At 50.7% G+C, this 67,620-nt stretch overlaps 5 protein-coding genes across 10 annotated transcripts; 4 read left to right on the top strand and 1 right to left on the bottom strand.

Moving 5' to 3' along the window:
* Positions 1-1,641: 1,641 nt before the first annotated feature.
* Positions 1,642-7,515, top strand: Sp6 (Sp6 transcription factor). The gene is made up of 2 exons (XM_047545815.1): positions 1,642-1,938; positions 4,072-7,515. Exon 2 carries the CDS (start codon positions 4,130-4,132, stop codon positions 5,258-5,260), a length of 1,131 nt encoding a protein of 376 aa, XP_047401771.1. The 5' UTR covers positions 1,642-1,938; positions 4,072-4,129; the 3' UTR covers positions 5,261-7,515.
* A 3,332-nt stretch (positions 7,516-10,847) lies between these two features.
* Scrn2 (secernin 2) lies at positions 10,848-14,369 on the top strand. Of its 3 annotated transcripts, none has more exons than XM_047545638.1 (8): positions 10,848-10,953; positions 11,364-11,537; positions 11,832-12,013; positions 12,470-12,669; positions 13,104-13,319; positions 13,400-13,565; positions 13,658-13,838; positions 14,042-14,369. In XM_047545638.1, exons 2-8 carry the CDS (start codon positions 11,364-11,366, stop codon positions 14,201-14,203), a joined length of 1,281 nt encoding a protein of 426 aa, XP_047401594.1. In that variant the 5' UTR covers positions 10,848-10,953; the 3' UTR covers positions 14,204-14,369. The 3 variants fall into 3 exon arrangements, with proteins under 3 accessions (XP_047401594.1, XP_047401595.1, XP_047401597.1); XM_047545639.1 differs by having other exon boundaries at positions 10,923-11,016; XM_047545641.1 differs by lacking the exon at positions 10,848-10,953 and adding an exon at positions 11,026-11,196.
* A 1,514-nt stretch (positions 14,370-15,883) lies between these two features.
* Positions 15,884-21,335, bottom strand: Lrrc46 (leucine rich repeat containing 46). Of its 2 annotated transcripts, XM_047547474.1 has the most exons (8): positions 21,016-21,331; positions 20,811-20,916; positions 18,630-18,738; positions 17,776-17,822; positions 17,398-17,507; positions 17,146-17,215; positions 16,678-16,823; positions 15,884-16,386 (listed from the first exon to the last, which is right to left on the bottom strand). In XM_047547474.1, exons 1-8 carry the CDS (start codon positions 21,026-21,028, stop codon positions 16,019-16,021), a joined length of 969 nt encoding a protein of 322 aa, XP_047403430.1. In that variant the 5' UTR covers positions 21,029-21,331; the 3' UTR covers positions 15,884-16,018. The 2 variants fall into 2 exon arrangements, with proteins under 2 accessions (XP_047403430.1, XP_047403431.1); XM_047547475.1 differs by lacking the exons at positions 17,146-17,215; positions 17,398-17,507 and having other exon boundaries at positions 21,016-21,335.
* Positions 21,336-21,419: 84 nt separating this feature from the next.
* Mrpl10 (mitochondrial ribosomal protein L10) lies at positions 21,420-29,517 on the top strand. 2 transcript variants are annotated; one of them, XM_047547478.1, is made up of 5 exons: positions 21,420-21,551; positions 23,579-23,748; positions 26,102-26,266; positions 26,504-26,648; positions 26,827-26,954. In XM_047547478.1, the coding sequence occupies exons 1-5, from the start codon at positions 21,500-21,502 to the stop codon at positions 26,937-26,939; spliced, it is 645 nt and encodes a 214-aa protein (XP_047403434.1). In that variant the 5' UTR covers positions 21,420-21,499; the 3' UTR covers positions 26,940-26,954. The 2 variants fall into 2 exon arrangements, with proteins under 2 accessions (XP_047403434.1, XP_047403433.1); XM_047547477.1 differs by lacking the exon at positions 26,827-26,954 and adding an exon at positions 28,067-29,517 and having other exon boundaries at positions 21,421-21,551.
* Positions 29,518-30,838: 1,321 nt separating this feature from the next.
* Osbpl7 (oxysterol binding protein like 7) lies at positions 30,839-45,534 on the top strand. Of its 2 annotated transcripts, XM_047547484.1 has the most exons (23): positions 30,839-30,967; positions 32,286-32,438; positions 32,538-32,663; positions 32,804-32,857; positions 34,068-34,181; positions 34,534-34,629; positions 34,749-34,866; positions 35,497-35,600; positions 35,862-35,954; positions 36,037-36,169; positions 36,247-36,341; positions 36,529-36,624; positions 37,289-37,426; positions 38,021-38,117; positions 39,044-39,291; positions 39,476-39,613; positions 42,121-42,184; positions 42,291-42,369; positions 43,399-43,543; positions 43,648-43,792; positions 43,879-44,005; positions 44,212-44,334; positions 44,471-45,534. In XM_047547484.1, exons 2-23 carry the CDS (start codon positions 32,364-32,366, stop codon positions 44,577-44,579), a joined length of 2,517 nt encoding a protein of 838 aa, XP_047403440.1. In that variant the 5' UTR covers positions 30,839-30,967; positions 32,286-32,363; the 3' UTR covers positions 44,580-45,534. The 2 variants fall into 2 exon arrangements, 1 of the variants encoding a protein (XP_047403440.1); XR_007107949.1 differs by lacking the exon at positions 44,471-45,534 and having other exon boundaries at positions 43,923-44,005; positions 44,212-44,331.
* The last annotated feature ends 22,086 nt before the right edge of the window (positions 45,535-67,620 follow it).

Raw genomic sequence — 67,620 nt, 5'->3', positions numbered from 1 at the left:
CCTGTGCTAACCAAGGGCATCTGGTTTTAGTATTTTTAGGTACAATTAATTCCCTTAAACCCCGGGGAAACCCTTCTGATTTGTTCCCAGGTTGTCCAGATACAGGAATTGAGCCTTAGAAAAGAAGGAGATGTACAAAAAAATCAGACATGGTCTCTAGATAAGAACCTATGCGTACTTCAGGAAGAACTCCGGACATATACAGATTGATTTTCAAATGGCTTGTGGATTTAAACTGTTTTATAGTCACACTTCTGTGTGTCCCAAACAAGAATGAAGGACGGGTAAACCACGGGAGGTGGAATGGAGGCTAGAGGTGAGATTAAATCAGCCAAAAGGAGGATTTGGCTGAAAAAAAAAAAAAAAAAAAAAACGAAAATGTAAAAATGTGGACGTCAAAGCGCATAGGGGAAAGTCAACCCGGCAACGAAAGAAAAAGGGAAATTGATCAGATATGATCAGATATCCACTGGGGGAAAAATAAAAGGGTCACCTCGGAGACCAATGCCACTAGACTTGGGAGGCGACCATCAGACAAGGAGAACCTCGCTACCTCCGAGCCCCGGCCAGCAGGGCGGGGAGTGGGGGGATACCTTCGGGGGTATCAGGATCCATCTGGATCTCGAAAGTTCTTAGGTGAACGCAGAGAACGTCCTGAAATGTTACCCAAATGTTGTAGTGTGTGTGTGTGTGTGTGTGTGTGTGTGTGTGTGCATTTGTTTTTCTCAAAAGAATCCAAGACCCTTCCCCAAAGTTAAACATTCAGGTTTGAATCGGAAGAATTGGTCAAGGGCTCGCTCCATTCTCTCCAAAAAATATCCCTACCTAGGTTCATTTGGACGCCTCTATCCAGACTTCAGAACTCCGTGCTGCAGCGCGAGGGTGCCAAGCGCAGGCAGAGTACCTCCCGGACCGAGAGGAGGGGGAGGCGTGTTAGGGAGTGGACTTAGGAGGCGCTGGGGTTGCCGCCTAAGGGGACGTGGAGGGTGAGCGCAGAGGGGGCCTGGGAGACAAGTGGGGGCAGGCAGAGACCTTGGAGACAGGAAGAAGTTGGCGCGGGTGGGAATGGGGGGAGGCGATCAACCAGAAAGGTGAGTGACCAAAAAGGGAGAACTAGAAAGCGAGAGGGAAAAGGACCGGGGAGGATGCGGGTAAATGGTGGTGGAGCGCAGCCAAGATAAATTTCCCACGGTCTAGGCCTGCGTGTGGACCGGACCCATACTTGGCGCTCAATCCTGTTTCCTTCTGGTCTCAGTTACCGGACAGCGCTGTCGGGCTCCAGCGGGTGGGTCAAGGGCGGCCGAAGCAACCGGCGCCCTAAGGGTAGTTCTGTAAGACTCCCAGTGCCTGCCCCCCTCCATTCCCCTAGGGTCTGAGCCGCGTCCTCCCTCAGACCGAGCCCGCTCGAGGGCAATTTTCCACCCGATCGGGCGGGTCTCACAACCTGGGAAACACCCCGGGCGGGCCCCTCGCACTGGGAGTGGAGGGGACAAGGGAGGAGCAAGGGAACAGGCGGGCTACGGCCTAGTTAGCTGTCCCTCCCCTTCGCCCGCCCGCCCCCTCCTCGCAGCCTGGCTGAGCTTCTGCTCCCGCCGAGCCCGCAAGGGTTAAAGGCGGCCGCAGGTGAGGTGGGCGGGGCCGTGAGTTCGGGGGAAAAAGGAGCGCAGGGGAGAGGATGAAGGCAGAGAGCGCGGTGAGTCACGGGCGGAGCTGGCCTCTCTCGCTCGCTTGCTCGCTCGCTGGCTCCCGCCCGCCCTCCGCCCTCCCGCTGGCTCTCACCACCCGGATCGCCGCCAGTCGCTGGGTCTGGTCGCGGCCCCTCTAGCCTTTTACTCCTGACTCTCGCCCCTGAGAGCCATCCTGCGCACAGGCCCATGAGTGCCGATCTGTAGCACGCCAGCCAGCCGTGCTTGCCCGGAGCCCGAGCTCAGCCTCCAGGTAGGAGCCCGGGTCGGGGCAGCCAGGGGTGCGCTCTGTGGAAAGCCTCAGAAAAACTCGCTCCGAAAGCGCTGTAACCTCCTCTGGACTCGGGAGTTGGGGGTGATCATAAAGGATCTGGGGGACTTAGAGCCCGGGTCGAAAGAAATTCGGGCGGACGGGAGAGGCTGGAGAGACAGAGGAGGCTGGAAACTGGGGAAACTGGAGCGACTGGGACAACCAGAGGACTGGAACATTGAGAACAGAGAGTATGAAAAGTCCCGGCCGCTTGAGTGCGGGACATCGGGAAAAGCAGCCGGGTGAATGAGACGTAATGGTGTCTCTACTCGCCTTACCGAATTGGGGAGCGGGAAGCGATGGTGGGCGCCCTGCTCCCTCCTTTCCTGAAACCTAGGTAGCAGGCCATTGCGCACCAGACCTGTGCTTTTAAGCTTTCTGTAAGGAGAGGCTACTCTGGAGTCTGGGTCGTCCTAGTCACCCCATCCCCCAGCTTCAGGGGCAGTTCCCAGGCGCCAAAAGCTATTAGGGTCCCCGGCCTCACTGCTCCCGCCCAGCCCCTTCTGGGCTGCCCCGCCCGGGCCTGAGGCTTCGTTCCTGCTGCTTCACCCTGTTCCTTTCTTGTGGTGAGGCAGCCAGAGCCTGAGTAGGCGCCCCAGCCCTCCTCTCCCTGCCTCTCCCAGACTATCGATGCCACCTCCCTGGTCACAGTGGCAAGGTCAGTGTGGGAAGGAGAAGACCTTACCCTAAATCACTGGCTTCCTCCTCTGACATCAGAAAAGGCCTATACAGGAAGTATAAAGTTCCGCTGCCTTAAGGAGAGATGACAAGAGGTGGACCTTCAAGTCGCAGATGTGTGATTGAGACAGGGGAAAGGGGTCTTTAGGTTCTTAATGGTTTAGGAAAAGAGTAACAACCAGAAGCCAGGAGACCTGGTTCACAGAGGTTCTGCACAGTACATTGTTGACTGAACCAGTACATGGACATTCTTGTTCAAGTCACTGCTCCAAATTTGGCCTTGGTTTCCTTTTCAAAATAAGAGGGTTACCCAGGAGCAAAGGTTCTCAATACTTGGCTCTACATTAGAATCATCTGGGGAGTTTCTCAAAAGTATCCGTGCCTGGGATGCACCCCCATATCATTTCTGGGTAATTCTTGTTCTTCAGTGATTATGGCTTCTCTTGCTGCCCTCTTCTCCTTGACTTCTGACCTTGCCTCCCTTAAGGGGGTTGCAGTTGTATCTTCCTGACCTTGCTGACAAGCTCTTTTCTGGGTCATCCCCTTCTCTGGGGAATCTGACCCTCCCTTTCTGGGTCATCCCCTTCTCTGGGGAATCTGACCCTCCCGGCTACATATCTGGGTCTCCCCTAGCTTGGAGAAAGGGGTGGCAGCCAGAGAGGTGGTTGGCACTGGTGTGGGTCAAGACAAGGAAGGGAGATTTGGCTTTCTCTAGTGGGGCAACTCCCCTGGAAATTGACATTACGGCTGCACTCAAGGAAGAAGACCCTGCTGGAGGGAGGAGAGTGGGAGCTGGATGTGGGAGTGGGTTTGGTAGGGCCAAGTCAACCAAGCCAGGCAGGAAGCTGAGGGGAGTAGTGTAGATCAGTGCTCCTCACTGATCTTGCCTGTGATGGCATGAGGGCTCTTTCTTCCAAAACTCAGCACTTTTCTGAAGGACAAGTCACCTGAAGCTTTAGGTTTCAAAAACAGGCCACCCTCCTCTCCCTGTATGTGTCCTGCGTTAAAATGGATAAGCTGAGATGGGTCTAGATCTTCCATTTGGCAGCATGTCTGCAGGGGGAAATGCCACTGCTCACTTCTGACCTGAGCAGCTGGGGTGGAGACTGTTCTAGAATTTTAACCTACTACCCTGGGGACCAGCCCAACTTCAGGGATGAGCTGGGTCCTTACAAGTGGGGTCACCTAGAGGAAGGGCCCTCCTGGAGTCTCACATTCTCAATCCATCCTGTACTTCCAAACTCTGAACTGATCTCTAGTCTTCTCCCAGATACCACCTCACGTCTCTTTATTTTTTTTAACCTGGGTACCAAAGAGGAACACTTTGTACGGAGGGGATCAGGGTTACAACAGAAGGAGAGCCCGTTATTTTCCTCACCTCTTCTTTATCTCCTTTAGGTTCCATCTGAGGTGCCCCTGACCGTCCCTGCCCCTACCCCCACCCCGGATCCCGGCAATGCTAACCGCTGTCTGTGGCTCTCTGGGCAGCCAGCACACGGACGCGCCTCACGCCTCTCCGCAGCGCCTCGACCTGCAGCCTCTTCAAACATACCAGGGTCACACGAGCCCGGAGGCTGGGGACTACCCTTCCCCGCTGCAGCCTGGAGAGCTGCAGAGCCTCCCACTGGGCCCGGAGGTCGACTTCTCACAGGGATATGAGTTGCCAGGGGCCTCCTCGCGGGTAACCTGCGAGGACCTGGAAAGCGACAGTCCCTTGGCCCCGGGACCCTTTTCCAAGCTTCTGCAGCCGGACATGTCACACCATTACGAATCGTGGTTCCGGCCAACGCACCCAGGCACAGAGGATGGTTCCTGGTGGGACCTTCATCCGGGCACCAGCTGGATGGACCTCCCGCACACTCAGGGCGCATTGGCTTCACCTGGCCACCCGGGGGCGCTTCAGGCCGGCTTGGGGGGCTATGTCGGAGACCACCAGCTTTGTGCTCCGCCGCCTCACCCGCATCCTCACCATCTCCTCCCAGCTGCAGGTACGCAGCACCTTCTGGGGCCACCCGACGGGGCAAAGGCCTTGGAAGCGGCTGCGCCAGAGTCCCAAGGGCTGGATTCCAGTCTGGATGGGGCAGCCCGGCCCAAAGGCTCCCGTCGGTCAGTGCCCCGCAGCTCAGGCCAGACAGTGTGTCGCTGTCCCAACTGTCTGGAGGCGGAGCGACTGGGGGCTCCATGCGGTCCGGATGGGAGCAAGAAGAAGCATTTGCACAATTGCCATATTCCAGGCTGCGGTAAGGCCTATGCTAAGACCTCGCACCTGAAGGCACATCTGCGCTGGCATAGCGGCGACCGTCCATTCGTGTGCAACTGGCTCTTCTGTGGCAAGCGCTTCACGCGCTCGGATGAGCTTCAGCGCCACCTCCAGACCCACACTGGAACCAAGAAGTTCCCCTGTGCGGTCTGCAGCAGAGTCTTCATGCGCAGCGACCACCTGGCCAAGCACATGAAAACCCACGAGGGTGCCAAAGAGGAGGCTGCGGGAGCGGCCCCGGGCGAGGCCAAGGCCGGAGGTGCAGTGGAGCCCCCGGGGGGCAAAGGCAAACGGGAGTCTGAGGGCAGCTCGGCCCCCTCCAACTGAAGCCCTCAGGTGCCGCCTCCCTGCTGGTGTCCCGAGGACATCGAAAGAGAGCCCCTAGGTCTGAATCCTAGTGGGGTAGCTTGATCAAGAGGGGAAGGTGGTTATTTATTGAGGGGGAGGAAAAGTGGTGCAGGGACAGGGAGAAGGGCGCTGGGGGTTTTAGTCTCTGGGGCTGGACCGGTCGCCTTGGACTGTTTAGGCTGCGAGGAGCTGCACACGCCCCTCGGTTCTTCCCTTCCGCACTACTTCACTGGCCCCTGGCCCAGGGTTGGGTAGGAGTGGGGCACCCCTGCTGCATCTAGGGGTAGAGGGGATCGGCTGGAGGAGATGGTGTGTCCTGGAACTGAGAGGAGTGGGGCCGGGGTGCTGCAGGTAGCTGTCTAGACACGTCCTTAGCGCCTGGGAACCCCGACATAAAAGTGCCTCCGGACCCGCCCTGCGGCCCGGGTCCCTTTCATCCCCCTTCTCATGCTTCTGCCCCTAGGGCTTCCGGAGAGAGCTGAGATGAGGTGGGGGAGGCCGGGGGTCCTTAGAGGGAGTGTCTATCTAGCTTGGAGAGTTGCTGAAATAACTCCTTTGATGTGCCTCCTCATTAACCCTTCCAGACCTGGTCTGATGGAGCCACAAAGGAAGAGGGGACAGCTTCTAAGTCAGAGTTGTGGGTAGGGCACGCAGAGATGTCCCTTTTTAAAATGAGAGACGGGAATAGGGAAGGGCTGCAGATGGAAGAAACTAACCTTACCCTCTTCAACTCTGGTTCAGTCCTTAACTCTTGGTCATTTAAAAAATCTAGTAGTCCATCTGTCCCATTCATTACCCTAGCTAGGATTTTAAAGCAGCCAGTAGCACCAGCTCTAGAGTTGATGTAGTGCTTCCCCTAGATCCCCATCATCTGCCTTCCTCTTGGGAATGGAAGGGAGGGGGTTACTTAGGCTGATTGGGGATAGGTAGGGGTGTCCTTGCTGAGGGACCCACAGTTTCCACCCAGTGTGGAGGACCCTGCCCCTGTCTTGCCTCTCCTGTCCGTCAAGAAACCAAGGCTCTGCTCTGTTAGCTTGACCCTTGCCCCTGCTATAGAATTCTCTCCTGTATCTTGAGGGGATACTCCCTTCATTTGAAAGAGTTGTTCTCCCACTGGAAGAGATTCCAGGAAGTTGTCCAGATCCTTCCCTTCTCCTTTAGATATTAGAAATACATTTGGATTGTGATCATGGGGGTGGGGAGGTGAGGAGCCCAGCAGAAGTTGAGCCAGGCGGAGGGAAAAGAAACAGATATGGGGAAGGGTCTGGCAGGCCACAGGACCCTGAAGCTGGGGGAGTTCCCAGGAGAGAGTTAGGGGCCTTGAGTCCCTATGACATCCCCTCCCCTTGCTCCCCTCTCTCCACCCAGAGCCCTCTGCAGGGATTAGCTGTGTATTGATTTTTAAGTTATAAGCAAAGGGTATTTTATTTAATATTAGGGCATGTGTGTGTGTGCATGTGTGTGTGTTGTGTGTACACTGTGTGTCTATGTGTGTGTTTCTCTACTGAGCCTGGGGTCTCCTGAGACCCCATCTTGTTCACCCGTCCAAGGTCTAGGGCATAGTCCCACAGCATCTCTCCCTCCGTTGGGGATGTTGGAGCCCAGTCCAAGGACTGGGAGCTAAATGGGAAGTGGGGGCTGGGATCTGGGTGGGAATATGTGTTTGTGTAGAAAGGGCTCCCCTTGAAAGGGACAGGGTGACTTTCCCTGTGGGACTCATGAGCCTGGAGTAGTTTAAGAAGTAAAGTTCTTTCTATATTCTCCCTCTTTCCCCACTTCCTGCTGTCACAACCAGAGGCCCCTTCCTTGAGAGAGCTTTGAGTGCAGGAGGGGAGTTGACTGAGCTTGCAGGTTGCCTGACCAGGTGGAGAGGGGGAGAAAGGAGGGCACCGTGGGTGTAGGATACCTCTCTCCGCCCATCGAAACCAGCCACCCCCTCCCTGTGCTACCAAGTGACCATTCAGAGGGGAACTCCCACATGGGTGTTGGTAGGGGGTTCTCCCTTAAAGAGACCCCAAATCCTAAGGTATGCAGGTGGGGGCCTTGAATAGGTTTTCTTCTGCTCCCCTCTTTTATAGTTCTAGGTTTCTTGGCTGCCTGCCCTTCTAGACAGCCCCCCTAGAGGAAAATGTAGGAATATTTTTTTCTTTAACTGCTGTGAACCCATTTGTGGGGGGGAGGAGGAGGAAGAAACAGCCTGTGTTTTTTATGCAACAATAAAGTCATCAACCCCATCATCGCCTCATTTGTCTTCTAGCTTGGTTTCCTTTTTGACAAGGTGACCAGGGAGGACCTGGTCAGGGCTGCAGGGCAGGGTGGGCACTTCCCTTTGATCCTGCAGCCCCTGGGCAGTCTCACCTCCATTCATTTGGTTGGGTCAGAGCCGGGGTCTGATCCTGTCCTGCGGGGTAGTGGGAGGGAGGGACTCCCTTTGGGTTGACAACTGAGCTGTCCCTCTCTGGTGTTCACCTATGTAAGTTTCTAGATATTTCCTTCCTCCTCCATATATAAGCCTCCTCTTTCCCCTCCCCTAAGGACCCTGTTTCCTTCCCTTCTCAGCCAGTCAGCTTCTGGCTCCCTCATCCCGCCCTCATGGGTGCGTGCTTGTCAGCCGGTCCCTCTGGCTGTGAGTGAGGTGGGGGTGACTGACAGCGATTTCTTCACCCAGATGATCCCTATCAGGGACAAGGCGATGAAAGGCAGCCAAGATATCTGATGGGCTCCTGCCCAGCTGGAAAGTCTGAGGGAAAGGTTGCTACTGCAACTCACAGCTAGAAACCTGCCATGGTTACTCAACTGCAATGTGCACAGACATAGCTCACTGGACCCACCGTGTGCCACCCTCAGAGGGATGCAGAAATACTTATTCACACACGTTTTTCCAGGCAGCTAGTGCCTAATTCACATCAAGGGAGTAAAAATCTCAGTTATCTAGAGCCCCAAATATAGGAAAGTGAATGAAGGGTCCAGTTTGGGCCCCAAAGAGATAGGGTTAGGGTTTTGTTTTGGGTTTTTTTTTTCACTTTCTCATCTGCCAAATGTATTATTTGCCCCTAGCAGGATTCCTGTGTCCCACTCTAACCCTAACCCAATTTCTCCAACCAAATCTGGTTTTCCAGTTGGCCGATTCTATCACTTGAGATTCTGGGGCCACAAAGTTTAAGACCACCTTGGGATAGGAGTATCAGAATGATTTAAGAGTTATAGAGGAAACCAGAATGGTTGGTGGAGGGTGGGCAATTGTTTATTTCTATCTGTTCTGGGATTTAGCAATTTGGGAAGAGGAGGAACAGGTGTGTTTCCCTGTGACCTCATGCCTGCAGCTCTCCTGCTGGGCACCTCTTTTTGTCTTTCTGGTTCTGGGGGAGTAAGACCCCCAGGAGCCTGGTGAATCTCCTTTTTCCCCAGGTTGCCCCCAGGGATAGGAGGGCAGCTGTGGGGCCGGCTGGGCCTGTCTGGGCAGGGTTGAGACTGCTCCTCCTCCCCTTGCAGCTCCTCCCGCTGACCTGCATTCTTAGCGGGGGCCTTTGGTGGGGCTGATGCTTGCTCGTTTGCAATGCTGCCTAGCTGGCCTGGCCCCCCTGACTGGAGCCCAAGTCCACCTATGGCGGCTCAGATGTGGTGCGCAGTCAGGATGATCCTGGAGAAGAGGAGAGGGAGTTAGGGAAACTGTGTCGGGGCTGACCCAGTGGGCGACCTCTTTGGGCCGTCTCCTGTCCTGGGAAGTGAAGTAAAAGCCCTCTGGGGTGGGGAAATGAAGTCAGGAATAGAAACCTGACAGCGGAGAAGGCAGCCTACCAACAGCAGCCTGGGGCTGCGTAGCGTTCTCTCCAAGTCTATTCTCTCCTTGTCCTCCTACCTGCTCCCGCCCCCCAGCGGGCAATCCCGGGAAGTGCAGAAGGTGAACCCGCATTGTGAGTACATAGCCTTGGCGTTTGCTGCGGAACGACAACCAATAGCAACCTCACAACCTCTCCCCAACCTTGCTGTAGAAGCCGCCTTCACCGTCCCATTAATCCCAGCGTGCCTGACCGCTCAGCGTGTTAGCAGTGTAGGCTTGAAAAGAACCTTGGGAAACAAACTCCACCACAGAACTGTTAGAGTTAATCAACGGATAAAGTCACAGGACACAGTCAGCACACATAAATCAGGAGCATCTCTATACACGAACAACAAACTATCCGGAAAAGAAATCAATAATCCCATTTATTAATAGTTTACAACAAATGGGGATAAATTTAACAAAGTAGGGGAAATAGCTGTACACTGAACCGTTAAGACATTAATGAAAGAAATCAAAGAACACACACACACACACACACACACACACAAACGGAACAATATTCCGTGTTCATGGTTCAGAAGAATTAATATTGTTAAAAGGTTCTTACCACCCAAAAGTGACTACAGATTCAGTGAAATCCCTGGAAGTAGATAATCTGCACTGTGCCCCATTTCCCATTTCTGGAGGGCTCCATGAGGCAAGTGTGTGAGATGCGTTTTGCTTAAATCCTGGCTATGGAGATAAGTTTATTTTTGTTCTTGTTACAGGAGGTTGAACCCAGGGCTTCACAAATGCTATTCTAGGGATATAGCCCTCTACCACTGCAAGTGCTTGATCTTCAGACCTTTTTTTTGTTTTTTTTGTTTTTTTTTTCAGGAGCAGGTGTGCCAGGGATTAAACTCAGGGGCACTCAACCACTGAACCACATCCCTAGCCCTATTTTGTATTTTATTTAGAGACAGGGTCTCCCTGAGTTGCTTAACCCCTCACTTTTGCTGAGGCTGGCTTTGAACTCAAGATCCTCCTGCCTCAGTCTCCTGAGCCCCGTGTGCCACCGTGCCCAGCCCTCGCTGTCTCGCTGTCTTGCTGTCATGTTCAGGTTGGTTGGCCTGGAACTTGAGAGATCTTCCTACTTCAACTACTTTCAATCTCCTGGGTAGCTGGGTTTACAGGCGTGCACCACCCCACCAGGTTTATGGAGATGTTTTACAGTGCAAATGAACTGGAAGTCAGAATATTTGGGATCATGATCCACCTCTGTACTGCAGTGTGTCTGTTCCCCTTGGTCAAGACTTTTCTTTTGCTGTTCCGGTTTCACTACAAGACACCAAAGTTTTGGACTAGAAATTTTTAATTTCCTTTCAAAGCTCTTTTCCCATGAGCATTATGGGGCAGGAGAGAACTTTTGGGGTGGGACTACACGCATATATGTCCTTGTGCCTTTTTAAAAAACGCATTGTTATCCCTACACCTACTGGCTTGTAACTCCCTCATAGAGCTTACTGGGATTGTGTTTTTGGAATTCAAAGCAGGACTCAAGTAACTGAGATTCATCCTTAATTTCCAGATGCCCCAGCAGTCCGCGCTCTCTTAGGAATCTTTCCGTTTTACGAAGATTCCTTTCAATTTCCAGCTCTAGCTCCCCACAGCGACCCCATCAGATGAGCAGATTCGTCCCAATCAGTCTTTTATCAGGCCCAAAAGTAGCGCCCGTGCACTGAGCCTCAGGGAAACAGGCAGGCTTGGAGAAGTGGTGCTCGTGCGCACCCAGGTGGAAAACAGCGGGACTGCAGGTGTGAAGTTCAGGCCCCGCCCCCGGGGTCAAAGGCCTCCCAGGTCACCTGGAAGCTTCCGTCCATTGGAATCCACCTGATCTGAAGCAGAGGAGGTGACTCCGGGGACCAACCTGGGGGCGTTGGAGGCTGAGGGAGTGAGGGATATACCGTACTGGGTACGCGAAACGGGGTGGACGGAAGAGGGGCGGATCTTTGGGCATGCGCAGGACCGTGAGACTTTGGCGAGGAGTGGGAGAGCCAGGGAGACCATACCACTATTTCCTAGACCGTCAGTAGAGCAGAACCCTCGGACTTGCAGGATCTGCGCCGCCTGCTGACTCCAAGCTAAGTGCCAGGTTTGTGCACCCCAGGCAACGAGTGTCTGAGGTGCTGAGCGTCCGGGAATACATTGTTTTCCTTGTGTATACACGTGTTGAGAGAGGGAGCTCCTTAGGCCTGAGACGTGGCCAGGATTATGGAAAGGTAGCGGGAGAGGGACACAGTCATCCCCACCTCTCTGCAGATGGCGTCCTCAATGACTGACACCCCTTGTTCCTGCGACTGCTTAGTCTCCATGCCTCCGGCCTCTGCCATCCCAGCCGTGATCTTTGCAAAGAACTCAGACAGACCCCGGGATGAGGTGCAGGAGGTGGTGTTTGTACCAGCAGGCACTCACACCCCTGGGAGCCGGCTCCAGGTGGGTAAAGCCTTATGGGATCCTGAAAAGATTGGCAGATCTAGGCATTCTTCTAAGACCTTCTTCCTCTGCTTTCTCCACCTGGGAGGTTGCCAGAGGTAGTGAAAAAGAATATGAGCTTCAAGTCTACCAACCTGGACCTGAAGCCTATTATTTAGCCAATCGACCTCAGTTTCCTCAGCTGTAAAATGGGAATGAGACCCAAAGACGATGCTCAAGGTGATTGGCAAAGTGCCTGCACAGTGTAGGTTCTAACCCTTTCTGAGTGGAGTCTTCCTTTCTCTCTGCCTTCAGTGCACCTACATTGAGGTGGAACAGGTGTCGAAGACACATGCTGTGATTCTGAGTCGTCCTTCTTGGCTGTGGGGGGCTGAGATGGGTGCCAATGAGCATGGTGTCTGCATTGGCAATGAAGCAGTGTGGACCAAGGAGCCCGTTGGGGAGGGGGAAGCCCTGCTGGGCATGGACCTGCTCAGGTGTGGACCCTCCCTCCTTCATCTCCCTTTTCCTCTCTCCCCCAACCTGGTTCATAGGGGCGGCCTCCTCTCTGCTGACCTTGCCTTTTGCCCTCCAAAGGAGGCTGCTCTCCCTCTCCTCTCTCCTGGCCCCATCTCCACAGTCTGATAAAGGAGACTGTCCTGGCCCAGAAATAGGATGGCACCAGTTTACCTGTTTTTAATAGATGTAATATATTTTTTTTTCAATTGAAAAGCTCGTGTAGAGTCCAGGTTTATGAAACCAATAGAGCAGCTCTGATGGAGGACAAGTGGAGGCTTGGGGCACTTCAATTTCTGAAACTCTTTCAGGTCTTCCTGTGGAACCCTCAGAGCACAGCTTAGAAACCACCAATACTAGTGGATTTGTTGTGTGATTTGGGCTTGTTACCAGATGCCTCTGGTTCACTTCTGCCCCCTGACCTCTCACTTTGCCAGGCTGGCTTTAGAACGGGGCAGCACTGCCCAGGAGGCCCTGCGTGTGATCACAGGCTTGCTGGAGCGCTATGGGCAGGGGGGCAGCTGCCGGGAGGACCCCATGCCATTCTGCTACCACAACACTTTCCTGCTGGCTGACCGGACTGAGGCATGGGTGCTGGAGACAGCTGGGAGACTGTGGGCTGCACAGAGGATCCAGGGTGAGGGGCCCAGTGCCGGGGCCCACCTCTCAGAGTCGTTCTCCCTTTGTCAGCCTTGGGAGTTGGAAGAGCTAGTGGGGCAGAGGGATACCATCCAGGTGCCGAACTTTGGGGACATCAAGGGAGATGGGAAATGAGCCCCTGTAGGGACTCTCCTCACCTTTCACCTGGTTAAGTCCTCCTGCGCATCAGCCTGTCACTTCCTCTGGGAAGCCTTCTGGGACTTCCCTGGGTTGTTAGGCTCCTCCTTACATGCAAGTAGGTACCTCTTCGCCATTGCATTTATCTCGGTGATTATTTTCTTTGTCTCCCCCACCTCTGTAGCCCCACGAGCCTAAGGTGTTCTTGTCACCATCATATTATCAGCACCTAGCCCAGAGTTTGGCATAGAATGGGTGCTCCATGATAAACGAACACTCCCCTCTCCTCCACAGGGGGTGCCCGAAACATCTCCAACCAGCTGAGCATTGGCACGGACATCTCAGCCGAACATCCAGAGCTTCGGAGCCATGCCCAGGCCCAGGGCTGGTGGAGTGGGCAGGGCGCCTTTGACTTTGCTCAGGTCTTCTCTCTGACCCAGCAGCCTGTGCGCATGGAGGCTGCCAAGGCACGCTTCCGGGCTGGGCAGGAGCTGCTACAGAAATGGCAAGGTCCGTGAGTGTGGGCAGGGTGGGGCCAGGAGGGCCACGTTCTCCCTCTGCTGGGAACCTCACTCTTTCCTCCGTGGCAGGGAGTATCACAGCAGAGGTGATGATGGACATTCTCAGAAACAAAGAGAGTGGCATTTGTATGGACTCTGGAGGCTTCCGAACAACAGCCAGCATGGTGTCCATCCTGCCTCAGGATCCCACACAGCCCTGTGTCCACTTCCTCACTGCCACACCAGACCCGTCCAGGTGAGAAGAATGAGGGTTTGGGGTGCTGGGTACCAGGCAGGGGAGGTGACAGGAGATGATCTACCTCAGTCTTGCTGTCCATATTCCATTAGGTCAGTGTTCAAACCTTTCATCTTTGGCATGGGGGCAAGTCAGGCCCCCCAGGTGCTGTCCCCCACTTTTGGAGCACAGGATCCTGTTCGGACCCTGCCTCGATTCCAGACTCAAGTGGATCGCCGACACATGCTCTACCGTGGACACCAGGTGGCCCTGGGGCTGATGGAGAGTGAGCAGGTAACCCCAGGGAGTAGGGGGTACCCTGGGTGGCACCCCCACCTCCACCAACTGTCACTGTGGAAACAAGGAGCTGGGAGGAGACTGCCTGGAGAGCAGGAGAGAGGCCCCACTCTTTGGAGCTAGCTGCCCTGGACAGTGCTGGCGATCTTGGCTTTCTCCAGCTGTGAGAGGGCACACATTCTCCCCTCTGGCCTTTCCAGCAGGAGCAGGGGCAGCAGCTGCGGCAGAAGCAGCAGGACCTGGAGCAGGAAGGCCTAGAAGCTGCACGGAGGCTTCTGGCTGGCGAGCGGACCCCAGCCCACCAGGAGCTGGGTGGCCTCTTCCAGGCCTTCGTGGAGAAGGAGACCCAGGCCTACACATAGCTGAACACATGGCTCCTGTGGGACCAGGGCAGGTACAGGATCCTATCACCAGCTGCCTTGAGCTAGGGTGGTTGTTTGGGGCAATCCCTTCCTGCCCCTTGGACTGTTCTGAGTGGCTGGTTCAGCCTTTGCCTTAATAAACGTATTTTATTTTCTTGTTCAGTGAGCTCGATTCCAGGTTCAGTGGGGTACAAGAGGCCAGTGAAGGCAAAGGGCAGACCCAAACTGGCTGTGTGGCATGTGGTGCCAGTCAGCACGCCAGCACATTCTTTTAATTTCCTTCCTTCTTTTCCTTCCTTCCTCCCTCCCTTCCTCCCTCCCTTCCTTCCTTCCTTCCTTCTTTCCTTTCTTTCCTCTCTCAGGATTTAGCCCTGGGGTGCTAAGCCACATCCCCAGCCCTTTTTCTTTCTTTATTTTGAGACAGGGTCTTCCTGAGTTGCTTAGGGCCTCACTGAGTTGCTGAGGGTCTTGCTAAGTTGCCGAGGCTAGCCCTAACTTGTGATCCTTCTGCCTCAGCCTCCTGAGTCCCTGGGATTATAGGTGGGCACACCACACCTGGGTCCACCAGCACGTTCTTTTTTTTTAGTTGTTGATGAACCTTTTATTTATTTATTTACTTATACGTAGTGCTGAGAATCGAACCCAGTGCCTCATGCATGCTAGGCAAGCGCTCTACCATTGAGCCATAACCCCAGCCCTCCATCCAGCACATTCTAATGATGGAGGTGATAGGGATTAGACCCAAAATTTGTGGAGGGAATTTGAGAACAGAGATGAAACATCCCTAATGGTGTGTGTGTGTGCATGCATGTGTTTGCACGCACATGAAGATCAAAGATCATGCTTTGCATGCTTTGCATGGTAGCTGGCTCCTATTTGTGAGGACAATTTTTTTTTTGTAGTATTGGGATTGAACCCAAGGCCTTGCACATGGCACATGTTAGGCAAGTACTCTGCTACTGAGCTTCATCCCCAGCCCTGTCTGGGGTCAATTAGGACCACAGGGTTTTGGTCCTTGGCTTGGATCTGGGAAGGACACACCCTTGGAAGGGTAGTGAGATGTGCCCTGGGAGGGTGCCTCCCCAATGAGACAGTACCTACTTCCTGCCCACTCAGGAGCTATGAAGTCTGCTGGGACCCTGAGGGATTATCAGCCTTTTGTAAGATTAAAAATTTGTTCTTTAGCTGGGCATGGTGGCACATGCCTGTAATCCCAGTGGCTCAGGAGGCTGAGACAGGAGGATCATGAGTTCAAAGCCTGCCTCAGTAACTTAGCAAGTCCTTAAGCAACTCAGCAGGACCCTGTTTCTAAATAAAATATAAAAAATAGGGCTGGGGGGCTGGAGTTGTGGCTCAGTGGTAGAGTTCTTACCTAACATGTGTGAGGCACTAGTTGTGATCCTCAGCACCACATATAAATAAAAATAAAAAATAGGGGGCTGGGGAGATAGCTCAGTTGGTAGAGTGCTTGCTTTGTAAGCACAAGGCCCTGGGTTCGATCCCCAGCACCCAAAAATAAAATAAAATAAAATAAAATAAAAAATAAAAATAAAAAATAAAGCTCCATCACCACAAACAACAAAAAAATTTTAAAGGGGGTTGGGGGCTGGGGATGTGGCTCAGTGGTTAAGTGCCCCTGCGTTCAATCCCTGCTACCAAAAAAAAGAAAGGAATTTGTTCTTTAGAATTAGGCTGCTATTTTATTTACTGGTTCCTTACCCTGAGATGCCGCCATGTGACATGAAAAGCCTAGAGACAGTTTACTGGGGAGGTGAGGGGTCTGAGGAGAGAAAACTTACATAGGGAGGCCACACTTCACTTCTTGATTTTTTTGGTTGTAGTTTTGGTTGTGCTAAGGGCCCTACCCAGAGAGGTTTTGGGGACTGATGCTGCTGAGGCCCCCTTCCTTGTCTGGACAGAGCTTTGCTGGGCCCTGGGAACCAGAGTGCATGGTTTCTTGGTGGGAGACGAGGCCTGGAGTGAAGAGGCAGCCTCAGGGGGTGACTCCTTTCCTTGCTCTGGAGTGACAGAAGGGTTGCTCTCCCCAGCCACGGGCACCCCATGTAGCAGGGGCAATTCAGTGAGGGTGGGCTGGATCTCCATCCTCAGAAAGTGGTCCGTCAGGGCTTCTTGCTGCCTGCGCTCCTGGTGTCTGTTCATCTGCTCAAGCTCCTTGAGGAAGCCTGGGAGGGACCAGGGTGGTGGCTGGAGCGTAGGGCTCAGCAGGAGGGGCCCTCTGGGTTCAGGAAGGTCTCTGGGTAGAGAGGAGCCTGAGACTGGGACTCAGGCGAGGTGAGCCCCCTGCATGCCCAGGACCAGAACCTGGCCCTGGCTGCACCGTCTACCACCTGTGGCCCAGTTGCTGACTGGGATTGAGGCCATTCCCCAGACACCACTGCCATCTTAGCTTCCTCTAGACCCCATAGGGCAGGGTGGGCTCAGGGGAGGGTGAAAACCATAGAAAACAGTGTCACCTCGCTCTGAACAGAATGGGCCACTCAGCTCCGGGAACTCATCGTCATCATCAGAGGCTTTGTCCTCCTCATCTGAGATCCAGCGCTCTGACACAGGCTGCCCATCCAGGTCCAGGAGCAGTGGCAGGGCCGCTATCACCGTCTCCCTGCAGGACAGTAAGAGCAGAGGCTGCTGAGGAAGGCATCCCTGGTGTGGAACCTGCGAGGACACAGGACACGCTACAACATCCACACCTGGGCAGGTGGCAGCTAAGGGTCTAGCAGATTGACCTGGGGACAGCCCCAAAGAGCTAAGGGCTGGTTCCTGTGCAGTGTTGGGAATGAAATGGGAAAAGGGCAAACTTAAATTATGGGGGTGGAGGGGAAGGGGCCAGGGGCAATGCCAGGTTTGTAGGCTGAGGAGGAGCTTGTGGAGTTAGTAGGTGGAACCTAACCAGCTCTTCGTCCCTCCCACCATCATTCCCTCACCTGTAGCGCTTCTGCTTGGTGCAGCCATTGCCAGTCAGGTTGAGGATGAGGAGGCTCAGTGGGAGCTCATCTGCACATGGCAGAGAGAGGGAGTGAGGCTCTTATACCAACGCTGCACCCCACACCCTCAGGATGAAGTGTACATGCAGGATGGTGTTGAATACGAGTGCCAGGAAACGGCGGAGGCGGGGCAGAAAGAAGGGAGGACCCCACACAGGACATGTTCCGTGAGCCCGACTAGGGTGTTCCTACCCAGCTTCAGTGTTTCTATCAGGTTCTCAGAGAGGTCCAGAAACTGGAGGTATGGGAGGTCAAGGAGGTTTTCCACGTGCTTGATTCTGTTTCCTGCTAGAGACAGGAAACTAGGGAAAGAAGAGCGGGGAAGACACAGTGGAATCACAGGCCCCTTGGAGGAAGAGAAGACACCAGAAACTTGGGTCCCCGTCAGGAAGCTGGATGACAAGTTGGGGATACATGGCCTTTTGGGGCAGGGAAAGCAGAGCGAGGCTTACTAGGTTCTCAGCTGATCAAAAGCCAGGCTTGGAGACCTCTGAACCAGTTCTTGGGGTATTGCCAGGGTCCCCCACTCACTCCTTATTCCTTCCCCACCTGAGCCTTGGTGCCACATACCGCAAGGAGGGGATGCAAGCCAGGTTCTCAATTCGCTGGATCTTATTCTGCAGGAAGAAACAAAAGTGGGGGAAACTAAGCTGTCAGTTGGATGGGGAACCCTTTAAAGGGACAAAGCCCCAGTACCATAGCTGCACTTGAAGCTGGAGATGTTGTACTTTAGGAACTCCACTCCTGACTGGAATGACTGGCTGTCACTATCTTTGGGAGATGATTTGCTTTCTTTGGGTGAATGGTTAAAAGTATAAACTTGGGGTTGGCTAAACTGGTTTGAAGTACTCTTCTCTGACCCCACAACAAAAGAGGGAGCTGGGAATCAGAAGGGTAAATCAAGGGGTCACTAGAAAAATGGAAAAGGCCTTGGTGGTGACTTGCATGCTAAGAGGGAAAAATGAGCAGATATTCATTTGATCTGAAGTGTCTCTGTGGGGAAATTGAAAGGGAGCTGGGTATACTCAAGCTGGAGAAGACTGAAGACCACCAAACAACCACCAACTAGCAACCTTTAAGGATCTGAAAGGTGTAGAGGAATCTTCAGTTTTCTCTTCCTTTTCTTCAAAACAGGAATGGACTTGGGCTGTGTAATATGAAAGGTTTAGGGCAGACACCAAGAAGAACTAGATCAAGAGAAGTGTCTGTTAAGGAGCAATAATTCAAGGGCACATTCAAGATCTTTTTCAGAGGGATTAGTCTTTAACTCAGGAGAATTTTTGATTCACCTGGGAATGATTTAAACAAAGACCTATTTGCCTGAACATCAAAGAAGGCACAAGATGACCTGTCTGGCTGCTCTAAGATTAGACAGATGTAGTTCACAAGGGGCCGGGGGAAGGAAGAGAAGGAGCAATAGTTACCACTTGCAGATAGAGACTGTGAAGATTCTGGAGACCCTCTAAGTTCCTGATAGTGGTAATCCCCTCCCGGTCCAGGCGCACAGTCTGCAGTTCAGCAAGAGTGTGAAACCTGGGAGAAGAATTGGTGGAGTGGTGTGACAGAGCTCAGCTCTGTGGTCTCCGCAGGGGAGATGGGAGGGAAAGGAGGAAGGAGGAGGAGGAGGAGGCGCTTTGAGGAGGGGTAGAGACCGAGTGACACTCATCCTTGTAGAGTGGGTAGGACCGAGTGACACTCATCCTTCTTGACCCAGGAAGTGATGTCCAGGTCATGAAGCTGACTTGCCTAGGAGACCTATATCTCTTGTTGGTGGCACTGAAAAGAATCAGAGTGAAAGGAGTAGAGGCCCTCTGGGAAACTGGATGGAGTCCATTCATGGTTCCTGGAGAGATCTGGAGGCCAGAGAAGCCTTTCTTGGGCCATCTTAGGTGGTGGGTGGGGCAGTAATGAGAGCATCTCTGCAGGCAGACCCTGCCTTGTTCTACCTTTTGAGTGGTCCATGGAGGGAGAGTCACCTGTTCATCCACATGTTCATTAATTCCACAACATTTACTGAGTGTCGACAAGAGATAAATGACAAAGTCCCTGCCCATCACTATTAGGGAAGCAAGGCAAACATCTATGACAAGGGGATGACACAGCCAGGTACAAGAGTCTATAGCAGTATATGGGCTGTACACCATATCCAGGATAGGGGGATCCAGAACTGCTTCCTGGAGGAGGTGACAGATGAGTAGGAGTTAGCTATAAAGCTAGGAGGGGGACAGGGAGAAGGCTTTTCAAGTAGAATGAACAGTACATGTGTATTCTAATCCATTCCTATTAGGTAATTAAAATGCAGGTTCTTATTCAGTAGTTCTGGGGTTGGCCTCAGATTTTTTTTATTTCTAACAAGCTCCTAGATAAATGCCAATGTCGCTGCCCTCCAATACCTTTGAGTAACAAGGTGTTACTCATGAAGAGTGGCTGGAAATAGGCTGAAGAAAACAGGTCAACTCATTTTAAGGCATTTGGAGTTTACTGTGGAGGTAATAGGGAGCTGAGAAAGTTTCTATTATAAAGTACCTGATCAGATTTGTCATTTAAGGGGCTGGGGATATAGCTCAGTTGGTAGAGTGCCTGCCTCACAAGCACAAGGCCCTGGGTTCAATCCCCTGCACCACAAAAAAAAAAAAAAAAAAAAAAAAAAAAAAGATTTGTCATTTAAAAGGATAACTTTAAACCACACAGTGCCACACACCTGTAATCCCAGCAATTTGGGAGGTTGAGGCAGGAGGACAAGTTCTAGGCCAGACTCAGCAATTTAGCAAAACTTCAGTAAAGTGTCCCTGGTTTCAATTCCCAGTAATAAATAATGAACAAACAAACAAATAAGTAAATAAATAAAAAGAATGCTTTAGAAAGATAAAGAGCATAAGGAGGCTAGACTGGGTACAGGGAAATTAGTAAGGAGTTTATTGAGAAGGGATGACAGCTTTATCAAAGGCAGTTGAGTGAGGATGGTGAAAAACAGAACAATTTGGGGGGTGGTGCTGGGGATTAAATCTGAGCTACATACCCAGTCCTTTTTATTTATTTATTATTTTATCTTGAGCCAGGGTCTCCCTAATTTGCTGAGGCAGGTCTTGAATTTGCAGTTCTCCTGCTCCAGCCTCCCGAGTTGCTGGGATTACAGGTGTGCACCATCATGCCCCACTAAGACGAACATTTTTTTTTTTTTTTTACTGTAAACAAATGGGATACAGGTTGTTTCTCTGTTTGTACATGGCGTAAAGGCATACCATTTGTGTAATCATAAATTTACATAGGGTAATGTTGTTTGATTCATTCTGTTATTTTTTCCCTTCCCCCACCCCTCTTTTCCCTCTATACGGTCCTTCCTTCCTCCATTCTTGCCCCCCTCCCTAACTCTAACCCTAACACTAACCCCTCCCACCCCCCATTATATGTCATCATCCACTTATTAGCGATATCATTCGTCCTTTGGTTTTAAAACGAACAATTTTTAAGGAGGGAAAATCAACACTGATTGGAGTGGGAGTAAGTAAAGAAACAAGGATAAGTGAACAAATCTGTAGGGTTCAGCAAACTGGTCGTTACGTGTTTCAATCTTCTAGCACCCTTTTCTTCCCCCGTGCACTCACATCTTCTCTGACAGATCTTCATCCTCAGGGAAGGTCAAGTTCCGCTCAGTGATAAGGGCTTCAGTAATGTAGACATCCTTTTCCTCTGGACTCTGGGCAAGTTTAGCTGTGAAAAGATGAATCCAGTTGTCGCTTTTCTTCATTCTTGGAGGCTGATCCTACCGTTGTCCAACTGTTCTACCTACCAACCCACTTCCCTACTTACCTCCAGGCATCATCTAAAGTAGACAGCTGCCGGCCTGAGGCGGGAAAGGAACAAAGAGGAGCGGAGAAACTTGGACTACTTCTAAGGATAGCCAAACCGAGGATGGCGGAGGAGAGAGAATCTTAGGGGAAGTGGGTTGATTCTGAGCAACTTGTTAGGGATGTAGTCGAAGACAAGGAAGTCGGGGTGAAGAATCTGGAGTTTGATGGGTGTGGAGAGGATTTGCGGGCAGCAAATTGGACCGTTGGTGGTAGGAGGGATAAGAAAGGGGCGGTTTCCAAGAGTCCGTGTCGTTGCTAGGAGACCGGACGCCAGGTTGGGAGGAAGTGGAGAAAAGGGAGGGCTCCTATTGCCCGACTCTGCGCATGCGGACCACGGCTCCATCCGGAAGGCCCGCCCACCGCTTCCGGCTCCGAAGTTCGTTGGCCCACAATCCTTAGCTTCTTCCGTCTCCGTTAAGCTCCTGTCTGTTCTTCCGGTGGCGATGGCTGCGGCCCCGTCTGGAATGCTGCGAGGGGCTCTCCTGCCCCAGGCGGGTAAGGAGCGGCCCGTAAGACCTCACTGCGTATCTGGCCATCGCTCTCTAATCCTGGTCTCCCGTCCTTTACTTCTGACACTTCCGGTTTCTCTGACTCCAGAGATTTCCCGGTGATCCATGACACCAACTTTATCGTGGGTCTTATCCCATCCAATTCCCTGTGACTCCAGACACTGATTACCACAGCAACGATGTCACCAACAAAAAATATTTATTCCCTATGTACCAGTTCCCCTGCCTTGGGTTTCTTTACCCCACCACTTAGCTCTCACCCCCGACTGGTTGCACCAGTCTGCCGGGACTTTTGCCTTATGCCTCCTTCTGAAGGTCTGAGCCTAAATGTTGCCTCCTCAGGTCTTCCCACATGACCCTCGGTAAAGCAGGTTTCTCTGTATTTTGTACCCTGTTTATTGCCCCCCCCTCAGTCCCATCATAGTTTGTAACATCATAGTCTGTCATTTTGCTTTTATTTATTCGTTTGTCTCCTGTTAAGCTCTGTAAGGCAGAATCATTCATACAGCATAGCCAGCAGGTGGCATGGTTTCTGACGTTAGTAGGCATGCAAGGGATACGTATTTAATGAATGAATTTGAGCACTTACTATAGACCAGGAACTGTAATAAATGTTTTGCACGTCTTATCCCATTTTGATCTTGAAGCATCCTGTGAGGAAAGGATTACCATCTGCCCTTTATAGATGAGGAAACAAGTTTTGGACCAGTTTAGTGACTGGGCAAGGTCACAGTAAGTGACTGAAGAAATATTAAAATTCAGTTTCATCTGATTCCAAAGCCACTTATCGCATTAGGTTTTGTGGCCATTGGCAGTAAACCTCTTACCCCAGCAGATCTCCATGCTGTCTATTAGAGGTACCTTCTAGCAGATCTTTTCCCTGAGGTCCCTTCTCAGCCTTGGGAGGGGCTGAAATTGGGAAACACTAGTCTTGGCCCTTGTGTTGAGAATGAAGGGGTCACTTTAGCTCAGGACTTTAAGTGTCTCTGTTTCCTGAGGGATCCTCTCAAACATTGCCTGTCAACAAGAAGAGAGAAGAGAAAAGAGAGGTGGGAGAGTAGCATAATAGTCGGTACCCCCAACCCCCACCCCCACCCACCCGCCACCACCCCCCCACCCCCACCACCCCCGCTTCAAATCATGGAACTACCCTCAGAGGCAGTGTCTGAGCATGGTTTTCAAACTTGAGCATGCATTGGAATCACCAGGAGAAATTATTATTGTTATTGTTATTGTTTTGGTTGTACTGGGAATTGAACTCCGTCTTTCCTGTGCTAGATAAATTTTCTATTACTAAGCTATATCCCCAGCCCCAACCAGGGGGATTTTATTAAAACACTTTGCTAAGCCGTACCCCAGAGTTTCTGATTCAGTAGGTCCAGGGTAGGTATTTCTAACAAATTCCCAGTTGATGCTGATGTTGATGACTGAGTGGGGGTAGGCCTATCATGGCAGGGCCGGTCACTGGGTGTGTTTTTTATTTTTGTTTTGTTTTGTGGTGCTGGAGATTAACCTCAGGCTTTGAGTATTCTGCCACTGAGCTATACCTCCAACCGCTGGTCACCGTATTTTATAAATAAAGTTATATTGAAACGAACCTTATCTGTTTACATAAATGTCTGTGGTTATATTTTGGCATAGTTGAGTGTAAGTGACAGATAGAATGGCCCCCAAACCTAAAATATTCACTGTTTGTCCATTTAGGAAAAGGTTTGCTGAGCCCTCTCCCCCTTTGGTTAATGTGTTTGAAATACTTTCTCCTTTGTTCTAATTTTTTAATCCCATCTCTGCACATAATTAAGCTGGAGAAATGGGAGCCTCACGAGATCCAGCAACTGACGTAAGATGACCCACCAAAAAAGAGAAGGTTTGGGATTTCAGGATTTCTGGCAGGCAGTTCCTTGTCTAGTTCTGTGAGCCGTGTTGTCTCTCCAGAGGTGTGGTTTTGCTCCATTTTGGGCAAACTAGGGCCTCCAAGAGGTTGTATTTCACTGTTACCATCTCCTCCCTCAGGCCGGCTGCCCACCCTCCAGACTGTCCGCTATGGTTCAAAGGCTGTAACCCGCCACCGTCGTGTCATGCACTTTGAACGTCAGAAGCTGATGGCTGTGACTGAGTATATTCCCCCTAAACCTGCCATCAACCCAAGGTGCCTGCCACCTCCTCCCAGGCCTCCCAAGGAGGTAAGGAGGAGACTGCATGCACATCACTTGGTGGTGGGATAGCAGATTAAAATGATCTTTTCTCTCATAGTGAGATGGGACTCCAAGCCATAGTCACTCATGTCATTGTTTCACTTCCTACTTGATCCTATGGTCCAGATACTTTAAAATGAAATCCGCACCTGATTCTGCTTTTGCCTTGGGTTCTGTGGATTGGATGGGTCTCCTGGATTTCCTTCATGCTGTACTTGTCTCTAAAAATGTGTGTGAAAGCTACCCGGGCAGGTTGCGGGAGGGTAGAGGTCTCTCCTGTCTTTGTGGTTTTTGGTTTTTGTTTTTTTGCAGTGTTAGGGATCAGGCTCAGGGACTTGCCCATGTCAGGCTAGTACCCTACCACTAAGTGACACCCCACCCTCTCCTGTCATAAAAGGAGTTAAAGCTTCCATGTTTTCTTAGAGGAATGAGAAAAACATTCTGTCCTTAAAAGAATGGAGACTTTGTATCTTTATAGTGACTCTTGTTTTGTTATACCAAATAAATTCTACTATTCTAGTTGTCTGCTGCTGCTTAAGGATTAGGTAGCTGTCTTCTCTTGCTGGAGAGAAAGCTGTCAGCAACTGCAGCCTGAGGGAGTTAGGTTAATTGGAAGAGATTCTCTGAGTCATTGAGCAAATTCCTCAAAGATGAATGAGAGGACAACCTAGCATCTGGGTTTTTACCTGTGAAAACACAGAGCACTCTGAAATGGCCCTGAAGGGTCAGCCCATGGAGCATTGCTTGGCAAACCACACTTCAGAAGCTGGGCCTCTTTCACCAGCTCTTAGGTCTTTGCCCAGCTAAATTTTTGTTTTGTTTTGCATCTTTAAAAAAACACAAAACTTAAATATTATCTGACGTTTGTTTTTTTGTTTTGCTTGTTTGAAATGAGTTCTCACCATGTTGTCCAGACTGATCTTGAACTTGTGGACTCCAGTGACCCTATGCCTCAACCTCCCAAGTAGCTGGGGCTACAGGCATGTGCTACCGAACCTGGCTCAACCCAGCTAAAATCTATTGGTAGCATTTCCATATCAGTTCAGACAAATCAAATGGAATTTTTCTCCCATAATTTTTTCTTAGGCCATTTGTACATGCTACTCCATAACTGTAGAAGAATGTAGAACAACACATGCAGTATAGCTTTCTGGAATGAAGGAGATGTTCAATATCTGCATTGTCCAGTATGGTACCCACTAACCACATATGACCTCTGAGTGCTTGAAGCTAGTGTGACTGAGTAACTAATTAATTGTGTTTGATTTTAATTGCTTTAAATATAAATAGCCACATTTGCCTTGGTGGCTACTATATCAAACAGGGCAAATCTAGAACCTACATTTAGTACACTATTATATCTTCATTTGTTAACACACACACATTTTTTCATGGAATTCTGCAAAATGCACATGACTTCTAGGTTGTCCACTTTTTAAATACATTTTATTATTTTTAATTATGTTTTTCATGGTACTGAATCAAACCCAGGGCCTTGAGAATACTAGGCAAATACTTTACCACCAAGCTACATCCCCAGCTAAATAAATTTTAGAATCCTTGTTTTAGGGGAAAAAAATCTCTTAAACAGTGTTGTAGAGATCTGTAAGAATATTCTTAGATCCTCAAGTTCTCGGTTTTGAGAAACTTTGTCTTAAGACAATTAAGTCTTGGGACTGAGGTTGTGGCTCAGCGGTAGAGCACTTGCCTAGCATGTGTGAGGCACTGGGTTCAATTCTCAGGACCCCATATAAAAAAATGAATAAAATAAAGCTTTGTCAACATCTAAAAAATATATTTTTAAAAAAATTAAGTCTCGTTCTGTGAAAGTGTCTCACATTTAAACTAGCAATGCAAAAGTTATGCTGTATCTTCCTTCCTTGCTTCCTTCCTTCCTTTCCTTCTTTTTTTATTGTTGTTGGGGATTGAACCTGGGTCCTCATGCAAGCACAAGTTCTATCACCCAACTATACCCTCATCTTGTCTTGTATTTAAAACTGGCAAAATAATTCATCAGTACAGTATCAGATTGATAGCCAAAGTAATTTTCACAATGTTATTCAAACAGTGTTTACTAGGGCAGCCTGCTGACCTATTTGGGGAGAAGCAAGCATTCTTAAGTTTGAAAACACTGCTCTGAAGATTGTGATTAGTGAAAACAGAAGAGTTACAGTGGGAGATGTTATACCCTGCTGAGAGTCAGGGGCCCAGCTACCTCACCTGTTCCCCAGTGTGCTGCACATTTGGGCATCACTGAAAGCTCCAGGCCTATCTGGGAGAGAGTGAGAGCTACCAGGGGCAGAGACAGCTGACACCTCTCAGCATCCCTTTCTGCCTTCAGGAAACAGGCCTCATCCGGCTCCTCCGTCGGGAGATAGCAGCAGTTTTCCGAGACAACCGGATGATAGCCATCTGCCAAAATGTGGCCCTGAGTGCAGAGGACAAACTTGCCATGCGGCACCAACTACGGAAGCATAAGATCTTGATGAAGGTCTTCCCCAATCAGGTAGGGTGACCACCACTTCCTCTGCATGGCTGCCAAACAGAGGTTGGCTCTGTTCCCTACATACCCTACTTCCAACTCCTCCCCTAGCTGGCCTAGACAAACCACCTCCTAGTCTGCTGCCTAAATTACGGTTAAGGGCTGAGGGGTTGCACCTTCCCCCTGATGTGGCCCGTGACCAAGGTAAGTGTCACTTGCCCCCACTTTTCCTCCATCAACCATTCTTTCTTGCCATCCCAGGTCCTGAAGCCTTTTCTGGAAGATTCCAAGTATCAAAACCTGTTGCCCCTTTTTGTGGGACACAACATGCTGCTGGTCAGTGAAGAGCCCAAGGTCAAGGAGATGGTGCGCATCTTAAAGGGTGTGCCTTTCCTGCCACTGCTAGGTGAGCAAGCGCTCCTGCCAGTTAGGGCTGGGGAGTGAGGTGGGGCAGGTGCCGCTGAGCCTGGTGCTGTCTACAGGGAACATGTTCTCACAGATGGGACCAGAATCAATAGCAGTTTTATTGAGAGCTGACTATCATTTGACACCTGTGTTGTCTCACCACCCCACTTCTGTGCTAGAGGGAAGACTAAGGAAGACAGAAAGGGGGCTCTGGATGAGACAGGGGAAATTCAGACATCTTGAGTCTGTCAGGTGGCAGGGTGCTGAAATCCACACCGATGGAGGTATTTAAAACAAGCACCCCAAGTAAAGGGTGCTAGGCCAATGACCAGTTTTCCTAGACACTTCTTTGCTGACTCACTAGGGGACTTATTCTATAGAGAATACTGCCCATGTCCCCAGGAAAATTATTTCATAGGAAATCTATATTTATAGTACCCCCTGTGATTCTTTTTTTCCCTTAAATTTTTCTCTTGTGAAATACACATAAAATTTGCCATCTTAGGAGCTAGGCTTTTTTGCACACACCTATAATCCCAGCAACTGGGGAGGCTGAGGCAGGAGGATTGCAAGTTCAAGGGCAACCTCAGCAATTTAGTGAGAACCTGTCTCAAAATAAAAAATGAAAAGGACTGGGGATATAGCTCAGTGGTAACACACCCCTGGGTTCAATCCCCAGGATCAAAACACAAAAACAAAAGTAAAATTTACCATCTTAACTATTTTTAAATGTACAGTGGTATTAAATGCATTTATAATGTTGTGCAATCACTATCTCCTTAACTTTTATTTTTTATTTTTGAGGCAGGGTCTCACTAAGTTGTTTAGAGCCACATTAAGTTGCTGAGGCTGGCTTTGAACTTACAATCCTCCTGCCTCAGCCTTCTTCGTCACCCCGATTACAGGTGTGCACTATCATGCCTGGCTTCCATAAATTTTTATCTTTTTTTTTTTTTTTAATATATTTTTTTAACTGTAGATGGACACAATACCTTTATTTTTATTTATCTTTATGTATGTATACCAAGGATTGAACTCAGTGCCTCACGTGCTAGGCAAGAGCTCTACCACTGAGCTACAACCCCAGCCCCTAACTTTTCATCTTGTAAAATTAAAAGCCTTTTCCCATCAAATAACTCCCTATTTTTTCCCTCTACTTCATGATTCTTTTTTCAGGAATGTTTAGGAAATGCTGCCTTAAGGGGTATTTGGGGATGGTGGATGGATGATGCAAGTTTTCAGAGGGAAAGAGAGGAGACTATTGATCTCTACAAGTGGGAGTGGGTGGGGTGGTGGACCGAGACTCGGGCAGGCTGGGAGGGGAGAGAAGGGCAATGGAGAGCAGATTCCTGGGGTTGAGACATTATTTCCAGAGAAGACAGGTATTTATGGGGACCAGCTGACCCTCTGTTCTTCCAGGTGGCTGCATTGATGACACCATTCTCAGCAGGCAGGGCTTCATCAACTATTCCAAGCTGCCCAGTGTGTCTCTGCTGCAAGGAGAGCTGGTAGGAGGGCTCACCCTCCTCATGGCCCAGACCCACTCCCTGCTTCAGCACCAGTCCATCCAGCTGACTGCCCTGTTGGATCAGTACATCAGACAACAGCACGAGGGGGACTCTGTCATGTTGGCCAGTGGGAAGCCAGATCCTCCTGACCCTGTCCCAGACTCCTGACCAGCCTGTTTGGCCGGCCATGCCCATAAATATACTCTGCCCCTATTAACTGTGCTGTCTTCTGTCAGAGTTGTGGAAGAATTTGGAGTAGGAAAGTGTCATGTGTAACTTGACTTCTATTAACAAAGACCTCCTTGGGGGCAGGGCCACTTGGAAATACAGAGGAGTTCCATTTCAGAATGGAGGCTGCTAATCACTGTCTTTGTCCTTAGTTTTCCCAAATTGGGATCTGACAGTGCAAAGCTTATCAGTTCTCCAGGTATAAGGCAAAGAACCAGGAGGGATGGGGATCTTGCCTCTGCTTCCTTACTCACTGTCCTTTGCTACACACATCTCTACAGCCTGCCACAATAGCTCAACTAAGTACACACTGTACATGTATCAGTTTATTTGTTCCTCACCAGGTTGTTCCCATTTCACAGAGAAGATGAAGAGTCAGAGAAGTTAAATGGTCTGCGCCAGGTCATATAGTTAGTAAGTGGCAGAACAGGGGTTTGAACCAGACTCTGCTCTGATGACCTCACCCAGAATTTTGACACAAGAACTTTCTTGCTAGGTTCCCAGAGGTGGGGTGGGGTGAGCTCTGATGTTAATACTCCACCTTGTGCCATGTTGTAGAGGCTGGAGCACTGCTTGTGATAAAACGAAGCGTATTTTATGTACTCTCTGGTTTTTTTTGAGGAGGTGGGTACTGGGAATTGAACTCAGGGACACACTACCACTGAGCCACATCCCCAGCCCTATTTCATATTTTATATAGAATCAAGGTCTCACTGAGTTGCTTAGTGCCTTGCTTTTGTTGAGGCTGTCTTTGAACTCTTAATCCTTCTGTCTCAGCCTCCTGAGCCACTGGGATTACAGGCATGTGCCACCACGCCCAGCTTTTTCACTGTTTGCAGTTATTTTCAGGGTCGTCTGTATCATCTCTGACTCTCTTCACTTTCCTTGCTAGAAGATCTTTCCTCTTCCCTTCTATCTGTCCCCACAAATGGCATCTCTTCCATGCTTGTCCTTTTGAAGGCAGCTGACAGATGTGTCCAGTAGTTAACATTCTCAAGTGGTTCTGCACAAAAGGACTGGGGCAGCTGGATTCTGTGTTAACAAGGGGTTCTGGGGACTCTAGCAGGCCTCTGCCAGTCTTGGGGAACCAGCAGTTCCTAATAAAAAATCTAAAATGCTTAACTAGTGGCCCATCATTGTCCTTACAGCGGCACATCCCGGGTGGATCCAAGGATGTATCAGAAAGTTGGCTCTTAAGCATTCCTTCCCAGTCTTGGAACAATGCTACAATGTCCTTAGTCCTGGATAGGCATATCTGGCAGTGATGATCTGCAGCAGATTTTCCATGGCTTGGGCCAGGACCAATTACCCACAGTGCCCAAATTTGTGCTGGGTGCCCAGGGATGTTCAATCACTGCAAAGTGGATTAAAAGGCACTTGAGTCTCCTAGATGTGAAAGCTGGTCTGGCTAGTGCCGCTCAAGGTTGCTCAGTGACTCTCCTTGCCTCTAGAACCCTTCCAGGTGCTAACAACACCTCTTGTCCTGGGGGGCTGGAGCAGTGCTGAGATTCTTTGTGGAGTCAGGACAGCAGGCATCCCTAAGAGATGCGTGGTTCTGAAGTGTGACCAAGCCCACAGGGGACAAGGTGAAGCAGATAAGGACCCACATTATTTCTGGGACTGTGGAAGAACTTCACATCATATCTTCACCTGCTGACAGTGCCTGAGTTGCCACCATTAAAATCCTACTTCTTTCCAAAAAGCTGCTACATTGCACTTAAAGCTGTCAATCTGTGTCAATCCATTAGAATGAATTTTATATCTTTCTTAAGAGCCAATTTTTAATTAGATTTGAGCAACTGTATTTGGTTCTCCAGCAGAAGGGTAGAGGTGCCTAAGTTGCCTTCCCTGTTTAGTAGCTAGTGGGTTATTGCCCCAGACCTGCTCCTGACCCAGAGACACAGTGCTCTGGGGTTTTGTCTCATCACAGGGGCACTTTCGGACCCTCTTGGAGCATGTGGTGGGGATTTGCTCCCCATGAGCAGCTTTGATGTGGGGCTGTGAACTGTCCCTCTTGCCTTGACTGTCTGTTGATTATGCTCCTGGCACTATTGTGTTGGGTGGGAGGGGGGCATCTGTCCCTTCCCTGTCAACCCGATACCTTTGCTAGCTCCAAATTTTGCAATCTATTTTCAGATGTAAAATGAGAGGCCAGGGTTAATAAGGAAGTGGCCTTGGGTGCTCCCTTGGGTCAGGGCCACACTAGTCTGAACAAATCCTTTAACACTTCTGGCTTGAAGTCAGCAGTTCCCCAGTCTTCTAATCTGTCTGGAACTGTGCCTAGTGGGGACTGTGCCCCCATTCCCAAACCACGTTGGTCCACTCAGCCCTGAGTCCTCCGGGGAGCAGGGGGGCAGAGCTGAGCGGCCGCCCGGAGCTTGGCGGGAGGAGGCGACGGGGGAGGGGAAGGTGGGGAGATCCGGCTAGAGGGGAGGCTCCGACGTCTCCTTCCTTCCTGGTTCCTGCAGCAGCTGCTGCCACTGCTCAGCTCTGTGAGGAGGGAGCTGGTGACTCGGTCGGAGACAGTGACTCAGAGGCAGAGCGGTACGCGGGCCAAGGAGCACTGGTGTCTATGGACCCTGGGGTAAGGGGGCTGCGCTGGCACAAGCTGACACTCCCAAGGAGGGTGTCCTCCCACCTGGAGCTGGCGGGTCTGGTCCTCTGGATCCAGGGCTGGGAATGGAGGAAGGCAAGGGGGTACCTGCCTGACTCACCTCGACCCCCTCCTTCCTAATGATAGAGCCAACCCCTCTGCCGGCAAGCAGTGAGGGGCAAGGATCCCGGAGGCCAGGACAAGGGCACAGAGATACCCAAACACTGGAAGAGTTTGGGAACTTTCAATGGCAGAATGCAGGAGTTTCCCCTCTGGTAGCATCTTGCAGCCTGGGCCCTCAGCCCCAACCTTCCGGCCACCCTTACCCTGCCACGTCCCTGTCCCCTCCTAGCCTCAGCTCCTCAGGTGCTTGCTCACTCCACAAGAAGGTCTGAGCTGCTTCCCCAGCCTCAGGACAACCTCGCCCCTCCAGTCCCCTCCCCCATACACACACACACAGCCTCATGCATTATTGATCTCCCGGTGGAGCCAGGATGGCCAGGGCCGGTGCCAAGGGCGCCTGTGGGCACTGCTGCGGGACCTGGGCGGACCTTGGCATGTTCTTGGCCACCTCCTCTGCCGCCCACAGTGTCTTCATCAGCCCAGTGTCCTGCTCTCCCTGGGTGGGCGGTACTTTCAGGAGCCATAGAAAGAGGATGGTGAAGCTTTGGAGGGGACTGAGGTGGGAATCCTATGGGCATGTTTTTGGGGAGGAGGCACAAGGGAAAATAGGGGCTATCTCAGGCCTCAGTTTCCCCCAGCAGAAAACAGGAGTCCAAGAACTAGTGGATATGGAGACCGATTGGGGCTTGATGGGTACACTGCAGCGTGATGGTGTCAGAGGAGTCCCCACACTATTGCACTGGGGGCGGAGGGGTTTTAGAGCTCTTGCCTGTCTAGTCTCTGAGTCCCTCTGTCTCTTCTTAGAGCCTCTTCCTTCACTTCCCTACTTTACCTCTGATCCCCATCCTGCAGGGAATCCTGCCAAGAAAACAGGATTTCCGGGAGCCCCAGAAAATCCCAGCTATGTGCCCAAGCTGGGATTGGGCACACTTCTCAAGGTTTTCTCCTGGCACCAACCTGTCTGTGGTGCACAGTTCACCTCTCTGGGCAGCAGCCATAGCAGGAGGGTCTAGGCAGGGGGACCCGCTCAGGGTGGCATAAGGACAGATATACGGTGTGGGGAGAAGCATGGCAGGTGAACGAGGATGTGTTTGGTGAGCTGTTATCCCCAGAGGGCACAGGAGGGATTAGAGGTGGGAAGGTGATAGCAGGGACCACGCTAATGGGGTCTCTCTCTTGTTTCAAGGGCCCCTCAGTTTCAGGTGACATTCTTCCCCTTTGACCTGCTCTACATCCTCAGCAAGGAGTGACTTCTCCCTCCTCCATGGACTTCCAAGAGAGGGATACCCCCTCCCTGGCTGAGAGCACTCAGTCCTCGAAGCCTAGCAGCACACAGCAGGTCTGAGGGGCAGCAGCAATGGGCGGGCCCAGCTTGGGCCTGAGGGGCAGAGACCATGCAGTGGGCTCAGTAGCTCCCTCCCTCTGCCCTGGACTGCAGGCCTCTGAGCTGTGGGAGGTGGTGGAGGAGCCTCGGGGCAGGCTGGGAGCAGAAGGTGTCAAGCCTGAGAGGCAAGAAGGTCACCTGCTCAAGAAGAGAAAGTGGCCTCTGAAAGGCTGGCACAAGGTAGGGTGGGCAGGGCAGGGGGAGGCTGCCGGGCTGCCCAGCCTTTTGCATGTGGAGGAGAAAAGCCTATGTGTGTTTGCTCTTCTCTGTCCCCTGTCCTCTGGGCCATGTGGTCTTATTCCTCCTGGGCGACTTCACAGAGGTACTTTGTGCTTGAGGATGGGATTCTCCACTACGCGACCACCCAGCAAGACGTGAGTCAGGGACCTGGCTTGGGTGGTGGGAGGAGTCTGCCCCAGGATGCCCTGAGCAGGCAGTGGGTATCTGGAATCACCCAGAGCAGGGTCCAAGTCCCAGGTACACAATATGATAAGTGTGCAGCCTCTGGAAAGTTCCAGTTGGCCCTCTGTATCCTTGGTTCTGCATTCTCCAATTCAACCAATTGTGAATCAAAATACATGTACTTTTTTTCTCTATCCACATTTTTTTATTGGTGCATTATATGTGTACATAATGATGGGGTTTGTAATTACATATTCATACACACACATGATATTACAATATAATTTGTCCAATATCGCCCCCCAGCACTTCCTCCCTCCTCCCCACAAAATGTATGAATTTAAAAATTTTTAATTTGCACTGAAAATGTACAGGTCTGTTTTCTTGTCACTACTACCTAAATACCAGTACAACTATTTACATAGCATTGACACTATATTAGTTATTATCAATATTCTAAAACTGATTTAAAGTATATGGGAGCAGGGCTGGGTGTGTGGCTCAGTGGAAGAGCCCTTACTCAGCTCCATCTCCAGCACCACACACACACACACACACACACACACACACACACACACACGATAAAACATGCAGGAGGATCTACATAGGTTATATGCAAATACTAGTCTATTTTATATAAGGGACTTGAGCATCCACAGATTTGGGTATCCATGGCGTTCTAGAACCATTTCTCTCAAAGGTACCTAGGGATGCCTGTACTTCCCTGAGCCTCAGCCTCCTCCTCACTAAGCTGGGCATGTGTGTGCCCACAGGGAGGGCTGTCCTCATGTTAAGGACATAATACACATGAGACTCTTTGGATGATGCCTGCTGCAAACTACCCAAGAAACAGGAGCTTTCCCCGCTTAACCCTTCTCATGCTGGGAACAGGGAACTGAAGGCTACACTCCCGGGTCCTCCCCGGCGTGTGGGGGTATCCTCCTTCCTCCAGATAGATTCCCAGGGTTGGGAGTGTTTGTCCTTGCTCTGTGGCTTCCTAAATCAGAATGAGGCTGGACATACACAGGACCTGATTGGCAAGTCCCTCTGATAGTGTGCCTTGGACTTGAGGGTGAACTGCTACTTGATTCTTGCACCTAGAGTGGTATCAGGGAGATGGTGGCTCTGTGGCCCAGAGACACTAAAACCAGTCCTCTGTCCCTGACCAACCTTCTACACCAGATCACCAAGGGGAAGCTCCATGGCTCCATTGATGTCCGGCTGTCAGTCATGTCCATCAACAAAAAGGCCCAGCGCATTGACCTTGACACTGAGGACAACATCTACCATCTCAAGGTGACATCCCCAGGAACCAGGGAGTATTATGGCCTTCTGCCTAGCAGAGGCACTGGGCACAGAGGCATAGGAACTCAGAGTCTGTGGAGCTCAAGAACTTTTCCTGAGTTTGACAAGAGGAAAGGTGCCATTGTATCGAACAACAGAACACCCCTGTTGGTTGTTATGTGAACAGGTGTGGGGCTAAGAGCTCAGACTGGGGATTGTGCTCTACCTGCCTGCAAGGGGGCTTTGCACTAACAGGGCACTATAGGGACAGCCCGTACTTGCCTGGGACCAGAGTCCTGACTTGTAGCTCCTGGCAAGTAACCCACCCTTCAGACATCCTCCCCCATCTCCATCACTTCTGCAGATCAAATCCCAGGATCTGTTCCAAAGCTGGGTGGCCCAGCTGCGTGCCCACCGCCTGGCCCAGCACCTGGACATGGCCAGCACTGCTCATCGGAAGGTATGATAGGCCACAGGGTGGATGCAGGTGCTGTGATGGTTCAGGGATGGTGGCTCTCTGGAACTGTGAGGCCCACAAATGTGGGCACCATCCTTCCTGACCCTTGGTTCACCCCACAGGCTCCTGGCACCCAGCTTCTGACTGCAGGTAGCACCTCAGCTCTACCTGGAGTTGGACCTCAGGAGAAAGTGTCTTCCTGGCTGAGGGACAGTGATGGGCTAGACCGCTGCTCTCATGGTGAGGGATCCCTTTCACAGTGCCTCCATGGTGGGATCCAAGCTGTTGGGTCTGGGTGGTATCTGCAGAAGGGGAAAATGTTACCTCCATCTCTGCCCCAGGGAGCCCCAGTCTGATGGGGAGACAGCCTCCGCCTCCAAGGTGATCAAGTCTCCTTGGACTTGCCTGGAGCAGCCCCAGTCTTACAGAGGATGGCGGTGCTTGTGCCCTAGGCCCATAGATAGACATGGATGTGTGACCAGGACTCCTGACAAGGAGGACAGTGAATACCAGTGCAAGGAAGGTTCCTGAGGAGTAGTGCCAGGGCAGAGGTGTCCTCTAGAATTGGGTTCCTGCAGTAGGAAGGTATGGTGTTGGCCTGGAGAGGGAAGTGGGCACCAAGTGGGGAGAGCAGGCAAGGGCGTGGGGCTCATGTGTGGCTAGGGGAGCTGAGGGGTGGTCTGCAGACAGGTAGAAACTAGAGAGGCCACACCAAGGAGTTGGGAGTGCTTTGAGCTCATGAGCAGGGGAGGATAGTAGTGTCAGGGCCGCCATGGGTGCTGGTGACATCTTTGGAGGAGAAAGGAAGCTGAGGGACAGACAGGGGCTCTGGCTGGCATTGGAGCAATGTCCTCCTTTATTCTCCGTCAGCGCTCTCTGAGTGTCAGGGGAAGCTCCAGGAGTTACACAGGCTCCTCCAGAGCCTGGAGTCCCTGCACCGAATCCCTTCTGCCCCTGTGATTCCCACACACCAGGTAAGGGTCAGGGGAGGAGACAGGGACTTCACCCCATCGCACCCCTGGGTCGGGCCTCCCTTCTCTCATCTCTGCAGTTTCCTGGAGGGCCACTCTTCCCCTGCCCTCTTCCCCTGCCCTTGCCTCTTCCTCTGTCCCTTCCCTGGGGATCTGCACCACGCTGCCTAGGATGGTCCGCCCCTCCTCTGTGGTGTCCGCCTCTCCCCAGCTGCCCTCTTTCCCCACCCTGTGAGTGAAGCTTCTCCCACCTCAACTTGCTAGGCTTCAGTGACAACTGAGAGACCCAAGAAAGGGAAACGGACCAGCCGCATGTGGTGCACACAAAGCTTTGCCAAGGACGACACCATTGGACGGGTGAGGTGGCATGCGGCCCCCGTTGCAGGGACAGGATCCCCTGGAGGGGGCTGTCCATCTACTCCCTCCCTTTCACCTGCAGGTTGGTCGTCTCCATGGTTCTGTTCCCAACCTGTCTCGCTACCTGGAGTCTCGGGACTCCTCAGGCTCCCGTGGGCTGCCACCCCCAGACTATGCCCACCTGCAGCGCAGTTTCTGGGCCCTGGCCCAGAAGGGTGAGTGCATTCTAGGGGGTGGTGAGGAGCAGGAGGCAGAGGGCGAGGGGTCTGATGGCCTGCCCTGCTCCCGACAGTGCACAGTTCCCTCAGCAGTGTCCTGGCTGCCCTCACCACCGAACGGGACCGACTGAGGGACCTGCACCAGGGTTCAGAGCTGTCAAGGATGGGGGTGAGCCTTGGGGACAGGGCAGCTGGTCAGGGGCAGGGCTTGAGGCTGAGGACTCCAGGCCTCCAGTCCGACAGCAGGTCTGCACAGGGGCTTGGGGGTTGGCAGAGGCCTTCCCAGCAGAGAGGAGGGTGGCAGGGCTGGGAAGACTTTCTCCTCCCTCACCCTGTCCCCTCGCCCTCTTCCTCAGGTCTCTGAGGCCCCAGCTGGACAGAGGCGCCTCCACTCACTGTCCATGTCCTCAGACACCACTGCAGATTCCTTCAGTTCCCTCAACCCCGAGGAGGTGAGGAGCCAGGGTGGGCTTCAGGGCCATCTCCCCTGCACCTTCCTCACTAGCAGGAGTGAAGGCCCAGGGCGGTGGGCAAGGTTGGTTTTCAGTCTGAAAACAAAGCCCAGAAATCCACACAATGTGGACACAGCCACCTCTTGACCCATCCTTAACAGATGTAGTGTGTTTTGCTTTTAATTCAGAGTCCATAAGGTGGTGGCTCTTACCTATCTGATGACAAAACTGAAACCCAAAAGATCTAATTGGTGGGTCCAGGTGCCCACAATTATGGCCAGACCGAAAGGGACTGTGGGACTGGGTTCTGTGGATCTGAATCTGGCTCCACTGCATGCCAGCTTTGTGGCCTGAGCCTCACTATCCTAATCTGCAAAGTGGGGGTAAAAATTGCACCTCTCCTTGGGTTGGGTGTTAGGATTGAATACAGGAAGAGGACTTGCAGCAGAGCTCAGAGTCAATGCCAAGGAAGTGCATGCAGTTACTCTGGAACCCCGGCCACCTCCTCCCAGGCATCCTGCACACTCCCCTCTGCCTCTCCTGCTCTGCAGATGGCAGACTCGGTGGATGTCCCCTTGGTGCTTCCCTCTCAAGGGAACTGTCCAGCAAGGGTGAGCCTTGCCTGGCTTTCCACCATGGCCTGATGCTCACTTGGCTTCCACAGCAAGAAGCTCTGTACATGAAGGGGCGAGAGCTGACCCCCCAACTGTCCCAGAGTAGTGTCCTCTCCCTTGCTGATTCCCACACGGAGTTCTTCGATGCCTGTGAAGTTCTCCTTTCTGCCAGCTCTTCGGAGAATGAGGTGAGGGAGGTGGAAGGCTGGCAGTGAGAGGGAAGGGACATTGGGAATGTGAGTCCAGAGAGACTAGGATCTAGATGCCTGAGTCCTATCTCACCACCTTGGCTGCTATCTCTGGGAACATCTCCTTATCTATTGGGCTTGTGTGGCTTTGCCCACACAAGAAACCTCTGCTGGAACTCATCTCCCAGTTTGGCATGTTTTATCCCCCTGGGGTCTTCTGGCACTGCTGCCTCAGTTCCCACCCTAGTCATCTTCCTGTGACCCCATTTCAGCTTCAACACCCCCTTGACTCCATCTCCTCACATCCTGAATCCCAGCAGTCCCCAGCGTCCCTTCTCTTCTGCCAGGTTCCTTAGTTCTCCCACCCTTGACAGTGGTAGGGCCAGGCCCTGTCGCTTCTAAGGCAGCTGGGCACAGTCCACAGTGCCAGTCCTCTTGGGGCAATGTCCTAGGGCTCAGAACCCCCAACCCCCAATACTTTCTTTTCCCCTTCCCATCAGAGCACTAGCTGGGCAGATTCTTGCCAGGCCCTGGGCACTGCCCAGCTGCCTGGAGTGACCCAGTCTGTCTAGCCTGTCATCTGTTCTGACCCAGGGCTCTGAGGAAGAGGAGGAGTCATGTACCAGTGAGATCACCACCAGCCTGTCCGAGGAGGTGCTGGACCTCAGGGGAGCTGAGCGCTGTCAGAGAGGTGCCAGACGGGCCTGTGGATGTGGGGTGTGGATGGGTAGAGAAATTGCATTTGCCTGTGGCCCTAGGACTCATGCAGATCAGTCCCTTGTGGTGACTGGAGGGCTAATGGTTTTGGGTGCTGACCCCAGCATGACCCCAGAGCTGAGGAAGCCTAAGCCACAAGCTAGAAAATATTCCAGAAGCAGCTCTGGGTGGTGGACCATGCTCAGATTTGATGCTGGCCTCTGTTCCTGTGGACTGGGAAGGTTCACACACAGGACCTGACAGCGAGCAGAAGGTCCCACTTTGCCACTTTTGTTTGTTTGGTACCAGGAATTGTACCTAGGTGCTCTTAACCACTGAGCCACCTTCCCAGCCATTTTTATTTTTTATTTTGAGACAGGGTCTTGCTAAGTTGGTTAGGTCATTGCTAAATTGCTGAACTTGCAATCTGCCTGCCTCAGCCTACTGAGTTGCTGGGATTACATGTGTGAGCCACCATGCCTGGCCTGGCCCGCTTTCCCACTTATTATTAGCGTGCTTTTGGGCCTATCATTTTGCTTCTTGGAGTCCATTTCCTCTCCTATAAAAGGGGCTGAATAGTCTGCACCTGGGCATTTGCTTCTGTGTTTATAAAGGGGTGTGTGTGTGTAACTTGGGCATAGTTTCTGGGACACAGTGTCTGGTAGTCAGGAATTGTCCCCCTAGGTGGTTCGAAGCCCTGCTTCCCGCCTGAATCCCTGGGAGCTTGCCAATAGTTAGATCCCGGTCACCCTGCCCACAGTGGGTGGAGACCTGGGCCTGGGAACTGAGCATATCTACAAGCCGGCAACTCTCCCCAGGGTTGGGAGGCATCCTATATGGACTGGTGGACTGGCCTGTGAGCCCGTGTGTCTGGGATGCTAGTACCTAGAGGGAGAGTGACTTGGCTGGGATGGGCCCCAGGAGGGTGTGTTCCAGCGAGAGCTGCAGGGCCCCCCCGCCGCCGCTGCCTGCCAGCCGCCAGTGGGCCCGGGGCTGACGTGAGCCTGTGGAACATCCTGCGCAACAACATCGGCAAAGACCTGTCCAAGGTGTCGATGCCCGTGCAGCTCAACGAGCCGCTCAACACGCTGCAGCGGCTCTGTGAGGAGCTGGAGTACAGCAGCCTCCTGGACCAGGCCAGCCGCATGGCTGACCCCTGCGAGCGCATGGTACCTGCCCCAGGGCCACCTCTTCCTCCCCGGAGGCCCTGTCTCCCAGAAATCCCAGATAGGCTGATCCTTGCTGCTGAAGTTCCGTGTCAAGATCCCAGACTTTTCTTGGGGTGGGGTGTTCCCTCCCTGGGCTCTTCTCTGAGTCCCCAACCCCAGCGACACGGCCCCTGCTTTCCTGCAGGTGTACATCGCGGCCTTCGCCGTCTCTGCCTACTCTTCCACGTACCACCGAGCAGGCTGCAAGCCCTTCAACCCTGTACTGGGCGAGACCTACGAATGTGAGCGGCCTGACAGGGGCTTCCGCTTCATCAGCGAGCAGGTGTGGGCCCCAGGGTGAGGGGGCCACCTCCAGGAGCTAGGCAGGGGAAGGCCTTCGCTTCAGGGTCCAGAAGCGGGGGCCAGTAGGACCAGGACATGGAGTGGAACACGGGGCAGGGTTCCTGTGCCAGGAAGGTGGAGGGTTCTATTCTAAGGAGCTCCCAGCTACAAGTGGGAGGTGGACCTGAAATGGGTGTACAGGGGGATTCTGCAAGCCAGACCTGGGAAGGCATACCCTGGGGGGCGATCTTGAGCTTGGTCTTGAAGGATGAGTACCAGTAGGGTGGGGTGGGGGTTGTGGGAAACTGGAATGTTCCAGACAGTATGAAGGAATAGGTGGAGCATGTTCAGGGAAGGTTAAGGACTGGAAGACAAGAGAGTCCAGATCCTGAGGAGCCCTGTTGGTGGAAGAAAGGAGAGATTTGGCTTTTCATTTGTTTTTGAATCCTGAAGGCAGTGGGAGCCGTGGAGGACTGAAGCAGTAAAGCAACTGCTCAGAACTGCTTTTTGTAAAAAACACTCAGTGATCTATGCTGGTTGATGGAGGCCATTAGGAGGCCATTAAAGTCATCTTGGTAGAGCTGATGATGGCCTGCACTTGGACTGTGGCATATTAAATTTAAAAACTATTTATGTGCTGCTCTGGACAGGACTCAGTGGTCAGCAGGATATTCTTATGTGTAGGGGATGGGGATGTGACCCAAGAGACGGGGAAGGCCTAGGTGTCCTCATCTCTGGGGGATTCAGTGGGCACTGGAGGTGCCAGTTAGTGTATGAGGAGCAAACAGTTCAGGAGATGCGTTGCCCAGGTGGGCTGGGCTTCCACAAGAGATGTCCAGTAGAACTGGTCAGTGGGCCAGGAGTTCCTCAGAGAGTGCTGGGTAGAGCTAGCAGATTGGGGAGTCACCAGCTTAGAGGGTGGGAGAAGTCCCAGACTCTCCATGGTATGTCTGGGCAGGAGGGCGGGTGGCTCATGGGACCTACGTGGGGGACATCAGTATCCTTCTGCATGAAGGAGGTTTTAGAGAAAGAATAGGGCAGTGACTAGATTACAGAGGGTATGGAGTGGAAGTTTAAAAAACAGTAGAGAAAAATATAGGCTGTTTCCAAAAAATGTTACCATGAGGGAAAGAGGAGAGAAAGAGAGGCCACTAGAGGGGAGATGAAGGGTTGAGGCAATTTGCTTGTTTAGATTTTAAGGATTTTTTAAAAGGTGTTGAGTGCCAGGCATGGTGGCACACGCCTGTAATCCCAGCGGCTGGGGAGCCTGTGGCAGGAGGATTGCAAGTTCAAAGCCAGCCTCAGCAACTTAGTGAGGCCCTGTTTCAAAATAAAAAGGGCCGAGGGTGTGGCTCAGTGGTTAAGCACCCTTGGGTCCCATCCCTGGTACCAAAGGAATTAAAAAAAAAAAAAAAAAAGTGGTGGTGAATATTTTACACAGTACAATAGAAAACAATGTCCCTTCCAAGGGACATCTGCCACTAATCTTCCCAGACATGTTTTATACAGGTACAAGCAGAGGTGTGCAGGTCTAGAAAGGGAAGGCTTACTATTTTTTGAGATAGGAGAAATAGGAGATTCTTTCTGTTCAAAGAGAAAAAGAAACGTAGAGGGAAGGATCAAAGGTGCAGAGGAGGAAGGGCCTGGGCAGGGCTGGGTGGGAGCCCTCGGCTTGCAAGTGAGAGTTGCCTTCTTCAGCTCAGTTCTTCCTCTGACTTTGGGGGTGAAAGTGTTCGAAGGGACTGACTTTGGTCTGGGCCCTTGTGGGAGTACTGGGGGATGCGGGGCAGAGGTACAACCACTGAATTCTGAATTCAGAATTCTGAACCTTCCGCTGTGCGTTGTGTGTTGCCGGTGAGATCAGAGGACACTGTGCTGGCATTTCTGGCAAGTGCTGGGAGCAAGAGATGGTGCAGGGATGGGTAGGAGGAAGGGAAGCAGTATAGGGTTGACAGACCATGAGAGAGCGGAGCACTTGGGGACATGAAAGTCTTGGCTGGAGCCATGGGTGACAGCGACTGGGTAGAGAGGTGAGGAGGGTGACTGTGAGGTATTGGAGTTTAAGGTCCCAGATGTGGAGCGATCTCAAGTGAGGACAAGGCAGGTGTGTCCAAAGGTGTAGGGTGGAAGGACAGGGTCTGCTCAGTGTCCAGGGGAGGGGGTGATGAGGACAGAGGGTCCTCTGGGGAGGGCTGCCTTCAGACTGGGGTGGAGGTCCCACCTGGCATGGTCAGGGGAAATGATTCCTCAAGGGCACCCTAGAAAGGGTGGCCAGAGAGTCCCAAGAGCAGTGAGTGAGTGAGGAGGGAAAACGAAGGGGTTCCGTGGGGAGAGGATATGGACTTGGTGGTGGCCAAGGATCATGGGGACAAAGAGACCCAGAACTAACTGATCTTCTAGTTCACAGGGAAACAGGGTGGGGGCAAGGGACTTTGAGGGGCCCCGATGTCAGGCACAGACCCCAAGCTCCTCAGGGACAGCCTCAAGGGAACTTCTTTGCTCATCAAGGTCTCCCACCACCCCCCCATCTCGGCTTGCCATGCAGAGTCAGAGAACTTCGTCTTCTGGCAAGGTGAGGGGTGGGTGCAGGTGGACTGGGGAAGGGAAGCGGGGAGGGTCCGCAACACTCTCTGACCTCATCTCTACTGTCCCCTCTCCCTCCCCCAATCCAACTGTAGACATGAAGTGGAAGAACAAGTTCTGGGGCAAATCCCTGGAGATTGTGCCTGTGGGGACAGTCAATGTCAGCCTGCCCAGGTGAGTACGGGAACTCTCAGCAGCTGGTGTCCTCCGGGCTGGGGATGGGCATGGGGCAGGCATTCAGGACAGGAGGGAAGGTCGGCCTGAAGCTGCTGCTGCTGGTGCAGCGTGTGCACGTTCTCTATGTGCAACACCTGCAGTAAAGGGAGAAATGGAAGAAGCCTTGGGGCAGTGAGGCTGGGAGGGCTCATCTGGGTCATCTGGCTCAGTGCCTTTCACAATTTTTTATTTTTAAATTTTTTATTTTTTTAGTTATCAATGAATCTTTTTTATTTTATTTATTTACATGTGGTGCTGAGACTTAAATCCAGTGCTAGGCAAGCGCTCTACCACCAAGCCACAACCCCAGACCCCTTTCACAATTTTTTGACCTTGATATAGAGATAAATGCATTGAGACTTCAAGCCAGTAAATGCATGCACACACACACACACAGAAACCTAAAGGGACGTGCAGACTAATGGGTCACAAACCACATTGGAGCCAGGTGTGGTGGTGCACGTCTATAATCCCAGCAGCTCGGGAGGCTGAGGCAGGAGGATCACTAGTTCAAAGCCAATCTCAGCAACTTAGTGAGACCCTAAACAACTCAGCACGACCCTGTCTCTAAATGAGATATAAAGGGATGGGTTAAGTGTCCCTGGAATCAGTCCCCCGTACCAAAAAACAAACAATAACAAACCCCCCCACACATTTGGAAAACCCTCATTTAACTCATTTTACAGGTGGGGTACTGAAGCCAGAAAAGAAAGGGGACTTATTCAGAGTGACAGGGAACCTGTCCATATTTTTATCTGCATTACTTAGGCACTTAGGAACTTCGTAAAGGAAAAAAGTTCACCGAAAGCATTCTGTGAAGGTGACTTTGCTTTATAGATAAGTCATCTCACTTCAGTGCTGGCACTAGGACCCTGGGGTTTCCTCCACGGACCCAGGTGACCTGCTTCAGAGAGACAGCTACCCTCCTGCCTCTGGCCACTTGTTCCCCATGGCAGCCACTCCCCTCCCATGCCCTGTCTCTCTCAGGTTTGGGGACCACTTCGAGTGGAACAAGGTGACGTCCTGCATTCACAACATCCTCAGTGGCCAGCGCTGGATTGAGCACTATGGGGAGGTGCTTATCCGAAACACGCAGGACAGCTCCTGCCACTGCAAGATCACCTTCTGCAAGGTAGACATGTCACCCGACCCTCCCGTCCGCCCCCAGCAGCCTCGTTCATGGTCACCCTGGGTAAGGTGGGGAGGCCCCTCATCACCCCACCCTCTCCACTTCAGGCCAAGTACTGGAGTTCCAACGTCCATGAGGTGCAGGGTGCCGTGCTCAGCAGGAGTGGCCGTGTCCTCCACCGACTGTTTGGAAAGTGGCACGAGGGGCTGTACCGGGGTCCCCCCCCAGGTGGTCAGTGCATCTGGAAACCCAGTAAGCAGGAGGGTCAGGGAGGGCTGGGCAGCACTGGGGACAGCTATGGCACAGTCCACTTGCCCAGCCCCTTGCCTCCCCTTCAGACTCAATGCCCCCAGACCATGAGCGAAACTTCGGCTTCACTCAGTTTGCCCTGGAGCTGAATGAACTGACGGCAGAACTGAAACGGACGCTGCCCTCCACCGACACGCGGCTCCGGCCCGACCAGAGGTCAGTGCCAGTCAGGATGGCCCTGGAGCCGGGGCCCACTTCCCACTGGTAGGGCCTTGGCAGAGCTCAGAGCTGGCACTTCAGAGTTGCCTCAGGGAAATGAGACCTGATTGGGGAAGAGAGCCCAGAGCTGGGCAGGAGACAGAGGCCTGGGCTTTGGGGTTCCCTGAGGGGGCAGCTCCACTTACAGCAATCTGGGTTATTAGGTACCTGGAGGAGGGGAACATACAGGCTGCAGAGGCCCAGAAGAGAAGGATCGAGCAGCTACAGCGAGACAGGCGAAGAGTGATGGAGGAGAACAACATTGTCCACCAAGCCCGCTTCTTCAGGTGCCCCGCCCTGCCCTCTGCCCTGGGTCTCTAGCCCCTTCCTGCTCAGAGGGGGCAACCTTGGGATGCAGCGCCTCAGGGCCCAGCCTTTGTTCTGCTGGTCCCCCGCTCACACTATGGCCCTCTCCCCCGGCAGGCGGCAGACGGACAGCAGCGGCAAGGAGTGGTGGGTGACCAACAACACGTACTGGAGGCTGCGCGCTGAGCCGGGCTACGGGAACCTGGATGGGGCTGTGCTATGGTAGCCCTGGCCCTGGGGGCAGGAGGCCCTGGTCCTCACTCCTGCCCCCACTTCTACCACGGACACATGGGTGAGGCCAGGCTGTCCCTCACTGCCCTTGAGACCAAAGGGGAAGCCCTGGCTCTGGCCCTGTCCCTCTGCTGGCCAGAGGGCTGCAACTCAGCACACGCCCCGCCCCTCTGTTGGGGTGAGAAGCAGAACCCATGCTTCCTCAGTCTTGTTGCCTCAACAATCGGCATGTGCGACCCTTCTCGCTCTGTCATCCCCTTCTTGTCCCCGTTGGGGTACTTGGAGGAGACTCCAGGCTCCCAGGATCTGCTCCCCATTTCAGTGCCTTCCTAGGACACAGGGGACCCCTCGATGCTCCCCAGGCTTTCTGTGCCCAGGGCGCTAGCCCTGGCTGCAAAGTTCAAGTGAAGGAGAGGAGGTGGCTCTTTCTTCCACCTGCCCTATCTCCAGCATCTTCCCCCTTGCCCTGGAGAAAGTCCAGCAGGGTGTCCTCCAGCTTCCTTGGCTGGTCCCTGGCCATCCTATCCTCCTGCATCCTCTCCTTCCAAACTGCAAAGCGCCTGCAGCTTCCAGCTCCTTGGCCCCCATCCTCAAGTTTCCCTTCAGTCTCGGCTCAGCAGATGCCCCAAAGCTGGATGAGTCCTCTCCAGAGGTGGGTGGGCGAGGGGTGGGGGGCAGCCTGAGGTGCCTGGCCTCAGACCCACGAGGAGGGAGTGAGCAGGAGTGAGTGTAAATTTGTGTAGGAGTGTGTGTGTGTGTGTGTGTGTGTGTGTGTGCGCACATGCGCACACACGCGTGCATGTACATACTGTGTCCTGCTTGCCGGCAAGCAGGAGTCCTTAATGTAGTCCGGACGTTCCCCTGCTGGGTGTCCACCACTGTTGCTGCTCGTTTTCTTGTCTCTGAGTCAGGTGAAGTGCTATGACATTCCAAGCTCCAATAAAGACTGTCCCAGACTTTGGCCTGTGACCATTCATTGAAAAACATGTGTCCAAGGGCCACAGAAGGCCACTGCAGGAGGTTGAATTGTGTCCTCCCAGAAAGATGTTTTCCTGGTCCCTGGTCCCTGGGAGTGTGACCTTATTCGGAAACTGGGTCTTTGCAGATATAAAGTTAAAATGAGGTCACATGGGATTAGGGTGGGCCTCCATGCAATGACTGGTGTCCTTATAAGAGGAGGGGAAGTTGGGAACACAGATACACAGAGGGAAGAGGACCATGGAAACAGGTCGCGTGGCATGGCCGTGTGGTGAGGTAGGCACAGACTGGAGTGAGGCATCCACAACCCAAGCAGAACCCAGGAGGCGGTGTGAACAGACGCTGAGGAAAGAGCCCTGCTCTGAGCTTTCTAGAGGAAACCAGGGCTAACACCAGCTTTGGGACCTCTGACTCAACTGTGACAGAACAAAATTTCTGTTGTTTTACGCCACCCACCATGTGGAACTTTATTAGGGCAGCTCTCACTTCCCGTCACTTCTACCTCCAGTGTCTCTCTGACCTGGCCTTTTCTTTGTGCACTTGGCTTAGGCGGGGCCCTAATGTCACTTGTCTGGACTATTCCAGTCACTTCCATCCTAATGCTGGCTCTCACAGTGGGATTTCAAAAGAGAAAATGTGACACTTCATTGTTGATTTAAATACCACGGTCGCTGTCTAGGTCCTGGAGGAAAAAATCTAAATCTTCAACCAGGTAGAAAACTATATGGTCCTTGTCCCCTGGTGTGGGGCATTCTCCATAGGGTCTGTGTCCATCCTCACCCCAAGACTGGTGAGCATTCAGGAATGGAGGGGAGGGAGGACAGCAAGCTAAAGACCCCCACCACTGAAGTCCACTCGGGCATCATTCCAAAGTCATGAGCTCTGGGTCAGTAGCCCTTACCTTTCTGTTTAACCACTTTGATTTATCATCAGGCTTCTTTGGAGGTCTTAAAGGAGAAAGTCTGTGAAGCAGCCTGGGCTCCACACTTCTCTCTGGGTCCCTCACCCTGCCCCACCTCTGCCTCACCCCACTGTAGCAGCATCCCTCAGTCCCTGCTGTGGTTGGTAGGTCTCCCCCACCCAAAGTCATGCTTTCTCTGGAAGGTGCAAAGAGGGCCACTGAACTCCAGCAACTCTTCCAATCTCAGTCATTTCCTTTTCCCTCTCCCCCAGCCAGAGCAGAGCCCCCACACCACTTTTCCGGATTAGTTATAGAAAGTATGAACGTTATAGTGAAGCTGGGTGCAGTGGTGCAGGCCTGTAATTCCAATGACTCAGGAGGCCGAGGCAGGAGGATCACGCGTTTGGGGGCCAGCCTCAGCAACTTAGCCAAGACTGTGTATCAAAATAAAAAATAAAAAGGGGCTAGGTTCAGTGGCCCACATCTGTAATCCCAGCAGCTGAGGAGGCTGAGACAGGAGGATCGAGAGTTCAAAACCAGCCTCAGTAAAGTGAGATACTAAGCAACTCACTGAGACCCTGTCTCTAAATAAATACAAAATAGGCTGGGAGATGTGATTCAGTGGTCAAGTGCCCCTGAGTTCAATCCCTGGTACCAAAAATAAATAAATGGATGTTAATTTTTATTCTTAAGGCTGGGGATGTAGCTTGATGGTATAGTGTTCCTGGGTTCAATCCTCAGTAATGCAAAAAAAAAAAAATGTTGAAATGAACAAATATGTCCAGACAACATGTATCAGAAATAATCTCAGGGGGTTAGGGATATAGCTTAGTTGGTAAAGTGCTTGCCTCACAAGCACACAGCCCTGGGTTCAATCCCCAGCACCGCAAAAGGAAAAAAAAAAAAGAAAAGAAAGAAAAGGAAAAGAAAGAAAAAAAGGAATAACCTCAGCACATCCCCAGACCAATTCAGGTCCTATGCAAATTCAGGACCTTTTGAAACAGTGTGCACCCCCCACCCTGGCCATCCCCTCAGAGCAACGCAGCACCTGACAGCAGCCGTGTTCTATGAATTTGAAGAACTGGAGTCGGAAACAGATCAAATCCTGAAGTCGTTTTTCCCATAGAGACATGAAACTAGAAGCTCCCCTGCCCACAGGGACCAAACCTCTGTGCCTTGCCCATCTGGATCTGCAGCCTCTCCCAGTCCCCCACCCAGGATGGGGTGGGAAGATAAGACTGTTGCCACTCTTGCTGGGGTCCAGCAGGTGAAGGGTAGTCCCTTCAGAAGGACTGCTTTCTTAACACCCACCCCCATCCAGCCAGGGTGTGGCGGGCCATTGCTAATGGCTCAGGACTGGGGTCAGAGCTCCGCACAGAGTGGGAAAGGCACAGGGGGCTCTGGGTGTATAGGGCAGTGACTGGGAAGACCAGCGTGGGCAGGCTCAGATTGGTGGTCTGAGAAGGGAAAGAAGACCCTACCTCACGTCCATGTCAGCCTAGTCTAGATGGCCCGGGACAGAGTGAGACCTCCTTGTATTGCTTGGAGGACATGGAGGTCTGTGGGCTTCAAGACTGGAAATCTTGACTCAGCTTGGAGGGCACCGGTGTGACAAGCCGGGGCCCACTTCCCTGGAGGGCAAAGGACAGAGCTTGAAAGCAGAGGCTGTGCCTCGGCCCAAGTGAGACATTCAGGGATCCCCATGACAAACAGAACCCCTTAGGATGATGAAGGGAGAAAACCTCTCAGGGGAATGCGACAGCCAAGCTGGCTCTCAATCTTATGGGATTTAACAGACACTGCAGAAAACTAGGAGTTGAAAAGTGGATCTCTCTTCAAGGCTATGGGAGAGAGAACACCCCTGCAAACGAGATGCAGGGAAGTCAGCTCAGCCTTCGGAAGTTAGGTGGTCAGCAGACTCCAAGGCCCCCCCAGATAAGAAGGGGCAAATGCATGTATAGAACAGTCCCCAAAGTAGCCTCCAGTTAACCTTTCCTTTATTAGCATAGTAAAAAAATTGCACCCTGATCAGGGTGGAGACTTAAGATGATAATGAGACACACTCCACATGAAGAGGTTTGATGAAGAGCCCTGGCCAACCAAAACCCTACCTCCATAGGTGACATCAAGACACTGGGTCCTTGCCCACCCCACAGCTGTCCTTGTTTTTGTTTGTTTTTTTTTTTTTCCTTCAGTGTTGAGGACAGAACCCAGGTGCTTACACTAAGCCACAACACCAGTCTTTTTATTTTATTTTTACTTTTGAGACAGGGTCTTACTAAGTTGCTTAAGGCATCAGCTAAGTTGTTGAGGTTGGCCTTGAACTCGTAATCCTCCAGCCTCAGCCTCCTGAGCTGCTGGGATTACAGGCTTGCGCCACCACACCTGACTGTAGATGTTCTTTGTGAGAGCCAGCCTGACACTCTCAGAACTGTGTCTCCCTCTGGTTCTAGCAGAAGTCCCAATAAAGTCTTGCCTGTGCATTCACACTGACTTGACTTGCTTTTGTTTCTACTGACACTGAGTCAGTTACTGTCTTCAGTATCACAACCATGGGGGCAGAGGAAGGAAGAGACACGAGGTGTCACAGTCCTCACCTCATTTACTTTGGACCTCCCACCTCTCCAGCAACTGCTCCAGATATAGATACAGATATATTTTTAATTTAACTATTGAATAGCTGACAGGGACGTCTGAATTGCAAGATTAATTGCAATTAACCTTCAAATTCTCCACATCTTCTGAATAAAGACTGGTGTGTGTGTGTAATAAACCAGAGCAGAAAAAAAGTGCTGAGTCTGTGGAAGGGCCTGGAATTCACATTCCCTCTGAGGCAAGGTGAGGAGCAATCCTGGGGCTGGTGTGGGTAGAAAGACATGTTGAGGGAGGAGCAGGCTTTAGCTGAATGGCAGGGTGCTAAACTGCAAGTGTGTAGGGTACCCATCCTCTCTGTTTTGGGACATGGAAGGTAGTGGGGACAGTGGGGTTGGGGGACCTGCAGTGCCTGAGTTACCTGCTGAGGATGGAAAGATCTGCATGTCTGACCTCAGTTCCACTGGTCTGCTCCGTCAAGGGTACATGGCTTTTCTATTATAGCCCATCTTGCCTGGGCACCTTAAACACCCTGAATTGCCTGGCCCTGGCCAATCTCCTTGGGCAATGCTCAAGGTGGCCTTACTACTGAAGCCTTTGTTAAACGATGCTCCGTTACTGAAAAAGACCCATTTTGTAAGCGATTTCCACTTTTAGAGATCCTCTCAGTAGAAAAGGAGGGGGAGCTTAACAATCTCTCTCTTTCTCTCTGGGACCCATCTCTGCGCCCGTGAGAGGGTTTGGGAAGGGTCACACAGACTTCAGAGAGACTCCAGGCTGATGCAGGATGTGCCTTCTTCACACATCGATAGATTCCTGATACAGATGCTTAGCCAAGTCAGTGACCTTATGAGTTGGTTCACATACTAGCCGCCCCTAATTATCACCACTCTCAATTCATCTTCTCCATATGATTCCTAACACCAATTCCATTAGAGGGAGATTCTGAGAGTTCTTGAGATCCCCAAAAGGCCCGAGTCAGTTCAGCACAGGACTCTGGGTCAGGGTGGCTTTAGGCACTGGGAGAGGTTGTCCCTAGGAGTGGAGGTTTCTAGGGTGCTTCCCATGTTTCATTATATCATCACATAGTGCTCAAAATCTATGAGTTGCTGAGAGATACATCCAGACCCTCAAAGGGGATGGTTTCATATGGGCAAGTTCAAACTCTTAGCTTTATGGTGCCAGAATGCTGGGCATGCTGGGCCCTGTTGATTCCTAATAAAACAGGCCCTTCAAAATGAAGGATCTGTCCCGAGGACGGAAGGTGGGTAGGCTGGACTATGAAAGTGTGAGTAGAAGAGACTGGAAGAGTCAGGGCAGGAGTAGGAAGGAGAAAGGAGATGAGTCCTAGACAAGGTGGTGCAATTCTCCAAGAATCCTGAAGAGGGCGCCTGAGGCCCTAGAAAGAACCAGTTCTGTCACATCCTGAGCACCACCTGGCAGGTGCCTGCACCAACCATCTGTTCAGAGTGTCAGGCTCCCAAGCCTGTGGCTATGGCTGGGGTGAGCTCAGTAGTAATAAATGGCAGCAGCAGTCACTATTTACTGCCCATATTCCTACCAATTGCTAGTCACTCCACCATTGTTCCTTTAAATGACTCAGAAAACTCTCATGAGCGAGGAAACTCCTGTTCTGGGAGACCTGTATGTCCCCAACCCACTTCCAGAATCTGCTTAGATAGTCTGCAGGAGGGCGGTCAGGACCTCTCACTGCAGGTAATGGACTCACCAGGACTACTTGTCCATGTCCCCCACCCCCAGGATCCTTCATTAAGAGGTGTTTTCTCTAAGCTGCCATGAACATCTCTCCTGCTTCTGCAGGCCCAGAACCCATCACATACTGGGGTGGGTATCCCTGAATTTAGTCTCATATCCCAATTTTGGCTTCCAAAGAGAAAAGCAGATAGAATAGGAAATAGGAAAAGCATTACCCTTAGATCCAGATGAACCCCTGTCCCAGCACTCTGCATTTCTACTCTTATCTGGGGTTCTCCAAATGTTAGGGGTGAGCTGGAGAACATTTCTGTGTGCTTCTGAAGGTGGGAGCATGCATGTATGCATGTGTGTTTTGGAGGTGGGGACATCTATTGTGCCCTCCTGGGAGGGATGAGAACGGGGGGCGAGAAGGAAGGTATCCATTATGCCACTGCTGGTTTAGCAAAGTCTTGGCTGACATGATCTTGTTATAGGGCTGGGGTCTTCCAGGAAACTGAGGCAGTGCAAAGAACCCCCCTTTAAGCCCCATTTCTTGTGATGAAGTCAGAAAGATTGCAGACATGTCACTCAGAGTAACAAGCATGAATATATTAGAAGGGATGGAAAAGGGGAAAGGGGGACACTCTCAAGGGAGAGAGTGGGTTCTCTTAGAAGGGAGGACAGCGCGCATCTCCTGTCCTCCGGTTTTCCAGGGAAATTTTCAGAGAATTCCACCCAGCCCCACCTCTTGACTTTTGACCGAGGGTAGGATGACATCAGACTTTCAAGTCCCCACTGCCATAACAATTCTAGGTCACTTTGGCTCATGCTGACCGGTTCTAATTAGAACCTATTCTTACAAATTTTATGGTTAGGGGGAATTATCCTTATCTCCCTGAGTTCTGGACATGGTCTGTGTAATGTTCACAAAAATTCCCCTCTGCAGGGTAACATTCGTTCTCCTTACTGGCATTTTGGGCCTGTGTTTCTCCTGCAGATGACAGGTAGTTTGCTGAGGAATGGACTTAAGTCAGGGAGGGCTGCAGGTGTTCTTTAGAAAAGAAAGCATGTGGGGGTCAGCACAGTGGGCCCATTTTATAGAAATATTCCCTTAACCTCATGTTCCCACTGCTTGAGTCTCTCTGTTTCTTATCTGTCTCACCTAGGACCCCTGAGAAGGAAGAAAAAGTGGGAGGTTGCAGGGGCAGGCCCCATCAGTCTTCCCTCCCTTCTCCTCTTTGTCCTCCAGGGCAGGGCAGCCTCCAGGAGCACCCTGGGCCCGAGTCATCTCTGACTGTGCTACCCGACGCCCAGGAACCCTCCCCATGCAGCAAGTCCTCCAGGAGCGACGCAGCAGAGTTTAGAATGAGGACCTGCAGACACCAGGTGGTGCCTTCAATTTCCCAACACTTTTGCCAAGAATAGGAGGATACGAAGCATCTCTAGAAAGACCGGGCGCTCTGGCATTAGTGGAAGGGGAGGGGCAGCATTCCTCCTCTCTGTGGTCCCTCACCATCAGCTGCGGAGGCAGAATACCTCCTTATGTCTGTCAGCGGACAGATTCCACTACCCAGTTAAGGAGCCTGGGCTTGGGGAGTCCTGTCCCACTACTTCAGACATTCAAGACAAGCAAGCTACAAGGCGCCAGGAAGTTCTGGAAGGGCAGGAAGACCCAGACTGGCAAACATGGAGGTCAAGGTGCAGAAGTGGGCACCTGTCCCCAGGCATCACTTTCAGCGCGCGCTCTGGGACCCGGGATGGGATGTGGCTGGGGAAACGCGGATCGCGAGATGCCTGCGGGCGGCTAGGTGGGGACACGGCCTCCTGGAGCAGCCGGGCAGAGCCTGGCCCCTAGCCCCGGGCGCTCCGGTGCAGCTGGCCCGTTGGCCGCGGGGCGGAGCCCGAGAACCAGAGACGCCTGAGGAAGGAGCTGGCGCGCCCGGGCCTCGGTCGCCCGTGCCCTCAGCCGCACTGGCCCCGCCTCCTCGCAGGGACGGCGTAGAGTGGGCGGCAGCGCTGGGACTCAGTCCTTAGCTGGCGGGGACACCTGGCTGCGACTCGGGCAGTAGGGCGCCGCGAGCGTGCGCCGAGCGGAGGTGCAGCCGCCCCTAGGCGTTTTCCCTCCGCGCATGCAATCTAGGTCCCCTGGGGACACGCTGGGCAGGCGCTGCGGAACCCGGGACCATGACCTCAGCCTGCGGAACCCGAGATCATGACCTCAGTCTTTACCCCTCACTCCGCAGAGAACCGGGTCCCGGACGCCCCAATCCCGGCGGCCTCCCGCACACCCTGTAGCGCGTCAGTATGTCCAGAGGAGAGGGACCTGTCAAGATGCCTGGACTGTGAAAGGACCCGCGGGCGGTTGTAAGGAGGGAGCAGAGGAGAAACTGACTGGAGGAGGCGTGGGACTTTGAAGACCGGAGGGAAGGGACAGGATAGGCAGTGGAGCGCCTCTCTCCTGATGGATGACAGATAGAGGTTATCATACAGGTGGTTGATTTCTCCTTATCATTTCTTTCTTGTTTTTTTTTTTTTTAAGTCTCTTTTGCTACTAATACCAATTAATGCATGCTCATTGTGGGGAAGTTTTCAAATAACAAAAATAAGAAGAAAATAAAACTCACCTGGCATAGCAAAGAGGCAATAAATAGCATCTCCTTTTATAGAAGAAGTTAGGATACAGAGGAGGAGATGGTAAAGAAAATGAGACGAAATAATATAGATTCAGCTATAAAAAAAAAAAAAAAAAGCCTTGTTTCATGTGCTGCCATCTTTGGTGAAATGTCCGTTTAAATCTTCTGCCCATTTTTGATGAAATCCAATTTAGCAATTTTTTTTAACTTCACAAATCAAGATTTTGGTGTTGTCTCTAAGAAATCTTTGCCTAGCCTAAGGTCACAAAGATTTTCTTTTAGCAATGCTGGTTTCAATCCCCAGTACCAAACCAAACCAAACCACAACAAAAATAAATAGGGACAGACTGACTGGTGTGGTGGTGTGTATCTGTAATCCCACTGACTTGGGAGGCTGAGGCAGTAGAATCACAAGTTTGAGGCCAGCCTCAGCAACTCAATGAGACCTTACCTCAAAATAAAAAATAAAAGGGCTAGGGATGTAGAGTGCCACTGGTCCAATCACCAGCACTATTAATCAAATTAAATTAAAAGTAAATAAAGATAAAATAGGAACAGACATTGAGCCACAATACCCAATCGGAGTGGTTTGAAGTGGAAGCATAACAAAGCTTTCTGCTATACCTGTATGGCCTTACAGAAAGGCCTCCTGAGGAGTCCCCTTCCTGGAAGAAAGCAATCCCCTCCCCAGAAGAAGTAGAGAACAAGATCTGCACTTGGTCAGAAAAAAGAATCCCTCAACATCCCCTCTCTCCGGTTCCTGCATCCTGAGGTCATCTCCTGTGAGACATCTTGGGACCTTGTCCTGGAGCTATAACCTTAGAGACCTTGGGACTGGCTTTTTCATCCTGAGCATAATGCCCTGGAGATTCATCCAGGTTGCAGCATGTGATAATAGTTCATTCCTTTTCCTTGCTGAGTAGTGTTCCATGGTATAGATGAATCACAGTTTGTTTATCCATTCACCCATGAGAGGACATTTAGGTTTTTCCCAGTTTGGAGATACTATCAATGAAGCTACTGTGAACATTGTGTACAGGTTTTTATGAGAGCAGAAGTTTTCATTTCTCTGGGATAAATAATTGGGATTGAGATTGCTGGAGCCTATGGTGTTTGTTGAATTTTATAAAAAACTACAAAACCCTTTCCCAGTTTGAGCTTTCTTAAGTTTCTTTCTTTTTTGTTACCTTATTTATGTCTTCTCAGAAGACTCCAGGGAGAATCATCTTTATTATCATTATATATTATCATATATCATTATATATCATATATTATCATATAATCATCCTATATCATCACTGATCTCATTCTCAGGAACAGGGTTAACACCTCAGAAATGACAACCTATGTGGATTTCCATTTTTCCAGGGTTTCCAAGCAATTTGCTTTTATTAGGGAAAAGTGATCATTTTCCTTATACTTCAAATCTGTAAAGTATTAAATAAGTCTTTCAGAAGTTTTTTCAAAATAGAAATGAAAAATGTGAGTCTCAAGTCCATAACCTATGGTTAAATAATTTTTTCTTTGTTAAGTTACTGAATTTCCTTTAATTTCATGCCTCTTCTGTAAACTAGGGAAATAATTTACCTGAGGAACATTTATAAAGAGTAGGGGGAAGCAATGTAAAATGCCTGGGTCAGCATAGGCACCAAACAGAACATAGCTGCTACAGCAGTGACCAATCCCCCTCCAGCCCCGGATTTAACTCTAACTCCAGGTACCAGAGATGTAACAGCTGAGCACTTAATTGGGAGCAGACTGGGCTAACACCTGCTGTCACTTGGTCAGGCACCTTCCTGAGTGGGGCCCCACCTAGGGGTTCCCTGAAGGATGTCAACTCTGCCCTCTGGTCTGGAGCAGGGCTTCTTAGCAAGGAGCCCACTTCATGGGACCCACCACTGTCAACGTGGGACGTGAATAACTTACCTCTCTACAGCATCCTCATGGGCATGGTCTAAAACTGTCTCATGTGACAGATGGGAAAACATCCCAGAGAGGAAAGAGACACTCTGGGAGAGACTCAGTACCTCACAAGACTTTTTATTCTTAATCCTTGTAACATGATATGTGGTACACACTATGGTTCCATTTTACAAAAGAGAAGAGCAGAAATCAAGACCCTGCATGCTCAGGTCAATGATCGTCCCAGCCTAGGACATCTTTCTGTGTTGTTCTCTGACTTCTTGTTTTTTCACCAGAATACAAGCCCTGGGAAGCAGGCCCTTGCCATCCCCAAGGGTACAAACTAGATTCTCTCAGCTGTGATTCTAAGTGTCAAAAACCTTACTGAACCCCCTTTCCAAATTAGACCCAGAGAGGGGGTGCATAATGTGACTCAATGGAGGCTTCCCAAAGGATTTGGGGCCTGGAGAGCAGGTTAGGGCATGGTTGGAGCCAGGGCTGGGAGATTTTCATAGAACACTGCCCTTTACCCCCACAGGGAGTGAGGCACCCCAGAAGTGGGAATCACTGAGAAAGAATTAGGCTCAGATCTCAAACCGTTCAGTGCGGGGTCCTTGGACAGGCCTGTGGGAGGTTGTACTTGTTAGCACAAAAAAGAGAGAGACTGGGATGAGTGCAAACTCCAAGGTTCAGCTCTTTTATTCAGGAACGAAATCTCACACAGGAACAGGGTGCAGGAATAAAATGGTGTGGTGGAACTCAGTTTCCTGGTGGAAAGTGAGCCCCCCAACAAAGAAAGGGACTGGATTTTTATAGGTTATTTTGAGGGGTGGTCTAGTGAACATACGTCAGTTTTGCTTAGTCAGGAATGTGTGCCTTTTGGTCAAGGTCTGTGGACAGTGCCCCAAAAAGATTTTGCTTTGGAGGAGATAAGGCCTCCTAGAGACTGTTTTCTTTTGAGGATGATAGAACATCCTCTGTGCCTGCAGCCAGCATCTGGAAAACATTCTTCTTGCGAGATGACAGCTGTCAATACATGGCCTTCATTTTTGCTTCCTTTTCTTGTCCCCAGGTTCCACTATTTTGGGAATTTTTATTCTCCGTACCCATTAGTCCTCCAGAATGCAATGGGGCTGCTGTGGAACCAATTCCTGCTCCCCAGGCAAATCAGGAGCCCAGACTTGCCTATTAGAAGGGGTCAATCGCTGCTTCCCTCCGGTCCCACAGCTATCCAGAGTCCACCACAGATGGCCCTGAGCTAGCATCTGCAAGATTAGAGGCCTGGGTGGCCAGTGTGGCACCTTCCTCAAGCCAGTTTCTCCTCTGCTTTCTCCTTACAATCGCCCGCGCCCTTGTACCCAGTTCAGAAATCGTCAGTCCGTCTCCCCCTTCTGAAAACTGCAGAGGAAATGCTGACGCGGGACGGGGTGTGCGGGAGGCGGTCCGAGCCCGCTCGCTCGCTCTGCAGGGTGAAGGGTTCAGCCTGAGGTCCCGGGCCCCGAAGCGCCCAGTACTGGTGACCCGGAGGGGACCTAGATTGCGTGCGCGGAGGGAAAACGCAAAGACGCAGCTACACCTCAGCTCTGCCGGCACGCGAGGCGCCTTCCTTCCTGAGTCCCAGCCAGGTGTCCCCGCTGGCGGGGGACCGAGTCTGAGCACAGACACGGACACTCGCCTTCAGCGCGCGCCGCGAGCGGGCTGCCCAGGGCAGCCGGGGCCAGTGCGGCTGAGGGCACAGGCGACCGAGGCCGCCGCGCGCCAGCTCCCTCTTCAGGCGTCTTTGGTTCTCCGGCTCCGCCCCGCGGCCAATGGGCCAGCTGCACCCGAGCGCCCGAGAGCCCAGGGCCAGGGACCAGGTTCTGCCCTGCTGCTCCTGGAGGCCTTGTCCCCACCTGGCCGTCCGCAGGCATCTCGCGGTCAGCATTTCCCCAACCGCATCCCATCCTGGGCCACCCCCTTGGGTCTCAGAGCGCGGTGAAGGTGATGCCTGGGGACAGGTGCCCATTTCTGCCCCTTTGACCACCATGTTTGCCAGTCTGGGTCTTCCCGTCTTTCCAGAACTTCCTGGCCCCTTGAAGCTTGCTGGTCTTGAATGTCCGAGGTGGGTGGGACAGGACTCCGGGAGATCAGTCAGCTGACAGACATAAAGAAGGCGTTCTGTCTCAGGGGTTGATGGTGAAGGAACCACCCTCTCCTTTTGGATCCCATCTTTTAGGGAGGATGGTGGTGACCTTAGATTTCACTATCTGTTGTGTTCTTGTCTCAACTAAATAGGTAAATTTTGGGACCATGTTTGGTTCCCACCTACAGTTGGCTTATCTCTCCTGCCTTCCAAGCTCTGATTCTGATATATGCAGAAGTCAATCTGCCACTCCATTACCCTAGTTGGGTGGCGTCATTGCCCCAACTTATCCATGAGGAAACAGCCTCAGCAGAAAATGGCAGACAGGCCTAAGAACCCAGGTGTCCCATAGACTTCATTGCTCTTTCCTCTGTGCCCCCACCTAACCTGTGTGGGAGCTGTGAGAGGGGGTCTGGGCCAGGACATGAGTGATCCTGGCATATTTGGATCCTTCAAGCCTTCATCCCTACAGGATCAGGCTGCAGGAGAGGTGGTCCTGGGCCATTATTGTGGGAGGGAGGGTTTGCGTGACCTACCTTCCCAGTTTTTACCTTCTCTCCTCTGGGAGAGCAGCAGAGTCCCTTGATAGTCATGAGTTTTCTGCTGAGTCAGTAATTGGGCCTAATGGCACCACCTCAATCTTTACCCTTCTCAGCAGTGCAGAGGGACATCTTCCATCCCACCACCTGTCTCCCACCCCACTATGGCTACCTTGGGAAAACCAAAGGTAAGGATCAGAGCTAGACTCAGGTGGCCCAGTCCCAGACTGTGACCAGGTTCAGGTAACTGGGGAAGCAGGAGGTATTGGAGAGGAGTCTGTGATGGCTTAAGGGTCAGATTATGAGGGCCCAAGAGATAAGACTAGTGGACAGGTCTGACCCCCAAAGGTGGGATGGGGGTGGGATTAGGTACCAGCATATTTAGATGCGGAGGCACCTGACAGCCCCTCTCCCACTATCATGACAGACAGCCCTCAAGGTAGTAGATTTGGAAACTGTGCTAAAATATCTGAAATATCTAGGTCTCTTTGGGGTATAGGGGTAGTGTTTTGAGTGTACAAAGCCTGAGTTATTATGAATTATTGATCCTCACTGGGCAAAACCTTCAGTCATAGTCATATATTGTGGCTTTGCTTGATCCTGCTTCGACAATGATAGTCAAGTACCCTGGCACAGTGGTGCATACCTGCAATCCCAGCAACTTGAGAAGGTGAGGCAGGAGCCTCTCAAGTTCAGCCTCAGCAATTTAGCGAGACCCTCAACTACTTAGCAAGACTCTCTCTCAAAATAAAAATACTTATAAGAGGCCAGGGATGCAGCTCAGAGGTAAAGTGCCCCTGAGTTCAGTCCCCAGTACCCAAAACAAAACACAAATACTCAAGGTAGAAATAAGAGGCGTCCTAGCATGCCCCAGGGCTCCATCCTGAAGTGGGTTTTTTTTTTTTTTTTTTTTTTTTTTTAAAGGGGTGCCCTCTTGTGGATACTTGAGGAATTTCATGATATCTTTTCTACCTCCCGAGTAGTTCCACAACCATTTCTACTCCATCCCTATTACACTTATAAGTCCATGGAGGGGTCCCTTAATTAATGGCATAAAAGATCCTGGGGTTCTGAGATTTAATTTCAACACACAAAACCTTATTATTGTGTAAACAAGCATTTACACAGCAGTTATGATGTGCCTTATAAATCATTCATTTATTCCTCACAGCTACCCTGTGAGGTAAGTACTACGATCACCCCTGCTTTACAGATGAGGACATTGTGAAACACATTGCCCAAGACACATGGAGAATCTGGATTCCAGAAGCTGTGTTGTTAAGTCCTCCCTGCACCCCGTGCTGCCTCCCACTGGTGTGGGAAGCCTCATATGATAACAGTCATGGCCAGGGGACATGTGTACATACAGGGGACATGTGTACAGAGACTGTCCCCAGGTCTCACCTCTGACTTCCCCAAAGCTGACCCTGTCCCTCCCCAGGATGACTCTGACCGGTCACATGAGTGGAGGGTGGAGAGACCTCCAAGAGCCTCCCTTGTCTTATTGGTTCTTTCTGTCACTTCTGGGAGGTGGAGAATGAAGTAGGAGGTGGGGCTGCTCGATGTGGACCTCTCAGGGGCATCCAGAGTGTTCTAAGGCGATCTGGCTGCATTACTAAGAACCAGAACCCAGGGTAGACTTGGGGGGGAGGGTGCGGGGAGGGTGCCAGTCAGATGACCCCCGCCTTTTTATCTCACACCCTCTGGGCATGGAGAGGGTCACAAGACTCACCCCTCTTCTGAAGCCTTGAAACCTGGGGGTGTGAAGTGCCAGGAGACCTCCCTTCCCACCGCCTTGGGGGAAGGAAATGAAGCCTGTTCCCGAGCCCACCCACTGAACCCGTGTTCGCTGACGATGTTCTGTGGGTGTGTGGGGACAGGGCTGCAAAGGTGGATCAGGAGCAGATCTCTGTCTTATGGGACCTCGACGAGTAGAGGAAGGATAGATGAGTCAACAGTGACTGTGATTCAGCATGCCGGCCACACGGCGGAAGCGATTACTGCAGAAAAGGAGGCTGGGCTCCTCTGGGGCGGGGCAGGGAAGGCTTTGCAGGACATGCCCTTGAGGTTGGTCTTGGAGGGTGGTTCAGGTTTAGCCCTTGGGAAGAACCACGTTGCAGGTGAGGCTTGTAAAGTTGCAGCAGTCTGAGCAACCAGGCAGTTTCAAAGACCTGTGAGCGTTGGTCTGGCTGCGGCAGAGGCTGCCTGGATAAAGGACAGGAGAGTCACCAGGGAAGTGGGGGTCAGATCGCCAAGGTCTTGCCTATGGGACTGTGGAGTTCAGACTTGAAGTTTCAGTGCAAGCAAAGGATGGAGTCACTCTCTTCAGAGAGCAGGATGAGGGGTCTTGGCAGGCTCAGAGGGAATAAGAGGTGGGCAAGAGGGAGAGGAGATGGTTCACTTCGATTCTTAATGTTTTCATTAAACTTTAATGGAGTTCTGTTAGTCAGAGCTCTTGTAGTTATTTGTAGCAGAAACCCATGGGGATCAACTTTAAAAAAAGGGAATGCATTGGCTCACATAACTGGGGGGACACTGCGAGAGTCTAAAGGACCAAAGGAACAATAGCAGAGGCACATGCACTGCAGCTCAGGACTCCAGGCAGCAGGACTTCCTTCTTGCTATATCTCATCTCCACTTGTCCCTGCTTGGATTTCTTCTGCAGACTCCTTTCCTAAGGCAGGGAGGAAGGCTGTTCCAGCCTGTGCCTCTGTCACCTCAAGTAACAGCACTAGTGTGAAGAGGACCTCTTTCTAGTGTCTGTATGTTAATTTCCCAAAAAGGATCTGCTTGGTCCTCTCTGGGTCACTGAGACCTTTCCGGCTAATCATCACTGTTGCTGGACACATGGGACGCTTAATTAACCCAGCTGGGGTCACATGATCACTTTTTTAAAGGAGGCAGAAGCAAGAGACACAACTCCTCAAGACCATGTGGAGTGAGGGAGGGGATCCCCAAAGAAAATGGGGTGCGGTTATCAGGAGGTACATGGGAAATGAGCTGGTCAGCAAGCAATGGAAGCTGCTCCTTTTATTTTTATTTTTTATGATTAGTTTTTGGTATCGAGGATTGAGCCTAGGACCAATTTAGCCCTGAGCTTCACCCCCAGCCCTTTTATTTATTTTTAAAGACAGGGTGTCAGTAACTTGCTGAGGACCTCTCTAAGTTGCTGAGGCTGGCCTGGAACTTGCCATCCTCCTGCCTCAGTCACTGGATTACAGGCATGTGCCACCGTGCCCGGCAGGGGTTACCACTTCTGTGCACCAAATGCTCTACTGTATGCTGGAGATTCAGCCTCTACCTTCGAATACTTCACAGTCCTGCTGAGGGTTCTGATATTTAGTAAAGGTCACAAGGAGGACGGATGCAGCGACTCTCCAGAGACGGTGGGAACTCAGGAAATGGGCATGCCACCCAGCAGGAGGCAGAAAGAAACCAGGACACACTTGATCAAAAATGCCCCTCCACCAAGTTCTGGAAGATGAGAAAATTAGCCAAGGGGATAAAAGACAGAGGAAGTTCAGGAAATTTAGAGGCACGGATCTTCGGATTCTGGCTTAGGAAAGGGGCTGACTGCTGTGTGATCCCAAGAGAGGGACACAGGAGGAGTTTGGGACTGAAGGGGAAGAACTGAAGAGTTCAGATTGACATGTGAGGGGTGAGGGGAACTTGTGGGGTCACTTAGATAGCGATACCAAGTAGATAGCTAGGTTATTTTGGATCTAGAGTTTTAGAAAAAGGAATAAGTCATGGAGATAAATTTGGGGTCCATCCTGCCTGGTGAATAGGGTGGCTCAGGCAAGCAGAGCTGCAGAACACCTGTGTTCGAGGAGCCTGATAGAGGGTAGTGCAGGGGAGCAGTGACCTTGAGACAAGACTTTGTGATCTCTCATCCCAAAGGCACTGCATATGTCGTTCTCTCTCCTCCTTTATAAACTTCCAGGGAAAAGAAAATGTTACCTTCCAAGAAATGAAAATCAGGTTGTCAGCAGACATCTCAGCAGCAGCAGCACCTGACGCAAATAAAGCCTTCAAAAGGGTAGAGGGTGCATTAAGACCACCGGTTGTCCCTGAAATCTGTTCTGTTCCTTTCTTAGCAATGGCACCTTGAATTTGCAGCTGGCTGCATGACCATCCAGGATGAAATTTCCCTTTCCAGCCTCCCTTGAAGCTAAGTTTTGGCACACAGTTCAAGTCCAACGGCCTCTTCCTTCTTTGCACTTTCGTCCACTCTGCTGGCCTCCGTCTGAGGCCGCCATCATCCCGTCACCTTGAACCACAAGGACAGAGTGGTCCTAAGCATTGCAGAATAGAAAACTAGAAGAAGCCTCATTTCCTCCAGTCTTTCACATAAGAAAGGAACTTGAACTTGTTTAAGCCACTGCTATTTTGATTCTCTTATTTACGATTAAACTTAATCCTAACTGATATTGAGAGGAAATTATACCCAGCCAAAATATCAATCAAGTATGAGAATAAAACAAAATCAATTTTGGGCAGGCAACAATCCAAAGAGAAGTCAGGAAACAGATGTTCAAATACGGTACGTAAAGCCTTAAAAGTAAATAAGTATGTAACTGATGGGGATTGTGGGAAGAAGGGGAACCCGGAAAGCAAGTTAAATCCATCAACTTTCATTGCAAGGAGTTGAGAGATACTGTTTAAGGTTAATGAATTAGCCACAGAGAGATAAGTGTATTTTCTAGCACTGTCAGAAAAGCTAAAAAGAGAAGTGGTTTTAAAATTGTCACTTCTGCCAGTCGTGGTGTGCACACCTGTAATCCTAAGGACTTGGGAGCCTGGGACAGGAGGATCACAAGTTTGAGGCCAGCCTCAGCAACTTAGTGAGACCCTGTCTCAAAACAAAATATTGAAAAGGGCTGGGGATGTGGCTCCATGGTAAAGCAACCGTGGGTTAAAACCCCAGTACCAAACAAAAAAAATTACCACTTTTCAGTTTTACATATTTAGATATATATATTTGCATTTGTATGCATATAAGAAAACCTCTGAAGTTTACATCCCTCTTTTTTTTTTTTTTTTTTTTTGCACAGTGCTGGGGATCGAACACAGGGCCTTGTGCTTCTGAGGCAAGCACTCTACCAGCTGAGCTATCTCCCCAGCCCCCAGCCCTAGCTTTTAACAGGGCAGCCATCCAGTTGGGAAGAGTTTGGGGACAGATGAAGGTTTTACTTCAAAACCTTTTATGTTGTTTGGCCTCAAAAATGAGCACTGAAGTCTTGGTCCTTTTCCTGCTACTCTAACTTAATACTTGAAACCAGGTAACTTATGAAGAAAAGAAGTTTATTTAGTTTATGGTTATGGAGACTGGGAAGGTCAAGGGCATAGCAGTGGCATCTGGCAAGTGGAGGGTGAAAGGGTAAGCAAGTGCATGCAAAACAGAGCAACAGAGGTTGGGCTCACTTTACAATAACCCATTTTTATGATAATTAAACCACTAATGTGAGAAAGGTATTAATCACTTCTAATGACCTGACACCTCATAAAGGCTCCACCTCTTACCACTACCACAATACAAATGTCAACGTGAATTTCAGAGGGCACAAACCAGAACAACTTATAATGTATATTTTTAAAAAGAAAGGGACAGCTGGATGCAGTGGTGCACGCCTGTAATCCCAGCAACTGGGGAGGCTGAGGCAGGAGGATCACAAGTTTGAGGCCAGCCTCAGCAACTTAGTGAGGCCCTAAGCAATTTAGTGATACCCTGTCTCAAAATTAAAAAAAGTAAAAAGGACTGGAGATGTGGCTCAGCGGTTAAGCACCCCTGGGTTCAACTCCCAGTATCAAAATAAATAAATAAATAGAAAAGAAAGAGGGGAGGTCAAATAACAGTGGTCCAGAGTCTAGAAAATGTACTCCAAGAGAAAGGACAGGACCCAACAGGGAAATCAGTTGTTCCACAGTAAATCTGATTGCTCCTGATTTGGGCCACTGTCTGGATTTGTCTCATCCTTTATCCTCAGGGCCCGACCTGGGAGGAGTTTAAAGTCCTGCTCAAATGCCCTGCTTCCTGTTGGCAAAGCTAGCGTTGGAATGACCTTAGGGCTGAGCCTGTAAGAGGGCCTCTTTTTTCCCATGGTCAGAATTTCTCTGGTAACTCCCTTAAATCCCTCTTGGCTTTCTGCCATTTCAATTCCTGGGGATGCCATGCACGAGTAAGGAATGCCAAAACTCCCTCTGTCATGAAATTGGATTCTGATCCTGCCTCTAGTGGATTGTGCCTTTCAGCAAGAGGTCTGGAGGTTCCAATTCTCCATCCAGACATTAGGTTCAGCTTCTCCCTTGGTGTATGAACATCTCGGGTTCACAGAGCAAGACTGAATTTCCTTTGGGGGGGGTCTATCTCCCCTATCCCATCCCACTCTCAACCAGGATATTACATATATTTAATCTGGGATTGCTTATACCCCCAAATCTAGGGACATGCTGATCAGTTTATTCCCATCACCGTAATCAAACTGTTTGGTGACTAACACATGGTATTTGGCAGCCCACTCATAGCAAATCACAGGATTTTTGCTGAGAATGCTAAGATATAGACTTGCTTTTTCTTACCCATATTGAAAAAGGAAACTTGTAACCCCTGGAGCTACTATCAAGCTCTGAGTGCTGTAGGAACTCTAAGGAGCATATCCAACCCAGAGGAAACAGAAGAGAAAACAAATGCAGGCAGCTGAGACAGGAGAATTTCAAGTTCAAGGCCAACCTCAGCCATTTAGTGAGGTCTAAGCAATTTAGGGAGACCCTGTCTCGAAATAATAATAATAATAATAATAATAATAATAATAATAAAGGCTGGGGATGTGACTCAGTAGTAGAGTATCCTGGATTCAATCCCCAGTACTGAAAAAAAAATAGTGAATCTTCAATATAAAACACAAAATACAACATGAATAAATATAACAAGACTTTGGTTTTAGATGGAATGACTCAAAACTCTAATGTGGGTACCTCCTTCCAATTAATCTGTCAACTAAATATCCTAATTAAAATCCCAAGGGGATTTTTTTAAAGGGAATTTGGAAAGCAAAGTCTAAAAAGTTCATCAGGAAGATAAGTTCATGGGCATAATCAAGATCATCTTTTCAAAAATAAGAAAAGTAGCAAAGGAGGGTTTGTTATCAAGGGTCAAAATACAACATAAAATTGCAGTAAGTAGAAGTGGAGTAGCCAGGTACAGTGGTGAGAGCCTACAGTTCTAGTTAGTCAGGAGGCCGCAGCAGGGAGACACAAGTCTAGAACCTCAAGGCCAGCCTGGGCTACATAGTGAGACCCTGTCTCCAAAAAATCAAACAAATTAAAAAATGTGTTATTGGGAATGGTTCAAATTCCAGGAAGATGAAGTAGACATATTTTCCTTGTTCCTCCTGATAAGCACAACTGAAACCCTAGACATGACATGTAAAGCAAGCATTAGAAGACTCTGAAAGGGGCTGGGGTTGTGGCTCAGTGGTAGAGCTCTTGCCTAGCATGTGTGAGGCACTGGGTTCGATCCTCAGCACCACATCTAAATAAATAAATAAATGAATAAAATAAAGGTATTGTGTCCATTCTTTAAATAAATAAATCTTTATTTTAAAAAGGAAGAAGAAGAATGAGTTCCTGTGCTGGCGATATAGCCCATCCCGTAGAGCGTTTGCTTTGTAGTTGGAAAGACCGGGGTTCAAATCCCCAGCATGGCAGAATGAAAAGAAGAAGAAGAAGAAGAAGAAGAAGAAGAAGAAGAATGAGATAGACATTATTACCCTATGTACATGTAAGATTACACTACTGGTGTGACTCAGCACCACGTACAGCCAGAGGAAGGAGAAGTTGTCCTCCATTTGTGTACAATGTGTCAAAATGCATCATACTTCCATGTATAAGCAATTAGAATGAATTAAAATATTAATAAAAATAAAGTAAACTTTGGTTAAATAAAATGATATAATTTCAAAAAAAATGTTGGATAAGACACACACACACACACACACACACAAAGAAGACTCTGAAAGCGAGAGAGAAGGCTGGTTTAGGGATCTTGGACCCTAAAATGTGACATGGTGGTGAATTCTCAGAGTTCTCTTTTGCCTCTATATCCCAACTGAGTGATGGGGAAGACAGCAACCTAGAAACTTTAACAAATACTGACCCTCCCCCCCCCAAAAAAAAACTAGAAAGTCTGCTGTCTCTAACTAAAGGGTCAAAAAAGGGGAGGCTTAGCAATGCAGAAAACTTAAACAATAGCTGCTCAACTGAGGCTCAACAACACTTAAGAAACTCTTGGTTCTATGGAAATAGATATGGAGGTTCCTCAAAAGACTAGTAATGGAATCACCATATGACCAGCTACAGCATTCCTCAGTGTTTACCCTGAAGAATTAAAGCCAGCATGCTGTAGCAATACATGCACACCTGCGTCTGTAGCAGCACCATTCACATTAGCCAAACTGGGGACCCAACCTAGGTGTCCATCAGCGCATGAATGGGTGAAGAAAACGTGGTGTATATATACAATGGAGCTTTCTTCAGCCATACAGAATGAAATTGTCATTTGCAGGAAAATGGAAGGATCTTCAGAACATTAAGTGGAGTGAGCCAAATTCAGAAGGTCAAGGGTCATATGTTTTTTCTCATATGTGAAAACTAGAGAAGGAAAATGGAAAAGGTCAGGGAAGATCTCATGAAAATTGAAGGGAAACCTATAGAATAGAAGGAAAAGGGAAGTTTGAAGGGGAGGGAAAGAGGAAATACCGGGGAACAATATTGGTCAAATTATATTATATTGCTGGGGAGATAGCTCAGTCGGTAGAGTGCTTGCCCTGCAAGCACAAGGCCCTGGGTTCGATCCCCAGCACTGCAAAAAATAAAAATAAAAATAAAAAATAAAAAAATTATATTATATTGTGTGCATGTACCAATATGTAACAACAAATTTCACCACCACGTACAACTGTAAGCACCAATTTTTAAAAACAGGACAAAAAGAAGTGGCAGCTAGGGGCTGGGGAGATAGCTCAGTCGGTAGAATGCTTGCCTTTGCAAGCACAAGGCCCTGGGTTCGATCCCCAGCACCCAAAAAAAAAAAAAAAAAAAAAAAGAAGAAGTGGCAGCTATAAAAACAAAACAATGGAAAGAACCTGTGGCCTAACTCCAAACATGCTAGCAAAAACCAAGGGGTAAGTCTGGATTTTCATGCTGACCAGGCTATAAAAAGGCACTAACCCTCCCTTCCCTCCACCACACAAGGGAGTAGCGTCAAGAGAAGGTGTCCCCACCGAAGGTGGTTCCCAACATTGTCAGTGAGGCTGATGTGGAGAACTCTACTTCCACCCATTTGACCAACTTTATAGTGAGAGGGATTGGTATTGAAAATTCAGGCAGAAGTTAGTGTCATTATCTCCAAAGATTGGGACACCTGATTAATAATACATAAACTCCACTTGTCCCCACAGGTGAGCTACTTATTCATCCTAAATCTAGATGTCCTCAAGCAAAAGAACTACATTTCTTTCTTGTTTGAACTACTGTATTTTATGGTCTCTTTGTTACAGTAGCTTAACACACATGTATGTGTAGACACGTGTAAATATATGCACACGTACATATATGGTATGTGTTATCATATATGTGTGTATATACTGCACATGTATATGTGCATATTTTGGGGA

The sequence above is a fragment of the Sciurus carolinensis genome, chromosome 3 (assembly GCF_902686445.1).
Source record: "Sciurus carolinensis chromosome 3, mSciCar1.2, whole genome shotgun sequence".
NCBI classification, from domain to species: domain Eukaryota; kingdom Metazoa; phylum Chordata; class Mammalia; order Rodentia; family Sciuridae; genus Sciurus; species Sciurus carolinensis.
Note: the sequence above shows the minus strand (reverse complement) of the source record. Positions and strands in the feature narration are given on the sequence as shown.

Excerpts from the sequence above, each read along its gene's own strand:
- Sp6 (XM_047545815.1), top strand. The coding sequence starts at position 4,130 with ATGCTAACCGCTGTCTGTGGCTCTCTGGGCAGCCAGCACACGGACGCG.
- Scrn2 (XM_047545638.1), top strand. The coding sequence starts at position 11,364 with ATGGCGTCCTCAATGACTGACACCCCTTGTTCCTGCGACTGCTTAGTC. Across the intron at positions 12,014-12,469 it reads CTGGGCATGGACCTGCTCAG|GCTGGCTTTAGAACGGGGCA; the intron begins GTGTGGACCCTC and ends TCACTTTGCCAG. Across the intron at positions 13,320-13,399 it reads GCTGCTACAGAAATGGCAAG|GGAGTATCACAGCAGAGGTG; the intron begins GTCCGTGAGTGT and ends CCTCCGTGGCAG.
- Lrrc46 (XM_047547474.1), bottom strand. Across the intron at positions 17,823-18,629 it reads ACAGTCTCTATCTGCAAGTG|AATAAGATCCAGCGAATTGA; the intron begins GTAACTATTGCT and ends TTCTTCCTGCAG. Across the intron at positions 17,216-17,397 it reads GATAGAAACACTGAAGCTGG|ATGAGCTCCCACTGAGCCTC; the intron begins GTAGGAACACCC and ends TGCCATGTGCAG.
- Mrpl10 (XM_047547477.1), top strand. The coding sequence starts at position 21,500 with ATGGCTGCGGCCCCGTCTGGAATGCTGCGAGGGGCTCTCCTGCCCCAG. Across the intron at positions 23,749-26,101 it reads CTCCCAGGCCTCCCAAGGAG|GAAACAGGCCTCATCCGGCT; the intron begins GTAAGGAGGAGA and ends TTCTGCCTTCAG. Across the intron at positions 26,649-28,066 it reads GCCTTTCCTGCCACTGCTAG|GTGGCTGCATTGATGACACC; the intron begins GTGAGCAAGCGC and ends CTGTTCTTCCAG.
- Osbpl7 (XM_047547484.1), top strand. The coding sequence starts at position 32,364 with ATGGACTTCCAAGAGAGGGATACCCCCTCCCTGGCTGAGAGCACTCAG. Across the intron at positions 32,664-32,803 it reads CTCTGAAAGGCTGGCACAAG|AGGTACTTTGTGCTTGAGGA; the intron begins GTAGGGTGGGCA and ends GCGACTTCACAG. Across the intron at positions 44,335-44,470 it reads CACCAAGCCCGCTTCTTCAG|GCGGCAGACGGACAGCAGCG; the intron begins GTGCCCCGCCCT and ends CTCCCCCGGCAG.